Source organism: Coptis chinensis, chromosome 5 (assembly GCF_015680905.1).
Source record: "Coptis chinensis isolate HL-2020 chromosome 5, ASM1568090v1, whole genome shotgun sequence".
NCBI classification, from domain to species: domain Eukaryota; kingdom Viridiplantae; phylum Streptophyta; class Magnoliopsida; order Ranunculales; family Ranunculaceae; genus Coptis; species Coptis chinensis.
The window spans coordinates 79555923-79616870 of record NC_141460.1 but is presented as its reverse complement, the minus strand read 5'-3'; the positions used below and the strand labels follow the sequence as shown (position 1 = coordinate 79616870).

Genomic DNA, 60948 nt, shown 5'->3' with positions numbered 1-60948 from the left:
TGGGAGATTTAGCTCCAATGTCATTGCACGATCACGGATGAAGGTACAATAGGAATGGATGGTTGCCCGAAGTCACAACTTGGAGTGGATCGACAACAACAAATGAATGTACTACTACAGAACTGGACTTGATAATCTGCAGATATTGCGTAAGATAAGATAGGTGATGTCTCCTCCGGTGAGACAAAGGATGTAAACCCGGCGCTTTGAGAAGTAACAGGAATTTTACGGGTCTGCCAAAGCCGAAAGTACCCCCTCTTCGACTTGTTCAACTAAGCCAAATTCCTTAGAGGGAGAGAGAGAGAGGGGGGGTAAGGAAAGAAGGCCAAATTGCTCATTAAGATTTTCTTAAATACCTTCATTTCATCAAGCAAGCTCCATTTAGATTGTCTTGTAACCTTGTTGTAATAGTACCTGGAAGTATCAACATATTAAAACCACGGATTTTTATGAATACAATAGGCTAAAGCACAATCCAAACCGTCACTTTAAGATGCTTCTATATTTTCTTCTTTTTCTTTTTTCTTTTTTCTTTTTTCGGCGGAGAAAAGGAAGATGATAGAACATGACAAAATGGGAATTACATTCTAGCTTACCAAACCGGAAGAAAATTTATACATCTTATCTATTTTTAGACCAAAAATGAAAGATGGAATATCACTCACCTTCTTCCATCTGGAGAAGTAACTTCCTTCCAGTCAGTGGATGCATCTGCCCTCTGTCCAAACAACATAACCAAATAAGTAGAAATTATCATGCAAGATAAAGTCCACCACTATTAGTTCAAAACTTGAACCATCATTGACTTTCGTATCATCTTGTAGGAGTATATAAATGAATTGGAGAAGGAAGAATGTAACAAGACAAAAATCAACTACCGCAAAGAGAAAGAAATAATAAGCAAACACCAAACTCAGATCTCTAGTGCATTTTCTACTAAAGGAGTCATAATAACTACTAAAATATTAGTACGTCTATTGTCTACAGCAGTTAAAGCAACAAATATTACAACATTCAGTCTCATTACTAATATCTATTCCGAGAAGGAAGTTAAGACTGTGATTGCCTCTCTTCATTAAATTTTTTAAAGCATACACAATGATACCTGAATACTTAACATGGTTTGTCTACCCTAATGAATCAATGATGCCTTACAAGGGGTAGAAGGGTATATTTTTGCTAACTGTTAGGCAGACAGTGATCCGCCTGGCTCTCATCAAAATTCTTTCCCAAGTATTATATAACCCATTTTTTATTTTTCTACCCCAAATTGCCATCTCTAGGCTTGACTCCAACACAATGAACTTCTTGTGGGATGATTCAGAGGACAATGTAGGGAGTGTGGGGCTTTGTTCGTCTCTAGATATAAACTTAGTTAACATACTGTTAATAGTAGAAAATGGCTTAGGAACAGTCTATATTAGATTGTAATTTCCTCTGATTAGTTCCTATCCCCAGATCTATCACTTTTTGAAAACAAAACAGAACATACAAACAAACCGATCCTCTAAAATATTCAAATAAAATTAAATAAACGATTCCCAAATCAGTAAAATACTATTTAGTACAACCTGTGACATCTTTAGAATGGCTTCTCAACTCCTTGATGATTGAAGGTGGCTGGGAGACACTGCAAACTGTCAAGGTTCCGTCAGATGCACCATATGCAAGTAAATCCGAACTCATGCGCCCAAACTTCAAGACCGCCTTTGAAAAAAATAACACCATATTAGTTTGCATTGTTTGAAACAATAACTTGCCCATCACATATGATCAAGCCTTAAGAAAAATCAACAATGAAAGAATTAACAGTTTCCAAATCAATCAGAAAAGCACCTAAAGATTTATAGGTGTCAAAAATACAGTGCATTCCCACAAAATGCATTCAATATCAAGTCTGACAGATGGTATAGATGAAACATAACTAAAAATTATTAATAATAAAAATTAAATAAATAAAATACTAAATCAATAAAAAAAAAACATGCCAACAATGTATGAGAAAATGTCCATCCAAATATACCTAATATAGGATCATAAAACCTCTCAATGAGAGGAATTATACTGCATTTTCTTGAACCATTGTGACCAACAAGTGCCACAATTTTTTTTAGCAGGCACAGTCAAGTAAAACCCATTTAAGATGGGAATTTTAGGACGAGAGAGATATAAAAACTCAAGTGTAGATGAGAACATTAAAAGCAAAAGGCCAGCGAGACTTCCAACTCACTCGACATATCTTTTAATATTATTTGCACAAGACATTTTCTGACCACTCATTATATTCTCAACTAGATCTTGCACACATTTATAAACAAAAAAAAAAGGACACCTAAAATGGAAAATAAAAGGTCAGATCATATGAAATGTTTATAAGAAAATAAGGAAAATTTCACAGCTACTCCATCAAGATATAATAACAATGTACTAAAGAGTCACTCATGTAGATGAATAATTTTCTTTTACTCACAAGGATTTCTAAATGCTTGAGGAGAGATTTTATATTATATTTTTCTTGTTATTTTTAACTTTGTCATTATTTTTTTTTCGACTTTTAATTTTCTTGATAACACAGAGACAAACATGCAACCAACTTGAAGTATATGAATGACTAATTCTAGTAAATATGGTCTTGACATTCAAGAGGTAGAAGTTAAGGTTGAGAAAGAATCGCTGCTGTACTTTTGTGTTACCCTTTTCCCCCTATGTGAGAAACTTATTCACCCGTTTATGTTATTAAACATGAGTGGCTGAGAATCCTATGCACCGATACACCCCGCGCACCATAGCTTTTCTATTGGTATATAATAGAATACTTTGTTTTGAATGAAAAGACTCTACTAGTACTGAAGCTATTCTATGAGACGAAGTTTTAAAGTAATACACTGCTAACATTTGTCTATAAAATGCAAAGAGCTCAGAGCTAAAGTTGGAGTGTGGAACAAAGTGTGGAACCACCATATTCATCACAAATATGCTTTTACTACCTAGAAGTATAAAAATCAGACAAAACATGCAAATTTTGCTGCTAAAAGCATAAGTGTCATTGTGTCAAAATAGCATTGAGCTGAGATGTCCTTGTTGCCAACAAGATATGGAGCCTCTTATGGGAATGTAAATTTGCTAATAAAATATGGGATGGCTATTGAAATGGTTCAAGAATCTGGCAATACTTCACCAATTTCAACGAGGCTATATATCCTGAACTAAACAAACGAGTCTATTCACTTAACAACTATGAAAAACAGTTGTCTTCCATTCCATTCAATGGTGGTGCTATGGAAACGTAAGAATTCAATTATTTTTTCAGTAAGAAATTAAATGTTCAATTGAGTTTTGCCAGAGAATGATTTAATCTCTGCTAATGAGTAGAGTTTTCCTAGTTAAGGGGCATTCCTACAACTTGCTTATACACCGAGTTATAAGTCAAAGCTTGAGTGATATTAGGACAACTAGTAGAGCACCTATGCTCACAAATACTATCGGTGACCTCCAATCCACTGATAGGTTAAGTTTAAACTTTGACGACATATTGAGAAAAATTATTGAATTATTGGTTAAGGTATATATCAGTTTAAGATTATAATGTAATTTCATATTGGTTATCCAAACAAAAATTAAAAAGATAGTAAACTCGTTCAAGCATCTTAAACATTCAAAGAAGATGATCCTTGTAATATAACCTATTACAAATCCATACTTAAACACAACAGAAACCACCAACAGGCATTTCGAATGCGGTTTCTCTACATCAGTGCAAAGCACATTAAATAAGCTTGATCAATAATAATTACAAATCAACTCACTAACATATCCTCTATTATCTTATATTCTTTTTTTTCGGTGTGCATACACTCATTTGTTAAAGATTTTCCAAATATTCATTATTTTTATTTAACTATGCATCAAATAATCGCATTCTAAATAGTCAAAATTTTGAATAATTAATCAAATTAATACTGAGTAGCCACACCAATTAAAAAAAAAAATGAAATCAACTAACCTGAAGAAACACTAAATCACTAAATACTCCATAGTTCTTCCAACCATCCAATAATTCTACCATCTAAAGAAGAAGAGGAAGAAGAAATTTCTGCATTACTTTACCAGACGCGAATCAAAGATAAAATTCCCACTATAACTTTGTTATTCTCCTTGTATGATTTTCTGAAGTCATTCTGCGTTAAGAAATGGCAAAGTTTTGGAAGTGGGACGTGGAGTATATCTAATTCCTTTTTTTTTCGCTAATAATAATCTGGAGTGATATACCTTTTTTCCCCCTTCAATGGATTCCTAAACAACCGGTTGTAAGTGGTAAAATGAGTGGCCCAAAAACGTGCGTAGCAAAACATTTCGCGCATTGAAGAAGCCCTCTTTTAAAATACGTATTGGAATTTGCAAGAAGCCCAAGAACCAAACTAGGTTGATGATTTATACTAGTATCGAGTTAGAGGAGCCGACTAACATTTATCTCCCCTTAATCCTGTTCAACTCGGAATACTAGTATACTGCTATCTAGTGGGGGTTCGGAGAGGGAGAGTGGAGAGGGGAGAGAGAGAGATTGAGAGAGTGTGGAGAGAGAGAGAGGGAGAGGAACGAAGAGGAGAGATGAGGAATGAGGAGCCATCGGCTTTGCTATGCAGAACGTTCGGCTTTGCTCACTTGATTATATTTGGCTAAAGTAATAAGACTCAGCTGGCGCCGCGACCGATTAAAAAGTTTTGCATGCCAGATCTCATGAAATCCCTAAAATACCCCTACATTTGGCCAAACATACCCGATTTTGCATAACCTTTTAGGAAAGTAAGTAGAAGTGTAGAACCAACATGCCCCTTCTGCCCATATTGTGACTACACATCCATGGAAGAACAAGTCCCACCTCAAGATTTTGGCAAGATGAAATATGGGTACCCCTCTTCTTCTGTTTTTTGTCCTTTATAAAATTTGTAGAAGTGGGTTTTGATTTTTGGTTGATGGGGGTTTTTTTTTTTCTTTTTTCTTTTTGTAGATGTGAGCATTATAAAAGAAGATGTAAGATACGAGCTCCTTGTTGCAACAAAATCTTCCGTTGTCGACATTGTCACAATGAAGCCACGATAATTTTAATACTATTATTAATGATGTTTTAACTATACTTCATGTTTTGTGTATGCTTCATTTGGATATTTGATTGTATTAGAGTATGCTGGACAACCCTAAGGACATACATGACATAGTAAGGACTGATGTTACCCAGGTGAGTTCTGTTTTTTCTTCATTGTTCTAAGTGTTTGAATAAACTTCTTAAGCTGTTGTAGTGTTAAGTTGTATAGAGCCATGTGTGTATGAGCTAGTATTTACTGTATAGAGATGTGTATTACATCTTCTTCCATGTTTGAAAATAAGAACGTAGGATTGTGGGACAGTAGGAGAAGTTTCACTGGTTCAGAAAGGTCAAAGGTGGTTTGTGTATCCGAAAAGGTCCTAAGAACAAGATTGTTTCTTAGTAGGCTAGATGACGCTGAATTTACACTAATTAAACAATGAGCAAACTATGATTATTGAGAGACCTACCCTAATGCGAAAGCGGGTAGACTGGACGTGTGTGGGGCAGACTGTGTTCTTCTGAAATAGTTGTCACATACTTTTGTTGCTTTAGTATTACACTTATCATTTTTCATCTGGCCTTTTCGAAATCTAGAAAGAATCAAACAATCTCCTCATGACAATCAGAAATAGTCTAAAAAATGTCAACCAATAGTGGAGAGAACACAAATGAGGAAATGTTCATGACTTCCTGGACTGAATAGGTTTAACCTAGTTATATTTTTATACACATTGAAAAAAGATGTGGTTGGTTAGTTAATTTATCTACATTTTATCATGAGAATAAGGTCTAACAATAGTTTGGTGGAATTCTAGAATGAGTGGAGAGACTCTTTCTGAGACTTTGTGCTTACATGTTGTGTCCCAATTGCTAGAGTTAGTCAGTTGTTCGTAATTCAGAAGCTCTTTAAATTTATTGTTTGTTATATTGACTTGTGAATTGTGATGAAGTTTAATTGATGAAAGTTTTTTTCAGGTCATCTGCTCAGTTTGTGACACCGAGCAGCAGGTGCTTATTGAGATCTGAGTAATTTGCCTCTTCATCTGTTTGTTCTATGATGTCTAAAGTTGATTTTCTAAAGCTCCTCTCATTTCCAGGTTGCTCATATTTGTACAAAGTGCGGTGTTTATATGGGGGAGTATTTCTGCAGAGTGTGCAAGTTCTATGATGATGAGGTACTCTGCCTAGCAACCTGCCATCCTTTTTTCTTTTAAGAATTTGACTTTGACCGTAACCTGGTTTGGTTATATTTGATTCTGACTATAGCGGTTCCTCTCTCATTACAGACTGCAAAAGGACAGTTTCATTGCAATGGGTGTGGGATTTGCAGGTTAGCCGAACAGTGACTTGTTGATTTGTTGCTTTTATATAGTTAATAGCCTGGCCTGATTTTTGGAACCTCTATCAGAGTCGGGGGTCGCGAGAATTTCTTTCATTGCGAGAAGTGTGGTATGAGCTCTGTACACTGAAAAATAAGCAAATCTTCTTGTTCTTTTGTTTGAAACATGTTTTAAGCATCTTATTTTGTTGAATAGCTTAATATGATTTATCTGTCACCACATGCTATGGTGAATTGATATCTCAAACTACCATATAGGAGAGAGTCAAAATAGCATTTACTTACAGAATTGGTTAAGTTGCTGATAGAGCGATAGAGTTTAAGGGGAGCTCCTGTTGCTTAAAGTAGGTAGTGGCCGACTTAGGATTGTACGAAATCGTTTATAATATGCATAGTTCTTATGCTTTGTCGTGGTTCATAAGCTCCAAACCACTCTTCGGATTGGGATTTCTTTTCCTCTTCCCCTGATTAATGTTTTGTATGAGTACACAGGATCTTGCTACGCAACCAGTTTGCAGGATAACCATTCGTGCGTGGAGAATTCTATGCAGAATCACTGCCCTATCTGTTACGAGGTTCTAGTGTACTTTTGTTCACACCCATCCCATTGGCTTCTTCCTTTTTTCTTTTGGGTTCTTTGTTCTGTTTTGTATTGTTTTGTTTTCTTTCCTTCCGAAATCCTAACGACTCGTCCATATATCACAGTATCTTTTTGACTCATTGAAAGCGGCAAGTGTTATGAAGTGTGGTCACACCATTCATATGGATTGTTTTAAAGAGATGGGGAAGCACAATCAGTGAGCTTTCCCTTTTGCATTCGAAATAAGTTTGACTTTTATTATTTATTTTTGAGAATGAGCCTGATTGTGATTCATTCCCCAGGTATTCTTGCCCCATATGCTCCAAATCAATCTTTGACATGTCTAGCTCTTGGAGGAGAATGGATGAGGAGGTATAAAACTTTCTCTTGATTGTTACATGGGAAAGGGATACATGTTAATTGCCAAAGTATTTGCATGCAGTGGAAACTAGGGAAGTTTGTCCGAGACAAGCTAGGTTTCTAGAACTCGTGGCTTATATGCCTTAACAGAAACTAGATTTCGTTCTCAATAACTACATATATAGATAGTCATGTTGATTTCAAGAAACGGATATGATTTTATAGAACTAGTTTTCCCTGAACTTTGTAATACCGTAGAAAACAAAACTTATATCTTCTAGGTCTTGCTACTCTCTGTTAACGCTGCACTACCGAGTTTTCTATTTGCCCATTGTATATATAACAAGGGCTACAGACCTCATGTTTGGTGGTAAAATGTCCGTGTGAAATTTGCTATGTTATATTTATTATTGATTCTAATCCTTGATTACCCTCATAAATGTGAGCATGTCAATTGTTGCTTAAATTGTTTGTGTATATTGCATGTCTCTAGCTTATATGTGTTGCTATAATTCAATTGTGAACTTTTATGAAATTCCATTAACTTGGTGGTTAATTTCCATTCCTAATTGTTTGTATTAGGTATGCTTGATTCCTTTTCAATATTATCTTGTTTCTACAATTGGTGGAACCAAGATTCAGATGAAAAGTCCTTCAGATCGAGAGTACCACTTCATCTTAATGATCGCCAGATGAATCATTGAGTTGAAAATTTTAAGATATATTCTCCATGTCTTTTTGACCTGTAGAAAGCACATGATTAAGTTTTAGGGAGTTCATTTGTTGGTTATATTGAAAGAAATGTCTCCCAAATGATGATGCTAATATAGGGTATGAATGATAGAGTTAACCTTGTGTAAGAACAAATCGGGTGGTAGAGCATAGGCTTCCCAAAAGATCAACACTGAAACCTTGATTGTTTCCTTCGGTGATAATCAATGGCCAAAACATCCAATAGAGCAATTCTGGAGTGCCGTATCAGCAATGATTTGTCAAACCTCCCTAAAGTCATAAATGAGTGACATAATACACAAGAAACAAAAATAGGAAAGTTTAATCATTTTTTTAATCCGTAGGAACGTTTATTAATGAAAATCAAATTATCATAGAAGACATAGGAAAGCTAGAATGTTGGATTCCAAGGGATTTAGAGTCTCTGGAGCTTGACTTTGCATAAAGCACAGTTATGTAATTATACAAATTGATAAGTTGGCCTCTTCTTTCTTCTTCATTGTCATATTAAAAAAATGCAAGTCTGGTTTCTTGTTTGAGATATATGGTTTACTTACACTGATCTTACTTAATCTGTCAGGTTGAAGCAACTATCATGCCTGAGGAGTACCGCGATAAAAAGGTGCTTTCATCCTTGTGATTTCAAATTATAGGAAAGCTATATTTATGACACCTCATCCCCATGTTAAGGAAAAAGGTTCTATTAATTCTATAAATAATAATAAGCGTTAGATATGACTTGCCATCAATACTTAGTAAACACAGAATTTTTTCATATTTATGTTTTTGTGACACTGAAAACTCTTGTTAAATAAAGTGTAGTCTTCTGTACTAAGGAAGGCTTGCTTTTGTTCAAGATACTGCCTCCTAGCCATTCACAAAAACTTTTCATCTGAGTTGAACTTGTTTAGGATTTTTTTATCAAGTAATTCCTGCTCATGCATCTCGTCTTTGCAGAAGTTATTCAATTGACTTATTGCTATGTACCCCACTACGTACATCGCCAATTAGATAGAGTCTAGTGACTGCATTTTTTTCCTACTGTTATACAACAAACTTGACAACATTTATAGATGTCCCTGAAGTGGTTTATAGGAAAACAGGTGCTAACCACATGGTTAGGAGTATCACGCACCAGTGCATGTCATATGGTGGTTCTACGTCTTGCAGCATCTCAATTAAAGTGTCTTTGTCAAGCTCTACATCAAATTAATGATTTCCTCTTAATAAACATGCCTCGTCATATGATGCAGGTCTGGATCCTCTGTAATGATTGCAACGCCACCTCTGAAGTCTTGTTTCACATATTGGGGCTAAAATGCAATCCCTGCGGATCTTACAATACCCGGCAAACTGCTGGGACCAGTATCTCCTCGGTAACTGATCCATGACATCCACTCCTGAAAATCTGAAAGCATTGGAGTGCACAAGTGCTATTCATTCATTTTGCTAGATAGGTGTTTCTTTGTAAAGCCTAATAGAAATATGGGATCCCAATTTTAGTCCATCAGGGATCAAGCCTAATCATTCCTCTTTTAATTCATTCCGGACCATTGAGTTCTATTAACGTAGGGCCGTGGCAAATTTCGACTTGAATATCATTGAAACCTTGAATATGTTACTCATCCCATCGTATGATATAATCGATATTTTGAAACAAACATATTGTTCATTTTAGATGGGGGGTGGGGGAGGGAATGGGAATTGGTGATGGTGTAATCTATGAATGTTGTTATCTGTGGTGATCAACTGCATACATAGCTGCATGCCAGTATGCAAGTTCACAGCGTGTTTGCATGTAACAGTTTCTTGTATATCACTATATCCACCAAGATCCATATAATTGGTAATCTTTGGAAAGTGTCAGTATAACTATGCCATAAGTGACTAGCTTTTTAGTCTTTTACCCGCCTTTATGAGTCTTGGAGTTGTACCTAAAGCAGGTTTGGGTCAAAAGACGTGTAATTAACACTAAACCATCGTTCCAAAGATTTATTACCTTCAAAACGGTTCTCAGTTTTTTTGGTTGCTACTTGTAGAGTCTTTGGAAGTCATAATGATGAGGTGTTACTGTCTTTCCAATAAAACTGAAAGACCTAAAATTGAAAGAAATTACTTTAGAAACGGAAGTTAATCCAGGGTAGTTGCTCATGCTGGTAACTCGGTACTTATTATTTAACCTTTTTAAAGTTGAATCTTCCCTAGATGCATCTATTCCCTATTGATAAACTGATATGGCCATAGGGGTGTTGCCGAAACCTTACCTTGCACAAGTGTTACCATTTCCTAGCAATTGCTGGGCAACCATCATCGCGTCACGCCTAACAGCAATGGAAAGCTATAGGCAAGACAATGCCATCTTTATTAAGTTAGCAAAACAATACATCTTTATTAAAATAAGTAAGATGTTAAGCAGAAAAAGTCTTCAACTAGACCTGATAATTAAAAATAGAGTATAAATGGCGTATAGATAAGCTTGACAATAAATATTCAACCAAGTTTAATTTGGTTAGGTGATACAGAACTCTTTCAGACTTACATTGCAGGGCAGATCAAGAAGAAAGAAAGATGGCAAATGGTTGCATCAAGGGAAAGCTAGATGTATCCAAGTACTCTTCTCCTGTTCCAGTGATCGACTTGTACATAGCTGCAGGCTCTTAGGTATGTTTGTTATTCATGCTTGGTGATATTATAGCCGCAGTCCGTCACAAGAAGGGCTGGATACCATGCCGGCTTTTCTCACTTAACTCAGTTGCTTTAACCCTGCTTTCTATATGCGCAAAACTTCCAGTGGTCTTAACAATGCCCATGCCAAAGACCAACTTTCAAAGCTCACTGGAACTGCTTTCATATGTATTTCAATTGGTTTCCTCAATCCTTCAATAGGAGACAACAGAGGATCCGAATGTTTGATGAACGTGGCTGCCTTAAGCATCTTGGTAATAACTATCATGTTCAATGACCTCATTAGATGCAAAAAATTACAATTAAAAATGGTAAAGTTGTTTTCAATTAAAACAAACACATTTATATGAGAATGCAAAGAAGAAGGTACGGAGTCTTTGAAGATAAGGGCAATAGGAGGTTGTAACAAGTTATTTTTGATGTAGTTGGGAGGTGGGGGATGCAAAACATGTTTTTTAGAGTAATGACAAACTTGTAATAATTCTTTGTTTTTGGAGTCTGCCCAACACAAAATGGAAGGTGCCCATAGCGATTACCATAAAGAAACAAGATAAAACTAAATTTTTTAAGCACCCCGATGAACTTGTTAGTAGATACTAAATGAACACACAACTAGCTACATACTAATTGAAGTTAATAAGACACCCCGATGAACTTGTTAGTAGATACTAAATGAACACACAAGTACACAACTAGCTACATACTAATTGAAGTTAATAGACATCTTTGCGATTGCCATAAAAAATTTCAAACTATTTCACTTTTTCAACAAAATATTACATTAAACGGGTAAAAATATACATCAAGACAAAAAAATACTTTTGCTCATTTTTCTGTGAAAAGATTAAAAAATGTAAAAACAAAAAAGGGAGCCACAGAAATATGGCCATCAGAAAACCATTTACCTACATGAAACACGAGAGATTGAATAGAAGCCCGCCCATACAAAGAACAAGAAATCCCCATATGTTATCTCCTTAATCAGTCAAGCAAATCAACCATGGTTTTCCTCCTTGGAAACCTTTGTGGCAACCTTAAACATATAGAATCCCGAATCTCGATCGGTAAATGAGTGGTTACAAACACAATTCTCCCCTTATTTCTATGCTCCGAGATGATGTACTCGAGCAATCTCGTCCCGTTAGCATCTAATGCAACTGATGGCTCATCAAGCAACCAAATAGGACGGTCAATGGCAAGTAGTCTTGCAAGCTGAAGCCGCTTTCTTTGCCCCATTGAGAGCATCCTTGCCTTTTCGTTAATTAGTCGACCGAGTCCCATGAGCTCTAATGAGTCCCTGGCTTTTCCAGACTTGCCTTCAAGGAGCTCAAACCATTGGACGTTGTTGAGCTTGTCCTTGATGGCATCTTTAAGAGAGAGCCAATTGAGTTGAAGCTTGTACTGTTGGAAGACTCCTGATTGAGTTATGTCGTGGCCATTCCAAAGGATCTCACCTGCCGAAGGTCGTGAGAATCCTGCCAACATGCGTAGGAAGGTGGATTTGCCGGCACCATTGGCACCTGTTAGTACAAGGGCACTTCCGTCATGGACGGAGACATTGATGTTTCTGAGGATTGTTTGAGCATTTCTCATGCAAGAAACATTGTTAAGAAGGAGGCGAGGAAGTGGTGCCTTGCGCAAGGACATTCTTCCCTATTATATCTGAAGCAAACTAGCAAAACTGAAGTTAGGCCATGAAAGAAGAAGACCTTTTGAATTCACAAATTGAAACAACTCGCAGAGCTCCAAGTCATCTCATTAAGTGTGAAATCACTCTTACACGAACCACTTCAACAGAGCATCATAACATCATAACAAATCAACATCCAGTTAAAAATCAACCAAAGTGATAGTGATTTGAGAAACCGAAGGAGGACTATAACAGTAATACCGGGAGGTGGGGGCCAAAAAGCCGAACTGCAGTTAATTCGGTGCATAAAAATTAAGAGAAGTGAGCCTTTTCTCCAGCATGCTATTGTGTCAACACCCTTACGAAAATGTGATGCTAAAAGAGAATCCTAAGTCCTAACGACAACATGAGGAGAAAATTCTAAATAACTAACTTAGAGTTACTACCTCAAAAACACAATCCTCTATAAAGAAAGCATGCAAATTATTAATCTTGTCAAATTTCACATAGATCTATAAGACAGTAAATCCACCAAATGGCAATTTATATGTTGATTAAAATAGAATAATAATACTATAATAGAAAGAGAAGACGAGAGAAACAGTAAAAATGGATTCTATTAAATACAAGTTTTGTCTGAATCAACACGTTTCATCCTATATGCAAAACTTGGTAAACTAAACCATCCACATACTACTGATTGGAGCACTTTTGATCTTGTTTCCCTTTTGAGAAGCAACACCTTAAGAGAATTTCACTGCGGCACCCACGGTAAAATGCACATGGCACTCATTTCCAACTGTGACAATACAACTATGTGACACGCCGCCCCGAACCTACATAGCTTAAAACCATCTAGATAATCGTGGAAACACATGTGTGGACTAGCTCTTGGTGAAGCTGAAGACACCACCATACCTAAAATGTTAAGCTTTCGTTTATAGTGATCATTTTACTGAAATCCCAAGCAACATGAGGGACTGAGTCCCCAACCAATTTTAAGGTGATAATTGCATTATTACATGTATGTGTATACTTGAACACTCATAACTCTGAAACAACACATACTGATAGAGTCCACAATGCAAACCATAGTTTTGTAAATTTGTTATATATGTGTACGGAAGGGCTTATAATATCTTACAGGTAGAATTCGTGGCCATGTTTGTCTATAGCAGTTGTAACAGTAAACAATCTAAGTGGTAGTAATAAAATTTAAACAAACTTAGTTCTGCAATCAACATGGATATATAACAACAATTCATTTATCGCTTACCAGAATTTACAGTTGCTATCAACAATTCAAACAATTCTACACTCTTGACTTCAGAGAGAGTTTCCTGCATACAATGATAAGTTGTGTGAGGCATTTTGTCAAATAGGTCGCTCACCAAACTTGACTACAAACAAGATAAAACTAAATTTTTTAAGCACCCTGATGAACTTGTTAGTAGATACTAAATGAACACACAACTAGCTACATACTAATTGAAGTTAATAAGGCACCCCGATGAACTTGTTAGTAGATACTAGGGTGTGGAGAAGCCTCCTGACTATGCATCTTTCTTTTGGAAAGGGATACATAGGGTGTTCAATCTGATTAGTGGAGGGTTGGTATGGAATATCAACAATGGGAATACCACCTCAGTTATGAGGGATCCATGGTTAATTAGCAATGGTAAACCAAGGACCCTCCATGAATTGGGGGTGGTGAATCCTCAGCTTCAGGACATGCATGTGGCTGACTTGTTCAAGGAGAATGGCTCTGGTTGGGATCCAACCAAACTAGACACTCTTTTTTACTCTTTTATGTCACAAAAAATCCAAGAAGTTCTTATTAGACCTACTGGGGCTGGTAAGGATAAGATGGTTTGGTGTGAGGATAGGACTGGTATTTTAATTGTGAAATCAGTGTATACATATCTTCATAAACATGAGTGGGAAAGACAATCTTCCAGTTTCAATTCCAGTACTATCAAGATAATATGGAAATCTAAGTTGCCCGCTAATACTCAAATGTTTTGTGGAAGTCAGATATGAGTGCTCTGCCTATGGGGGATAGGCTGGTAGGAAGGAAGATACCAGGGGGCCTCTCTTGCCCCTTCTGCTTCAAAACTCTGGAAACTGACCTGCATTTGTTCTTTGAATATGATTGGTCTAAAATTGTTTGGTATGCATCTGAGCAAGGTTTAAGAGTGGATGATCCTGGGAAGGGGTCTATCAAAGAGTGGGTGAGCAAGTTTATGAAGTAGTGTCAAAGTGCTGATGAGGAGAAGGCACAAGCAAGAATTTTGGCATGCTGCCTCCTCAACAACCTTTGGAAAACTAGGAATGAGTTGAAGTTTGAGGGAAGGCATCAGAATAGGGAGAGGGTGATTAGGAGAAGTAACATGGATGCTATGAGATGTATTCAGGCTTATGCTAAAGAGAGTTCTGAGCTATCTAGCCTTGATGCAGATTTACATTACAATAATATTTTTAATAGCATACATAGTGATTGTGTTATTATCAGGTTTGATGCTGCTTTCTCACAAGGGACAGGATGGGCGGCAGCTGGATGCATAGCATGGGATGATGTAGGTAGCATAGTGGGTATAGCGACCAGGAGGTACAAAGCCAGAACTGCTGAAGAAGTAGAAATGGTAGCGGTAGAGGTTTCTGTGATTTTGGCCATCTCAGCTGGATGGAAAGAAGTCAGATTTGAAGGGGATTGCTCAGAGGTGATCAGAGTCTTGTCTAGCCACACATGTTTATGGGCCTTGGAAAGCTTGAGAGCTTCAATAAACAATCTGTTGTTGTCGTTCAATTCTAGTAGTTTTAATTGGGTAAGTAGGGAGTTGAATGGGGATGCTCATGAGTTGGCATGATGGGCTCACCATCAACTGAACATGAGTTATCTTCCAAAGTGTATCCTGGAACTGAATCTAGTACCTATGGTTTTATAATTTCGTAATATATGGGTGATGTTTATCGAAAAAAAAAAACCAAATTTTCTTGAAAACTCCATGCTGACTAGGATTCCCAGTAACAAAGTTTGCACCCCCATCCAATGTTGTTTCGTTAGGATTCTTTTTCCTCCATCTCAAGACTTTTCATTTTCCCTCCATCTAGTTATTAATTTGACTCTTTAAAACAAAATAACAAGAAAAAATAAACATTTGGCTCCCGGTAAAATTTTCTCGAGCAAACATCATTTAATCTCAATATTACTAAACACCCCAGACGAAAAATCTAGGCTAGTTTTTTTTTAATTTGCATTCCCTTTTTGTTCATAATATGGATGAGTGTATTATGTTCATTTATTTTCTTGAACTTTCATCTCTATTCTACTTAAATAATTAAGATTCAAAAACACGCAACATTTGTTTTTACCGATGGCAAAAGTACTGGGTGATTTTACAAATCAAGATTGAGGGGAGGGGAGAAACTGAAGGGAATGAAGTTGATAAAAACAACTAAACTAACGTAGAACTCAGAGTTGAGAAGCCTGCAATGAAAATATTGTTTAGCTTTGTTAAGGACCTCATTGAATTTTATGCAAGATATGGAAAAGAGATGAGATTTGGTATTTGTAAAAGAAGCAGTTCGGAAGATGATAATGGGGTTTGTTTGCATGAAGGAAAGGCTCGACACATATCACAAAGTTTAGTTAATATGTGTCTAGTATCAAAAACAGATAGCAAAGCTAGAATTACATGAGCTCTTCGCCTTGATGAACAGTGAACAATAACCTATGTAATACTTGGAGTGTTGGACATAAACATGGACGGGAGTGTAAACTTTGTTAGTAGAAATCTTAGTCAGCATGGAGTTTTCAGGAAAATTGGGTAACACATGAGTTGGTGTTTATTTGTTGGTACAACTGTTGGTACGTATAGTATTACTCGTACTATAACCAGCCTAGTGCCTTATGTTGTACCAATTTGTTTAGCTGACAAATGACACACGCACATGGCTGTACTACTGGTTGGGTGGTACTAATTTGAGCAACAATGTAATCCGAAGGGGATTTTCCAATTGTTAGTTTCTGAATGTAAACTTACAATGATAAAAAAAGTAAAAAACAATCAGACAGATTCAGAACAAAAAATATAATGTACGTATGATGGAAATCATCTCTTGGAATGAGAGAAAATCTGTTGGGTCCCCAAATCTGAAACTAGATTTTGTACTTCAGGTTTTTCGGACAGTTTCACAATGAAAAGCTAGAAACTACAATCCCAGAGTCCAGCTAATCCCAATAGAACAAACTAAAGTTCTAAAGAACGAGATTCTTTCGAGGTCCACAATAACCCCATGAGCGCAATGGGGCATTTTAAACATGAACAAATAAATAACACGAGATGTCCACCATTTGTCATGCCCTTAAGTTTCAAATGATCTTATTCTTTGTACTTCCTTGAAGCTGCTGATCCTTCTGAAGCCATAGGTTCACTAGAATTGAATCAAAGATGATCTACACCAGTGAACATTGTAAATCATGGGGTAAACTCCGTTCTTTTAGTTAAATCACAAATAACAAGTTGATGGAAACGGGGAACCACCTGGTTTATATGAGCAGCCACACAAGGAAGAACTAGCAACCCTGATTCACCCATAGCAACATGAAGCTGTTCCACAACTGCAACCATTACAGGCAAAGTTTTCTGCAAGACATGTTCATATACGAAGGTTTAAAAATCAAACAAGAACTTTCTTGCAGACTAGTGAACATATATGGTATGGAGGGAGATGGAATCATGTTTAATAAAGCCCAGCGAAAAAGGCATTTCTAATCTAAAAGAGTTGATGTGATATGATGATAATGATAATGATATACTACCATATGTTTATACTTTCAGACGATAATAATCAACTAATTCAAAAGTTAAAACATCTCAACTAAACTAAAGAGGCAAGGATATCTTGGCATTCATCTTTGAAGAGTGAACTTTCTGCTATCTAATGTTTCTCCCAGATAGGGCTCATTTCTTAAGATTTACAACAAACATTCTGTACTCTATTTCCAGACGCATTTGTTCTCTATTATAATTAGGTTTAACACAAACAAACACATTACCAGGGTCCACTATTCTAAAATTCGGGATATTTTATATATACTAGCCTCTTTGTACGTGTCTCCGCCACGTTAACAATCTCTGATTTTATTATATTTTTCATTAATTTATGGACATGAAACTACCACTTTACCATGCCGGCTTTTCTCACTTAACTCTGTTGCTTTAACCCTGCTTTCTATATGCGCAAAACTTCCAGTGGACTTAACAATGCCCATGCCCAGTGCCAAAGACCAACTTTCAAAGCTCACTGGAACTGCTTTCATATGTATTTCAATTGGTTTCCTCAATCCTTCAATAGGAGACAACAGAGGATCCGAATGGTTGACGAACGTGGCTGCCTTAAGCATCTTGGTAATAACTATCATGGTCAATATCTGTATGCAGATATCCACCGGCCTGATATATCTCTATATTAATAAGCATATCACAATCGTGTGTATTATGGTTGTATTGCTTTGGAGCCAGTGGTACTCTGCTACAAGCTACGAGTATCAATAACCTAAAGGAGCTGTCGCTCGATTTCAATAAGAATCTCTTTACCAAGGGGAACTTTCCCTTGGTAAAAAACTATGCAGAATAATATATACCTCAAAGCATAGTCTCTATAGGTTATTTTATAACAACAGAAAACCAGAAAACCTTCTGTTGAGCCTAATGAAAATCTCATTACCAAGGTGGAAGGAAGTACCTTAGAATGATTGAAAGTAAGTTATATATATGGTTTTGACTCCCATCCTCAGCTTAGCATATGTAGGGATCCCTGCTATACTATTGGTGTTGGGAGATTTCACTAGAAAGTCACACCTCAATCTAGCTACTTTCTATCCCAAATTATTTCAACTTGGAGCTCACACCAAAGAAATCACCCACCCAAGACTTTGGTAGTTATCACAACAAACTCAAACAAGCAAAGCCACTAATTTATCATCACTCATAACAAGCAAACAATAAATAAGGAAGTAAATATGCAAAGAGACACAAAGATTTAGGTGGTTCGGTAAATGTTACCTACATCCACACAAAAGACGAGTTTTCTTTATAGCAAAGATTGGAAAGTTTACAAGAGATATCAAGAATCAAGAACAAGAGGCCTCACTCAAACCCTAGCTCAATAGAGCTCCCACAATACCCAAGAAATGAATCTCTCAAAGTTATCTCAAAATTCTAATCTATTTACTTTATAACTCTAAAGGTTACTGGTGAGATACCGGAGCTTCATTCGCTCGACGGTTCCACAGCCCAACAATTGGTACTTGAACAAATATGATAACAAAGAGCAGATGGTACAAGAGTTCAAACATCTGATTGGGGCAAGAGAAAAGCATTTGGATGAATGGATGGTGTGGAAAGCATTAAAGGACATCAACAGATGGACTGAGGTAGGCAAAACTGAACCTCCAGTATCTCTGTCTCAAGTTCTCTGAGAAAAGCATTTAGTGATTTTTTTTTTAAAAGAGTGACTGCAAAAAATTGAAAATGGGGACAAGTTACTGGCGACAGGAAGTAACTTAACATAACTTATTCCTGTTCTAGTGCACCTAACTATTACCTAGAATAGTATGTAATGGTTGATGGATAATTCTTATCTCATCTACGTAAGAAATAACTTCCTTTTGTAGTAAGAAATACCAGCTACACGACGGGGAAGAGAAAGTTTTAACCTGCTCTTTATATACATCATGGAAGGTACGACTCATACTAATCTTTCATGGAGTGAGTTGTTCCATAAATCTTCTTCAACAAATACTACAGCTTTACAAAGCTTTACTCCAAGCTACAACAATGGAATTGCTCAGGCTCCAAGGGACATCATAGAAGAAGGCATAGAAGAGTGGAAGAATGTTCTTGTAGGCTATTTTATGGATAAAAGGATGGCATTTCCGTGATGTGAAGAATATTCGACTAAGAAATGGAAACTAAAAGGTACAATGGAGATTACTACGCATGAGACCACGTTCTTTATGACGCGTTTGCATTAGAAGAAGATAAACCGATGGTACTAGAAGGAGGACCTCGGCAAGATTTTCGTTATCGTCTTGGTGCGTTGAGGTAGAGACTCTTCGCAGCGAGATTCAAACCATACCTATATGGGTTAAGTTGTCTAATGTTCCAAAGGAGTTATGGACTTTCAAAGGTCTTTCCTTTCTTGCAAGCCTGGTGGGAGGACCACAAAGTGTATGGATGATGCCACATCAAAGAAAAAAAGGTTAGACTTTCAAAGGTATGTGTCACGATTTCAAGCTCATTTGACTACCCTTCATTTGTACCGGTTGATGTGGGTAATAGAGTGGTGAAAATAGGTATTGAGTACCCTTTGAAACCACCGGTTTGTGAAATATGTAACAGATTTGGTCATAAAGCAAGTAGATGTGTGAGAGAAGATGAAGAACAATGGCAGCAAAGAGTGGTACAAAATGAGGGTGGACAGAGGAATATAGCTCAGACTTTAGCACCAGAAATGCAGCCATCATGCTCTCGCTCACCGGTAGCTCAGATAAGCAATGCTAATCAATTCTTTGTGGATCTTACACCACAGAATATTGAACTTGTTGCTAGAAATGTACCGAGCACAGCTACTGGGATTGTTAGAAATCATGTATTGGCGATTGAGGGATCAGGTGAGAGGGAAGTTGACATTGTCAATACACCAGGGAGACATACTAATAATAGACCTTTGTTGGTTACTCCGGGCACCAACAATATACACTCTAATGTGTTAAATGGGTTGTTAGGGGATAGAACTAACAACTCTCATGTGAGTGCACCTTCAAACAGGGTAGATCCAGCAACATTTGTACAAGCAGCAGGTGCTACTACATCGATGGTGGGAACTGATCCGAATAATGTTGTTAGCGGACAGACCTCAGCAGTTGGAGGATGGGAAAGTGTGACTAGGAGTAAATGTAATATTTAACTCTCCTATTGTGTCTTCCTCTATCAGAAATCTCACGAGACGGGAAGACCAAGAGTCTAATGGTCAGTGTCGTCTGTGTCCAAGTAATGGCACTGGTCCAATAATGCCTAATGTAGAGGGAGTGGTTACTGATGAACAGTTGGGCGAGCAACGAGAGAATTATGATAATGGTAGAAATATGTTTCTCACTCTAGCTGGTGTGGAAGGGGACTTGGAGGATAACCTATCGGAGCCAGAGCAGGAACTTTTCAAGGATCAAGAATCGCTTGGGAAGTATCCTCTACTATGTCTGGTGCTACCACAAGATCACGAGCACAATCTCAGTCTCAGGGCCAGAGCCAGAGCCAGAGTCAAAGTTCTCAGTCTAGTGGTCAGAAATCTCAAGGAAAGGGCGGTCACAAGGCCAAGGGGTCAGGGAACAAGAAGAAAAGATATAATAGATGATAGGTCTTAGTAGTTGGAATATTAGAGGTATTAATGAGAAGAATAAAGCTGAACAAGTGAACAAGTTCAGAATTGAAAATAAACTTGCGTTTTTGGGATTGCTAGAAACTAAGGTGAAGATGGACAAGTTTGATGTCATATCACAGATGTGTTGTCCTTCATGGGAGTTCCTTAACAATTACTCCAGCGATTGTTATGGTCGAATATGGTTGAGTTGGAATACTAGTTTGCTTAAAGTTCAAAAACTGGTAGAAAGTTCTCAGTTTATTCATTGCAGAGTTACTATGTTGCCTGTACAACACGAGTTCCTGCTGACGGTGATATATGCTAGTAATAACAGATCAGAGAGGCTAGTCTTATGGGAGGAATTAGTATGCATGGGAAGAAGTATTAAAGAACCATGGTGTGTTATGGGAGACTTTAATAATGTTTTGCTTTCGTCTGAGAGAGTGGGAGGTGAATTAGTTCACCCTAGAGAAACAACTCCTTTTGTCAACTGTTTAAACAATACTGGTCTGTATGATCACAAGGCCTCAGGGTGTTTTTTCACATGGTCTAGCTTTGGAGATGCTCAAACCAGAAAATACACAAAGATAGACAGATGTTTGGTTAATGCAGATTGGTCAGTGGAATTTCAGAACTCGTCGGTCGAGTTCCTTACTCAGGGAATATCTGACCACTCACCTGTAGTCTTGTCATTCTCAGATGGAGTTAGATGTAAGCCTCCTTTTAGATTCTCAGAATTACCGGTTAGCAATACCGAGTTTCCCCGCTACATTGAGTGAAGCCCGGAATATTGAAGTGTGGCAATCCGTCGTTCATGTTTGTCAAGAAGTTTAGAAATCTTAAGCAATTGCTTAAGAGGTGGCCCAAGATAAGCTCCACAGATTTTCAAAAGAACACGAAAAGGGCTAGAAAGCGACTTGATTCTATCTGAGAAACTTCTCCAACAAACGCCGTTTGATGTGAATCTCTGCTGTAAAGAAAAAGAAGCTAGGGCTCAATTGTGTTTCCTTATGCAGATTGAGGAAGAGGAACTCAGGCAGAAATCCAACACAGAGTGGTTAACTTATGGAGACAAAGGGAACTCCTTCTTTCACAATGCTCTAAAAGAGAAGAAGAACAGGAATAGCATTTGGGTAGTTAAGGATGCCCAAGGGAATAGAAGAGAGGGGCAAGTACAAGTCTCTGAAGCCTTTGTCTCTTACTACACTGACCTTCTAGGTAAGGAGGAGCAATACTCTTGCCCTAGCCAGATTCTTGAAGATATAGTGCTGAAGGAACTGGATCAAGGTCAAGCACAAGCGCTTTCTCTAGAAATCTCAAGTGAAGAGATCAAGCTAGCCTTATTTTCTATGGGGGAGAGTAAGGCCCCTGGACCTGATGGCTTCAATGCATTCTTCTTTAAGAAGAGCTGGGATCTTATAGGGGAAGATTTTATTCATGCAGTGAAATATATTTTCGCGAGTAGTACTATGCATAGAGGTATAAATGCAACTCACCTGTGTTTAATTCCGAAATGCTTAGCTCCTGCATCAGTTGAACAATTTAGGCCTATTGCATGTTGTAATACTATGTATAAATGTGTAGCAAAGGTACTAACAAACAGGTTAAAGCTGTACCTGCCTGAGCTGATAACCGCAACTCAAGCTGCTTTTGTTCCAGGAAGGAAGATTCAAGACAATTTGCTCCTTGCACATGAACTTATGAGAGGATATAATAGAAAGCATGGAACAAAGAGATGTGCCATTAAGCTGGACATAAAGAAAGCTTACGACTCAGTTAACTGGAAGGCTTTGGAGTTGATTCTACATAGATTCAGATTTCCTCTTGTATTCATTAATTGGTTGAAGATGTGCTATTCCTCTCCATCTTACTCTTTATTGATTAATGGATCCTCTGAAGGTTTTTTTGCTGGTAAAAAGGGGCTTCGTCAAGGTGATCCAGTATCCCCTTTCTTGTTTGTGTTGGTGATGGAGGTGTTAAGTGGATTGCTTCAGAAGGGGTTGGTTACAAAGTCTTTATCTGCCCACTCAAAATGCAAGAAGCTTGGTCTAACTCACTTGAGCTTCGCAGATGATGTGATTGTTTACTGTAAAGGTGAGGTAGATTCGGTGGAAGCTATTAAAGACATCCTTGATTCTTTTGCTCGAGCAACAGGTCTTCATCTAAGTAACTCTAAAACAACTCTACTCTCGGGTAGTATGAGTTCTATAGAGAGTAATGAGCTGGCTGCAGTCATGGATGTGGCATTGGCTATCCCTCCAGTTACATATTTGGGGCTCCCTCTTACCTCTTCTAGATTGGGGGTTAAAGAATGTCTTCCGCTGATTGAAAGAATGACTGGTAGAATAGAAGACTGGAAAAATAGATGTTTGTCAAAGGCAGGAAGACTAGAACTTATCAAATCTGTTCTTACGTCTTTCCAAGTGTATTGGGCGCGGTCTTTTGTCCTTCCTAAACAGGTCCTTGATAAGGTAGCAAAGATTTGTAATAGGTTCTTATGGGCAGGTCCGGACATGAACATAAAATGCACCATCACGAAGTCATGATGTCGAGGTACTCTAAAGAACAAGGTGGGTTAGGTATTGTTGACCCGAGAACATGGAACTCTGCTTCTTACTGTGGATTGATTTATAGGATTACTGCAAAGGACCAATCTATTTGGGTGGAGTGGACATGGAGGCAGCAGATTAAAGACAAATTCTTCTGGACAATGAAAGTGTCAAGTGACTGCTCTTGGGTGTGGAGGGGTATCTTGCAACACAGAAAAATGGCTAGGAAATATATCAAGTATGTTATAGCAAACGGAGAGGATACCTGGTTCTGGCATGATCCGTGGCTAACAGAGGTACCTTTGTGGCTTCAACCTTCTGTTAGAAACCTCTTTGACTTTCCAATAGATACAAAGGTTAGTCATGTTATATCTGAGGGGAGGTGGAATGATAGAATCAGGAACATAGAGGATGAGGATTTGAGAAAGAAGATTCTACAAGTCCAAATCAATAACTTTGTTGAAAGGGATAGAGTTGTTTGGACCCCTCATCCACAGAGACTATACATCCAAGTCTCCGCGTGACATGGCTATGAGAAAGATTAGGGGAGGAGGTTAAATGGTATAAGATTGTTTGGGGGAAGTTGGTGGTTCCTAAACACTCTTTTACTATGTGGCAATTATTTGTGGGTTCACTACCAACTCAGGATAGATTAATAAGGAAGAAGGTGTTGAGCCATTCGAGTTGTTGCCTGTGTGAATGCTCAGCTGAATATTCGAAACACCTCTATTTTGATTGCCCGTTTTCTAAGGAGGTGTGGAGCAAGGTTAAGAAAGTAATAGGAATGGGTGGATGTGTTAAGGACTCGACCACTGAATGGTATGGTATCTTCCGGAAATGCAGGATGAACACCACAAAGAGCGAAGTGTGGAGAACCTTTGTGGCAGCTACAATACATGAGATCTGGGCAGAAAGAGGAAGGCGGAGAATGAAGCAGATGAAGTATACAACTCAGGAACTTTGTAACAAGATTGTTAATGATATGCAGCTGTATCTTCAGAGGAGGTTAGTAGAGGCTAAAGACTCTATTGAATTGAGAGTGCTAATGTCAAGGTTGAACATTGAAGTGAGATTCGAGTCTAAGCATGCTACATGGATCAAATGGCTCAATCCAGCAGAAGACGTGATTATGTTGAACACTGATGGAGCAGTAGGTGAGTACAATGGCTTTGGGGGGGTGTTCAGGGATTGGCAAGGTAATGTAGAAATGGCGTTTACTGGTTCATCCCAGAGTAAATCAGTGATTGGCCAAGAACTGCGAGCTATAGTGGAAGGTTTGAAGGCAGCCATTGATAGAGGGTACAAGAAAATTACTGTGTGTTCTGACTCACTCAGAGCAGTCAACATTTTGAATGGGAAGGAAAGAGCACCATGGTACTGTGACAATATTGTTGCGTCCTTTGCAGTGTTTAGAAACCGATTTGAGGAGCTAGATGTAAACCATATTTGCAGGGAAGGTAATCAGGTGGCGGACTACCTTTCTAAATTATGTAAGACTTGGGATGAAAGTATCTCTTTCTTTCTGCCACCATTAGATAGCAGAGCTACAGCTCTGGTAGAGATGGATAGGGTGGGAACCATGTACTTGAGAAGGTAATCAATACAGGTTGAGGTCTGCCAAAACCTCTAACTTCTTCAAAAAAAAAAAAAAAAAAAGTTCTTTCAAGAAAAAGTCCTTCTCAACAGTTACATTCCATGCAACTCAAAGATCTTGTTTATCCTAACGAAGAGGGCATTGAAGTGTCTTCTCTTTCAATGGCGCTGCTTGTACGAATTGCGACGTTTTCCATACCAAATAAGCTAACCAAACATCTAGAACAAACTTTTGGTGAAGCTTATGAAATCATTGATTATATAGAAACTAGAATCAACTCTAGAAGCCTAAAAAACTGAAGGAAATGAAAGCTAACAAAAGCTGTGTTGATAGGAAATGGTTTCCATTCTCTTCCCAAAATTTCTGAAAGATATGTTACTCTTTCGGATTCAATAGGGCATGCCAAGCCTACTGATTTTGTATGGAAAGAAGTTAGCGCTATCCAGACTTAATCCATCGACAACGATACAAAACTGTTGAGGATCTATATGATTATGTGGAGCAAATATTTGTTGACATGTTGCATTTATTTCTAACCTGAATTACCAAATGCTATATTCAAAGATATAACTGAGAGCCCTGCCGAAGAGTTTGTTCAGAGAGTAGGATTTGCCTTGAAACTGCTTTCTAAGATTGAATCGTTAGAGAGTCAAGTTCAGTGGTCATTTCTTATAGGATGCAATATTTCGAGTTTGATAATCCCTGTGGTTCCTGCCTCGTCAATTTACGGGTGATGGCCGTCCCCATGATTTGTCCTGTCATCCCTCCCTCTACGGTGATGTAATTGTTCAAGTTGAATAAACAGAAAGAGCATGCATGTCTTTACCGAGTGTTTATAAGGCTTATGACTTTATGAGACTTTTTTATTTTTATTTTTTCTTGAATGCAATGCAAAGTACTAAAACTCTTTCATATGATTTAAATATGAAACATTAGTATTAACTTACAAATGTCTAGGCATTTTGAGTTAAAACCCCACGCCCATGAATGGGCAGGTTTTGAACTTGGATTTTGGGTGACGTAAGTGGGTACAGTGGTCGACATGTGGTTAGTGGTGGGCGTTACACTTGCAAAGCTACTCAAAAACTTATTCTTTATGACGACCATTGTGATTGCAATTCCATCACTGTTTTTCTATTCCGCACTAATCATGCCATGCCTGCACGAATGTGAAGACAAGAGTATAAACATCTGACTGGTGAAGGTAATATGAATCGAGGTGGAAGGATGGCTATTGTGGAAAGCTGCGAACGACTTAAACAGATGGATGGAGGTAAGCAAGTGCAACCCCCCGTGAACATTTATCCAAATTCTTTTCAAGAACGACTCCTCAATTTTGTATACAATGGAACTCAAAGATCTAGACATCTAGTATATCCAGATCAAGAGGGTCTTGAAGTCTCTTCTCTTTCCATGGCACTTCTTGAGAGAATTGGGACCTTTTCCATACCAAAAAAGCTTACAAAATCTCCAGAACATACTTTTGGTGAAGCATATGAAATCATTCATTCCATCGATACTAGAATCAACGCGGGAAGCCTAAGAAATAAAATGAAATCCAAGCTGCAAAAGCTGTGTTGATAGGTAATGGTCCTCCTGAAATTAGTGAAAATCCTGATCTTTCTGAACTGAAACGTGCACTTCTAGCATATTGCATTTATATTTTGCGCAATTACCAAATGCTATATTCAAGTATGTGACAGAGATCCCTGCCGAGGAGTTTGAAGAGAGGGTAAGACATGCCTTGCAAATGCTTTTAAAGATAGAATCATTGGAGGCTGAAGTTCAATGGTCATTTCCTACCGGAACCAACATTTCAAGCTTGATAAAACTGTGTCTACCCTTAATTGTTAGTTTTAATTTGAGTCATGGGATTTAATGTATTTACATCGTTTCTATAATGCAAGGTTCTAAAACTGTTCCATGTGATTTTCAGATTTCAGTAGATTCTTTGTATCGTTACAATGTGCCTTAAGTTATGCCAGGAAAGAAACATTATGATTTGCATACCAAGTCAACGCCGAGATGCTCCAATTTGATGATTCTATCAATCAAGAACTGAGGCACTATTTCAATGACTTCAGATTATGTCATGTCATCTCTAGTTAACATATAGCCTGCCTGCATAAAACTAGGAGTATTGTGTTGTATAAAAAACAAACAAAATCATGATTAGATAGTAGTTTACAAGGAACTTTGTATTTGACCTCTCCACAGGTCTTCCCCTGAGATAAAACTATTGGCGTGCAAAGAAGCTAAACTATTTGCATGAGTTACTACCCTAAAGGTCTTCACTTTAACGGTAAATAATTAGACTCGTCTTTCACTATCAGTAACAACTCTCTTCTCATGTGATCAATTGAGGATCACATAAACGCCATAACATATCTTCCCATAATTATGTAATGAGGGGCATGGAATCATCAGTTCTAGTTATCTAGCAGCTTAATGAGCAAGATTGACAATTTAATCCAACTTCTTGCTAAACAGTTGTTCATCGTACACCCAAGCTACCTTTTCCTAGCAGTTGCTAGGCAAACCTTCATGCGGTCGATCATGCCTAACAGCCTTAGATCAGAGTTACTCGACTCATTGCCTTGAGGAAAGTTGTTAGAAGGAAAAAGTCATTTTAAATATTTGCGATGGTCTAACAATTAAATATCCAGGGCTTTAACTGGGGAAGTTGCATAGATAATATATCTTACATCAGACAGTGTAAGGAATTGAGCAGAATGAGTCTTCAACTTGACTTTACATGTAAATTAAACTATAAATGCCAACAAATATTCTAAGTTTAAAATTGAGGTACATAGCACTCTGACATTGAATTCATAAAATATGATTGGAGTTCCTTCCATTTGGCATGATACATAGATAACTATTTTAAGCTTACATTGCGAGGCAGATCAAGAAGAAAGAACGATGGCAAAAGGTTGCATCAACGGAAAGCTAGATGAATCCAAGTACTCTTCTCCCGTTCCAGTGATCGGTTTGTACATAGCAGCAGGTTCTTTGGTATGTTTGTTATTCATGCTTGGTGATATTATAGCCGCAGTTCGTCACAAGAAAGGCTGGATACCATGCCGGCTTTTCTCACTTAACTCTGTTACTTTAACCCTTCTTTCTATATGCGCAAAACTGCCAGTGGACTTAACAACGCCCATGCCCAGTGCCAAAGACCAACTTTCAAAGCTCACTGGAACTACTTTCATATGTATTTCAATGTGTTTCCTCAATCCTTCAATAGGAGACAACAGAGAATCTGAATGTTTGATGTGTTGGAATCTCTTGTGTATTTCTAAATACTAGTGTGTGTGTGCAAAGTGGAGGAGATGAACAAATGGTATTCTCGCCACTTTAGTGCATAGTAGATAGTCCCACATTGGTTATCCACCACATCGGGTGGGGTTTGGGCCCTGGGCTTGGGCTTCATTGTTGTGGGTAGTGGTTTGACCAATAGCCTAAACTTGTTTTGCCTTTTTCGAAAGCAGCAAGTTTCAAAGTTGTTCTATTAGGAGTTGGTCTCTCTTTCTCCTAACCTCTATAAATAGGACTGTGAGTCCATAGAGAAAATAGACTTGATCGAAACTCAACTCGAGAAACGTAAAACTCAAAACCGTCCTTTTCTTCTTCTCTTCTTCTTCGGCCGCCCGAGAGGCGTTATATTCTTTGTTCTAGAGGGTAGTCTGTTCTAGTGCAAAGTCAGGCTGCTGTTAACCATTGAATCGTGAGGAAGACGCCACTTGCTTGCCTTTCGCACCATTGGAAGCGGGCTTAAATCTTTCCTTAAGGATGACCCTAATCCGCGCCTTGGTTATTCCCAGTTATTGCTGTCCTTGTTTCTTTATTGCTACTGTTCCTTCTGTTCTATTTTAGTTGCTGTGATCATTCAACTATTCTAACAATCTTAAGGAAAGAGTTTTGTAGTAGAATAAAGGAGAGTGCTTTAATACGGCAATCAAAAGATAAGTCTTTTACTTTGAATTATTTTTGTGTTATTGTGTTATGACTTTAGAAATTTTCTAATAATTTCGTTTTTGTTAGGGAAACCAATTAAAGATTCAATATTTATTGATCTTTTGTGGTTTATCAAACCCTATATGGTTGTAGACCTTTCTCTTACGTTTGTGGGAGTCAAATATGAGATTTCTATCAAGAAAAACGTCAAAGTTCATCTTTTTGACTGCTGCGTCACTCGTTACGGAAACTGCTATAACTTTCAGCTCAGAACTCGGTTTTGCAATCCACTTTTTGGGTTGAAAAGCTGATGCAAAGAGCTTTCCAGTGGTATAAGGCTTGATACCCAATTTTTCATGAGCTGGTTCAGAATTACAGTTCTTTTGAACTGTTTTTTCTAGGAGGAAAATATGGTAATCCGATTTTTCAATCGGTTAGGTATCGTATTCTTTCACTCTTTGCAATTCTTTTGGTTTGATTATATGGTGATATTCTTGCCTTGAGTTGCATGCTAGTTTTTCTTAGGAGGGAAATCCCTAAGCTTAAACTTCTTTAATAACCTAGTCAACAAATTATACGTGTTTATCACTGAGGAATTAATTGGTTTGACTAGAAGTAGTTTGATATTAATTTTCTTTGTACATATGTAGATGTATGTAGATGGTCTAAGAGAGACCTTAAGATAGTTAATCTCAACCACACTCAAATCTTGGATAGTAATTATAATGTATTCAATGCATAATTGCTTATCTTTATTGAGTGAACGTGTTGTTAGACGATGGTTATAATTGTACTGTTGTGAAAATACATGTTAGATGAAGTAACTTGTAGCTTATATCCAATATAGCATATGTTAAAGTTGTGTAGCATGCTAGTTTTGGATATTAATCATCGTGGATTTACTTTTTAAACTTGGATAATAGTTTATTGGTAAATTTTTCTAGTTGAAGACATTAATGGATTGAGCCATTAGATGTTGTGGTAGTACTTGAGGTCTTGTTGATAGGGTATTCTATCTTACTTGAGCTCATATAAAAAGAGGAAGTGGAGTCCTCAGTTGTTTTGCATATTCAGTGGCTAGATTTGCTTAAATATTGTATACTTTTTGTTGTGAGGGGTACAGTTAAAAGTTTACTTTTCCCGAACCTATGATATGATATTTACCATGTTTGGCATGAATGCATTATTTAACATTGACATGAAGTTTAACCATGTCATATATTATTAAGTAATGAGCATCGTTGTCTACGAGAGGAAACAATATGGGAAACAATCAATATCCTCTTAAACCTAATTTAGTCAAGGAGATGTAAGGTAATGGTTTGTCTTCTTAGACAATATCCTCCAGTGACTATTTTAGACAAGGAGATGTAACGCTTGTAGATTGTCTTATTAGGCATTATCCTCCTATGACTATGGATAAATAGCCAAGGATGTGATGTACAAGTCGTGGATTGTCTCCCCTATGACAGTTGGAATGTTGAATGATGAAAAGAAGGATGATAATGATATTATCTCGGGTAAAACCTTTTTCATCTAATTCTTCTATTATTTAAAATTCATTTGAATCACTTGTGGATTTCCTTTCATATAGATAGCATGAACATAATATGACTATGTTTAATATGATCTAGAATCATAGACTTAAGTAAAAGTATATTCTTGTCATAAGAGTGCATTTTATTGTTGTTGTTTCTTTTAGTGTTTGTAGCGGTATAATGTGTTTTGCATGTAAGTTTGATTAGGTTGAGTAACTATTGAATCGTGGGGGTAGTGACCCATATGCATGACAATCGTTTTACCATAGTTCATCTCACAAGATAATTGGAAAGACATCGAACTACAAAGTATGGAAAGGTCTTGGGCCTATCTAAAAATGTTTCAAAATGTGGGGGTGTCTTGCCAAGGCTATTGTGAATGAATCTAAAAAAAGAAATATATATATTTTTTTGAGACCTAGAATTATCAAGTAGATGTTCATTGGTGAAACTCATAATAGTGATGTTTGTTTTCAGTTGTCATGAGTGATAACAATTTTGTAGATACCACACTATTATTGAATGTCTTATATGCTAATTTTATTTGAGGTTGTGCTTTCCGAGAAATTGGCATAGAGTGGTTGAATGTTCATAATGAACTACATAAGATAATCCCATTATTTCTGCACAAGAAATTTGGAAGACTATCAATAAGTATTTCCACCATTAACGGTGATGATGTTTATATGTTTCTTAAGGAAGATTCATTAACCTATAAGGAAGTTGTGCTATCTATGAGAAGTGTCTTTTTGAAGGATACAACTCCTCTAAACTGGACTCTTGATTTATTGGGGGATCTATAGGTTGAATTGGATCTTCAAGAGAAAACTAAAAGCGTGATAGTTGTATTGCAAAATACAATGTTAATAATAATAGCCAAGGGGTTTCAATGGAGACAAAATTTATACTATTTTGACACCTTGCTCATATAACTAGAATTTCTTCTACAGAATTCTAAAGACTCTAGTTGAGTAGTTGTGCGGAACTACAATACCAAGTAGTACCAGGTGATGAGCTGAAGGTATACAATTTAGTTAAATCTTTGTATGAGTTGATTCAAGCGCCTATAAATGGCATGAGCAATTCAACAACATATTAGTGTCATATGGATGTCAAAGTACCGTTGTTGAAAAAAAAAAAAAAAATGTGTACTTTCTTTAGAGCAAAGCAAGACATATGTGTTAATCTCTCTTTGTTTAGATGATTTAATATCATGAGTGCTAGCATTGAGAATGTGTATGAGACAGAGAAATTCCTATTTGAAACACGTCATAAACCGTCATTGAAAATGATAGTTTATTATGTTGTTAAACTCATTTCTGAATCGCTATATTCAGGTTGTCAAGATGTTGACGCGTTTGAATATGGTTGAAGGCCACAGCAGTACCTTAAACCGACCGGCCGGATGGTATAGGGGAATTTTGGGCAATGAATTGAATGACCGTGAATATAGGAATTAAAACTCATGTTGGTCTCATTATATTGTTATAGCACTTAGTAGAAATATTTTTCATTGAAAAGTATGAGTATTATGATAGTAAGCATGTGTTAACACATTTTGTGGCAAATATCCATCTTATGAAAAATAATCTCCTTGTGTTTTCTCATACTAAATATGTCAATATCATTGGTAGCCAATTGTACTTGATGGATAATGTATGTGAGACATGACATTGCCTACATTAATGGCATCCGAAATGATAACCCATTGTGTCCTTATAAGGAACTTTGATGTATATTGTCGATTATCCAAGTACTATAGCAGAGCCATTGATTATGGACCGATATTTAGTAGATTTCCATCATTGTTAGAAGGGTAATATGTTATAAACCTGGATCCAAAGAATGTTTATGTGTTTACCTTTGGTGGAAATTGAGTGTCTTGGATATCATCCAAGCTAATCGCCTTTAGAAAAGGCATGTGATGATCTTTGAGTGGGTTAGCAACCTCTTGGCAAATCTTCCCATTGGCTCTAAAAAACCTCGATGTGTATATGCTTTTGTAACTTCTCATTGCAATAGCTAAGACATGTTATCTTATGTGCAATGGGAAAAGAATACATGTAAGTTGAGATATAACTTAATCAAGCAACCGCTAGAGATTATGTTAGGTTGGACTTAGTTTGGCCACATGTCTAATTGCACCACTTCTTTGGAGGCAAGTGGTTATAACGTCGAGGGGATGGGACTTTTGCCTTAGATAGAGGGCTTACACTTGACGGGCAACCCCACCTATGTGATTGGAGATCCCATGAATTAGGTTCAAAGGAAAAACAAGTCACCTCGCCGCCTCCGGTATGCTATTGTCTTTCTTTGAGGCCCCCCCACCCTATGACTAGATAGCATTATTGTATACTTTGTATAACTTGAATAGCAATGAGAAAAGGTCGAAGTTATTTTACTCTTTAATGGAATCCATAGTCCATTATTTTTATGAGATAGTGTATTCTAACCGCTATGTACACTTGATGGATATCCACCTACGTGAATGTAGAACTGAATTCGGTTCTTATGAGTATTCGGCAAGTACTCTAGAGCATTCACATAACACAAAGCAAATAAGGGCCAAAAAGCGCAAATAACACCTTGAAACGGGCATATAATGAAAGAGCAATGTGGGTGCATGTCCTCTATTTTACTACAAGGGAATGTTGGTTCAAAGATTTTTTAATCCACCACTTTCACGTATTATAAGACATGTTACCCTATGACCGTTCAATCGTAAAAGCACCGGTATCTTATGCATTGTTTTTTTCGATTCTCTCGGCATTTCGTTAACCCATTTCTTTTGTAATATCCTATTCCAAAATAGTGGGGACTATTAGTATTTTGAAATAGTGGGGGATTGTTGGAATCTCTTGTGTATTTCTAAATACTAGTGTGTGTGCAAAGTGGAGGAGATGAACAAATGGTATTCTCGCCACTTTAGTGCATAGTAGATAGTCCCACATTGGTTATCCACCACATCGGGTAGGGTTCGGGGGGCTTGGGCTTCTTGTTGTGGGTAGTGGTTTGACCAATAGCCTAAACTTGTTTTGCCTTTTCTTGAGCGAAGTTTGATTGTTCTATTAGGAGTTGGTCTCTCTTTCTCCTAACCTCTATAAATAGGACTGTGAGTCCATAGAAAATAGACTTGATCGAAACTCAACTCGAGAAACGAAAACTCAAACCAGTCCTTTTTTCTTCTTCTTCTTCTTCCGTGTCCGCCCAGAGAGAGTTATATTCTTTGTTCTAGAGGGTAGTGCCGTTCTAGTGCAAAGTGCATTAACCATTGCAGTGTCGGCTCATCCTTAAGGTGAAATAGGCGACCGCCCAAGGCCCACACTCGAAAAAGGCCTAGTAAAGTTTGGTATGTGTATAATTACGCACTATCAAAAAGAAATTTCCTAGAAAATAGGAGTTTGATTCACACAAAAGCCTTAAATTCCACGAAAACATGGACTTTAATTTCAATCATTCAACTAAACTCTCGATAAATAGGCCTCTCTAATTGATTGAATCACTCTTAAACATCTTCGGTGTATAATCTACATAGAATCCTATAAACTAGGCATTCATAGTAATAAATAATTCTATAAGAATCTTCTTATAGAAGAAGTCTCGTTTAGATTGTTCAAGGCTTTTTGATTTTTTTAAGGCCTCACTTGGGTCCCTGCCTTAGGCCTCGAGGTTGGGTTGAGCCGCCGAACCATTGAATCTGTGAGGAAGACGCCATTTGTTGCCTTTCTCGCACCATTGGAAGGGCTGAAATCTTTCCTTAAGGGACTGACCCTAATCCGCGCCTTGGTTATTCCCAGTTATTGCTGTCCTTGTTTCTTTATTGCTACTGTTCCTTCTGTTCTACTTTAGTTGCTGTGATCATTCAACTATTCTAACATGATGAACTTGGCTGCCTTAAGCATCTTGGTAGTAACTATCATGGTCAATATCTGTATGCAGATATCCACCGGCGTGATATATCTCTTTGTTAATGAGCATATTATAATCATGTGTATTATGATTGTATTGCTTTGGGCTCAGTGGTACTCTGCTACAAATATCAATTGCCTGAAGGAGTTGTCGCTTGATTTCAATAAGAGTCTCTTTACCAAGGGGGAGCTTTTCCTTGGCAAAAAAATACGCCCAATAAAATATACCTCAAAGCAGAGTCTCTACAGGCAACTTTATACCAAAACCAAACCTTCTGTTGATCCTAATGAAAAATTCATTACCAAGGTGGAAGGAAGTTTGTTGCAACGATTGAAAGTAAGTTATTTATATGGTTTTGACTCCCATCCTCAGTTTAGGATATGTAGGAATCCCTGCTATACTATTGTGGCTGGGTGTTGCTTATTTTCATTTGTTGTTCTAATTCAAGCTACATATAGATCTCTATTTCTGAAGAAATTCAAGGATTGTGGAGGAGTTTCCACTTATAGTTGGTCGATTTGGATAATAGTCATGACCCAGCTTCTGACCATCATATCCGGAAGCCTTGCTGCCAGCTTTAGATGGTTTACACTAGCCTTCGAACTTAAGTCAGCAGATATAGGCTCGGGCAAGGAAAAAGCAAACAATTTGATCAGAAACAACCCGATCTTAGGAGCTCGTTCATGGGTTATGTGTGGTTATTACCTTGAAGTAGTAGGTCAATTCATGCTCTTTGTTTTCTATCTTGTCAGTATTATGATGCTATCCCCGTTCGTGGTGATAAGAAGTTGGTGCTTGAACAAATATGATAACAAAGAGCAGATACAAGAGTTCAAACATCTGATTGGGATAAGGGAAAAGCAGTTGGATGGATGGACGGTGCGGAAAGCCTCGAAGGACATCAACAGATGGACAGAGGTAGGCAAAATAGAACCTCCAATATCACTGTCTCAAGTTCTTTCAAGAAAAAGTCCTTCTCAACAATTACACACCAGGCAAGTCAAAGATCTTGTTTATCCTGGCAAAGAGGGTATTGAAGTGTCTTCTCTTTCAATGGTGCTGCTTGTAAGAATCGCAACGTTTTCCATACCAAATAAGCTAACCAAACCTCTAGAACAAACTTTTGGTGAAGCTTATGAAGCCATTGATTTTATAGAAACTAGAATCAACTCTAGAAGCCTAAAAAACCGAAAGAAGTACAAGCTGACAAAAGCTGTGTGGATAGGAAGTGGTTTCCATTCTCTTCCCAAAATTACTGAAAGATATGGTACTCTTTCGGAATTTAATCGAGCATGTGCTATCATCAAAGAATTGAAGAATACCAAGCGTACTGATTTTGTATGGAAAGAAGTTGGCGCCATCACGGACTTAATCCACCAGGGACAGTACAAGACAATCGAGGATCTATATAATCGTATAGAGCAAATATTTATTGACCTGTTGCATTTATTGTTAGCTCAATTACCAAATGCTATATTCAAAGAAATAACTGAGAGCCCTGCCGAAGAGTTTGAACAGAGAGTAAGATTTGCCTTGAAACTGCTTTCTAAGATTGAACCGTTAGAGAGTCAAGTTCAATGGTCATTTCCTACTGGATGCAATATTTCGAGTTTGATAACCCTTCTAGTCCTTCCTACCCAGAGTCAAGTTACGGGTGATGGCCATTCCGATGTTTTGTCCTGTCATCCCTCCCTCCATGGTGATGTAATTGTTCAAGTTGAATAAACAGAATAATGTAAATTTTCACGTACTGAGTAATATGGCTTAAGAGACTTGATTTTCCTAGCAAAGTACTAAAACTGTTGGGCCTTTACATCAGCTACCTTTTCCTAGCAGTTGCTAGGCAAATTTTCATGCCGGCCAAACAGAGATTAAATCAAAGTAATTTGACTCATTGACTTGAGGAAAGTTGTTGGAAAGATAGTCACTATAAATTCAGGGTTTTTTTTTTTTCGATAAAAAAATGTAGCATTCTGGGCTTTAACAGGGGAAGTTGCATAAATAATGTATCTTGTATTAAACAACGTTAGGAATTGACAGGATGAGCCATCAACTTGACTTTACACGTAAAATAAATTACAACTGACCCGTGTTCAGCTTGCCAATCTGTTAAACCTAAAACTGAGGCATAACAGTACTCTGACAGTGACTTCATAAAAAATGATTGGAATTCCATCCATTTGTCACGATATATAGAGAACCCTTTAAGGTTACATAGTGAGGCAGATCGATTGAGAAGAAAGAAAATGGCAAATGGTTGCATCAACGGAGAGCTAGATGAAGCCAAGTATGCTTCTCTTGTTCCAGTGATAGGCTTGTACATAGCAGCAGGCTCTTCGGTATGTTTGTTATTCATGCTCTATGATATTATAATCGCATCTCGTTACAAGAAGGGATGGATACCATGCCGGCTTTTCTCACTTAACTCTGTTACTTTAACCCTGCTTTCCATATGCGCAAAACTTCCAGTGGACTTAACGACGCCTATGCCCAGTGCCAAAGACCAACTTTCAAAACTCACTGGAACTACATTGATATGCATTTCAATGGGTTTCCTCAATCCTTCAGTAGGAGACAACAGAAAATCCGAATGTTTGACAAACATGGTTGCCTTGAGCATCTTGGTAATCACTATCATGGTCAATATCTGTATGCAGATATCCACCGGCGTGATATATCTCTTTGTTAATGAGCATATCATAATCATGTGTATTATGGTAGTATTGCTTTGGGCCCAGTGGTACTCTGCTATGAATATCAATAGCCTAAAGGAGTTGTCGCTCGATTTCAATAAGAATCTCTTTACCAAGGGGGAACTTTCCCTTGGCAAAAAAATACGCCCAATAAAATATACCTCAAAACAGAGTTTGTACAGGCAACTCTACACCAAACCTTCTGTTGATCCTGACGAAAAACTCATTACCAAGGTGGAAGGAAGTATGTTACAGAGATTGAAAGTAAGTTATTTATATGGTTTTGACTCCAATCCTCAGTTCAGCATATGTAGGCATGACTACTATTCTATTGTGGCTGGGTGCTGCTTAACTTCTATTGTTGTTCTAATTCAAGCCACACATAGATCTTTAATTCTGAGGAAAACCAAGGTTTGTGGAGGAGTTTCCGATTATGATCGGTCAATTTGGCTAATAGTCATGATCCAGATTATCACCAACATTTCAGGATGCCTTGCCGTCTGCTTTAGATGGTTCACACTTGCTTTTGTACTCAAGTCAGCAGATACAAGCTCGGTCGATATACAAGCAAATACATTGATAAGAAATAACCCGATCATATTAGGAGGTCGTTTATGGGTTGTGTGTGGTTTCTACCTTAAACTAGTGGTTGACGTCGTGCTCTCCGTCTTCTGTGTAGCATTTCTTTTTATGCTATCCCCGTTCTTGTTCGCAAGACGTTGTTGCTTGCACAAATATGATAACAGAGAGCAGATGCAAGAGTTCACACACCTGATTGGGATAAGGGAAAAGCAGTTGGATGGATGGACGGTGTGGAAAGCCTTGAAGGACATCGACAGATTGGTTGAGGTAGGTAAAAGCAAACCTCCAATATCTCTGTCTCAAGTTCTTTCAAGAAAAAGTCCTTCTCGACAATTACATAGCATGCAACTAAAAGATTTAGTTTATCCTGACAAAGCGGGTATTGAAGTGTCTTCTCTAGCAATGGCGCTGCTTGTAAAAATTGCGACATTTTCCATACCAAATAAGCTAACCAAACCACTAGAACAAACTTTTCGTGAAGCTTATACCATCATTGATTTTATTGAAACTAGAACCAACTCTAGAAGCCTAAAAAATCGAACGAAATCCAAGCTCGCAAAAGCTGTGTTGATTGGTAATAGTTTTGAGCCCCTTCGCGGAATTATTAAAAAATATGGTACTCTTTCTGAATTCAATCGCGCACGTGCAATCATCACAGAATTGAAGAATACGAAGCGTACAGATTTTGTATGGAAAGAAGTTGGCGCCATCACAGACTTGATCCATCGTCGACGATACAAAACAGTTGAGGATCTATATAATCATATGGAACAAATATTTGTTGACATGTTGCATATATTTCTAGCTGAATTACCAAATGCTATATTCAAAGAAATAACTGAGAGCCCTGCCGAAGAGTTTGAACAGAGAGTAAGATTTGCCTTGAAACTGCTTTCTAAGATTGAATCATTAGAGAGTCAAGTTCAATGGTCATTTCCTACTGGATGCAACATTTCGAGTTTGATAACCCCTCTAGTCCCTGCTACCCAGAGTCAAAGTCACACACTAACGGTAAATAATGTTGGTGGAAGTATGCCTCTTCAAGTTACGAGCGATGGCCATCCCAATATTTCGTCCTGTCATCCCTCCCTCCATGGTGATGTAATTGTTCAGGTTGAATAAACAGAAAGAATATATATAGTGTGTTTATATGGATTATAAGACTGTATTTTTTATTTTATTTATTTATTTTCGAATATGATAATGAGACGTTTGTATTAGTCCTCAAAGGTTTTAGGATTGGACTGGTGGATTGTTTTAGAAGGCGTTTGAGGCGTACGCCTCGAGGCGCGTCTCAAGGTGAGGCGGACCTAAAACACCCCAAAGGCATTGAGTAAGGCGTTTATGCAATGGAAGCATACGCTTCAGTGTGTGAGGCGTTCTTGAAGTGTACACCTCAGGCGTAAGCCTCCATCGCAAAAAATTTAGACCATCACCTTTTTGTTTTTTTGTTTTTTTGTTTTTTTTAAGTAGACATCAACTTGAAATAGTATCAAATATTATTGATGTACTAAAATCCTTAACATTCCGTAAGTACTTTAACTCGTAAACTTTCTTTATTCAATCTAAGTATTCCCTCTGATCTTGTTCTTACTTCGATCTGTATCTGCGATCACTTGTGCATCTACTAAAGCAGTACGCACAGCAAGATCATCTGCATTTTGATCAAGTAAATCACATTTCCTGACACCAAGTTTTCGAGCAATGTATTCAACAGCAGTATCCTGGCGCATAAACAAACTGTTCTATGCCTGTGTGTCTCCACTAATCCACTTATCTTCTGACTCAGTCCTTCCTACATACTTGTCTCAGGTGCTTAAAATATTTGGACGTCGAGCTAGCAGCAACAGCCCTTCCAGAAGATTTTTTTCTCATCTGCTCGTTCAGAATGTAATAATCTGTCTTGGAAGACTGAATTGTCTAATTCATCAAGCGATTTAACTGCAGATTCAGGATGCACACAGAGTACGGAAGCTTGACCTTTGGACCGTTTCATATCTTTAACACGTACAGACTCGCCAAATATTTTGAAGAATTTTGTAAGGCATTCCAATATCTCAGACAAACTAGACCCGACATTAGTTATTGTGTGAATAAAGTGTCTCAAATCATAATTGGAGTGGCTGTTAAGTGAATCTTACGATATTATGGACATATGGGTTGTTTTTCTCTATAAAATCATCAGTCCAAGTCCATGCTTTCACGGATGCAGACTAGGCAGGTTACTGTAAGCAGGATAGTATTGTTATTTACTTTTGTTAATTCTGTAATTAACTTATTGCTCTTTTAGGACTCCTTTTATATTTGAACTAGTAAATGGGCACATGCGTTGCACGTACTAGAAAAGAAGATTTGGGTGGAGCAATCAAAGGAATGAACGTATGTAAATTAGTAACATATTACATTTGTTTGGATAGATATATTATGTAACATGGTTTAGATTAATACAGATCAAGGTATGACATAAAACTTCAATAAGAAAAAACACTTCAATATGCTAGTTGTGTTCTTTGTCTACTTTGATTTTTGTTGCGCTGCCATATTGCGAGTAAATATATTCGAAAAGGTATTTAACTGCCTGTTACTTAGTCAATATATAATTATTAGTGCATATGCCACAAACTAATTTACCAAAAAAATAGGTATTATGTTGATGAAGTTAATCTTTGTGCTGCTGGTTGTGTAATTATCTTGTCGAACATCTATATGTGATTGAGGAACATTGTTGGATTCATATGAGTGTATTACCTGTAAGATATAAGAATATTATATCATGGTGTGCAAAATAATTGTTATTCTATATTGGAGAATAAAATAGCTCAAAAAAAAAAAAAATGTAAGAAGAATAATCTTTTTTTCATCATTGTCTTTAAAATGATCTAGTGAATCCATCAATTTTTTTTTTTTTTTTTGTTCTAAATATTTTGGTTGGTTTAAATAAATAGGTAGCTTAGACAGAAAAAGAAATTGTAGCTAGCTAACAAAAATCATTTTCTATTTATTTATTTAGAAACGATTACAATGAGAAACAATTAGAAAAAATACACTGGACACTGTTAATATTTGTTCTATATATAAATCTATTAAGTCGGATATAGTATGTGGAGTGAATTGAATGTGTAAATAAAAGTTTTTTGTAAGATGTCTATGTGGCAAGATTACTATTTAAAAACTTTCAATATAATGTGGATCTTATTTCATGTATATAGAGATTGAATGATTCAAATGATGGAGTGATGATTTTTTCAAATCATCTGTATGGAGGCGACAAAAGGAAAAAATTATAGATGCTAGTTGCATCATTGAATTACATCTGTTTAACCATGTCGTTAGTCGCACAATCCTTTGATCAATTTTTGCATTGGTTATTGGTCTCCATTTTGAAAATGCTATTATCACCCAACTCCACATGCAGTTCGTTGGCACGTGTCGGGCTTCCACTTGATTAACATAATGCAATGGAATGTTGGTTCTTTGATAGTCAAATTAAATGTAGTGAGTAGTTAGCAACAGGTGCAGAATGGATAGTGAAGGAGTTCAGAGGCATTAAAAGCGTTATCAGTTGTGCACACTTACTAAGCTATGCGTAGATGATTATAGAAACAATTTTTCAAGCGGCAACAACTTTGATTATAGAAACATCCATAATACAGACTGGTGTATTGGGAAAAATGTTAGTGTTCTTCATAAAAAAAAATTTGTTGGACTGTTATTAAAAACTCTAATATTGCATCCAATAAACGGAACTTATGTATGTCAGAGGTGTCATGTTGAATAAAACCCCCATCTAGTATTCTGGATGAGAACCTTAGAGGTTTCCTTTCATTTAGCATTCCGGAGTCAAAATTAAAAGTTGGAAGAGAAGCCCAAACCAAAAATGCTCATTTGCACAGTGTATTTTGTATCTACTAAGGCAAAAATTACCGTGTCATGATATTATATTTTTATTTAGAAAAAATTACCATTTGAACTTTAATTACGGTCATAAGTTTCATTTTTGATTGCACATAAGTGTGCATGCGGGATCCGAAAATGTAGACAATGTTACTGATTATATTTGTAAGTGAAACTATTGGGAGTGAAACTATTGGAAGTCAAAATGATGTAATAGAAAATTTTGAACAATAAAATAAATTTGAGCTATCAGTGAATACAAATGGCAGTGGAAAAAAACAGATCAATGTAACCACGGTTATAGAAGTACAGGAAACAATGTTTAAAAATTTGTTTATTCCCTTGATTCAAACACCTTAGCCTTCTAAATGGTTAACCACCAGCGTGCGTGGTGAATATATATACCTCATTAGTAGAAATCTCATTGAACTTGACCAGGCAATCGATTTGAAGGAAAGCATTAAAGGAAAGGAAAGGGTATGTCTGTTATTTGTTTCCGTATGTAAAGAGCAAAAACAAAAAAGGCCAATCTAGTAGATATTCCCGAGGAGTCAAGGATAGGGACCTAGAATGCTTAAATAGAAAAACACAGCTTAGTAGCAAACTATTAACCTCGTGTTCCATTAATATTTTTCTCCTTTTGAATAACATTGCTTGGGGCACCCGTGAGGGCGGATGGCTTGTATTTCACTTCTTTATTACCTTCATAAACAATAAAAACGATAAAGCATACCATATCAGGTTCATGTACATAAACCAAGTGAGAAAGTGACAGAATAATCAATGACGCACTCTGATGTTAAAAGGAAAACATAACAACCTAGCACTTGCATTATTAGCATAGACAAATCAGTGAGAATTTCCCGATGCTAAGTTCATTTGCAACCAAACTACACGTGCTAATTAAGGTTATTTGGCATAAACATATACTGAAGGTCTCAGCAGTCTGAACCACCGGGATAAATTGATAATGAGTTATTCCAACCATATGTGTTATCACAACCAAAATCAAAATGTTCGAGTTCATGTTTTTGCAAAAGGCAAAGTGTCCTGAAAATACATCGTTCCAGTTCTTCCAACAGGCAATGGCCCAACACAATGAGTATGGCAAGCATTTCCACGGTTTTGCACCTAACCAAACACGTTTCATGCTAGCTTTACAAACTTGCAGTGTCGTCAAAAGAAACATACAAGTAGTTTAAGAAATTCTTACGATATTTTTAATAGCTTCAACTTCACCACCAACTTACGATCACTTCCATCGACTGGAGAAGAGCAAATAGAATCAACTTCCCTTCCATCACTACTCAAGGAAGCTCTTTTTCTATTCTCAGATTTCTCCCCCTTGTCGTGGGAATCTTGAACTCCTACTTCCAAAATAGCCTTGGCTGAGATTATCTCTGAAGTTTCACGCTCCAGCATCTTCACTCTGGTTTCCAACAGTTTGTACCTTTCGTTTTGTGCTTCTAGCTCATCCTCGGCTTTTCTTTTCTCACATTTCAGAACTGCATTCTCTTCATTTGGTTTAGTGAGTTTCTCTTCTTTATCCTTGTTGGATTTCTCAAGTTCACCTGACAAAATTTTGATTCTCCCCATCGCAGTCCTCTCTCATTCATAAACGGTCATAAACAATCTTACAACTTTCTTCTACGCAGATTAGTTTCTCTTTGAGCACGTCACAGATCACCTTGTACTCCCTGAGCTCATTTTGAGTAACAATCTTATCATTTTCATACATACCAAGCTTATCTTTCAATGCAATACACTCTCTCTTTCTCTTCAAGCGTAATCGACAACTCATATTGTTTTGCTTTATGCACTTCCCAACATTTCCCCAACAAATTGACTAAATGCGTATCCATCCTCTCTCATTCATAAACAACCTTAAGTTCTTTTTTTTTCTTTTCGGGCAACCTTTCTTTTGAGCTCATAGCAGTTATTCATATATCTTGCACGAGATGCCTTTCAACATTATGCTTAAGAATTTCCACCTTCTGTAACATATCCTGCAATATAATCGTCTCTTTCTTCTTGTCTTCTAGTGCAATAAGCAATTCACAAAATCTATCATTGTAAATTTGCAAATCTTTCGCCATAAAATTGATTCTCTCTGTCACCATCTTTGAATCTTCTTCCATATGGGCTACTTTTTCTTTAAGTTTTTCACAGACTATCTTATACTCTTTGAGCTCATTTTCATGTGCAACTTTATAACCCTCCAACTTACAAAGCTTATCCTCGAATTCAATACTCACTTTCTTCTTATCTTCAAGAGCGATCATCAATTCAGAACTTTTACCCCTACACATTCCCAAATCATCTTCTAAACGGTCTACCTTTTCTATCAGCTCGTCACAGATGGTCTTATATTTCTCCACCAGAATTTCAGTAGCAATCTTATCACACTCCAACTGACCAAGCTTATCCTCCACCTCAGCATCACTTTTCTTCTTCTCTTCAAGCGCCATTGACAAATCAGAAAGTTTAGTCTTACACAATTCCAACTTTTTTTTTCAGAATTGTCTACCTTTTTTAATATCTGCTCCACCTTCTTAAAATTGGCACACCGATACGCCATTTTCAAATAAGAAATGAGCTCCGAATTGAAATGCTGAGGCTCTCGAGATATTCCATTTTAAATGTCCTAATTCCACTACTTCAACAAAAACATTTTTAGTTAGAAGTGGAAAAAAAGAAGGCATTATTAGTAAAAGCAACACAAATTGGAAAGTAAGCCGTGATGATCTAAGGACAAACAAAATAAGGTAAACTTAGATTCCTGAGCTATACATTCAACCAACAATGTAATTCTAAAGCCATAGGTTTTGAAGACAATAGTTTGGTAAGAAAAGCTAAAAGGTTCATTTTCATGTTGATATGCATCACTATATGTAAATTTGTGTTAGATAGATTATATATATTTGTGTGTGTAACAATTTTCAAAGCGTGGATAAGCTGAAACAGCATGCACATAGAAACCTCGTCTTCCAAAAGCCCATCCACGTCTTTCCTACTTGCTTTGGCGATTTAACTCAAGTCTTATTTATTAATGTCGTCAATAATCTGATCAAATTCATATTTAACTAATACTTTATCCTCGTGATGAATCCGTAATAAAGAACCATGTTTCTCCTCGAGTTTAAGCCAATAATCCATATTTAACGCGGGCCTGGTACTGTTTAATCCTCCTATCCGTTGCGCTTTGAACTCTTCATGGCTATGAAAGCGATCCGCGAAATAAAAATTGAGAACTAAGAAAAAGGTTGGGATAACTTGTAGAAGAAATACAAAAAAAAGTTTCCTATATTTTTGAACTTAGAAAGAGGGAGACAATTACCGAAACCAATCACACTTTTCAAATCAATGACATCTAAGGAATTAAAACCCAACTTACCGTAAGAAAACACTAAAACAACATTACCTTAAAGAGATAGAGAAGATCAGTACATAATCGCACAAAAGATTTGATAGCTTTTGTTGAGTTTAAACTTTGTTCCAAAACTTTTAAAATTGAGACAATGTCTCGTAGAGCATAATCGTACACTTCTATTGTTTACTAATAACTGTTTAAAAAAAACAAAACTTTAATCCGAAATAAAACAAAAAACTGAAATCAAACAAAAAAATTGAAAATTAGGCTTTGTAACAAAATCAAACCTAGTTTTCCTATTGGAGAATTGCAGACTTAAAAAAAAAGTAAAAGTTCTCAATAAACATAGAGGAAACATAATATTAACTCCATTCTACATCATATTAACACCATGAGAATCGAGAATCATCAACCTTAATTAAAAAAATAGATTGGAATGATAATTTTGGGAAGAAGAAAAATCATCCTTAGAATTGCATTATACGCTACCGCGGGACCATAACAGAATAAACCAAAAAAAATGCAATCAATACAGGAAATGAAAACACTCAATTGAGATCAGAAGTTGATAAGTTTTAAAAAGAATATGAAGAGACAATATAAAGAAGAGTGGGTAGTCGATACCTTTGCAACCAAATAGTTAGCAAGGTAAGGTTAGGCTTCAGCTCTAGAGGAGACTGTTCGGAATAATTTGGGTCTCCATTTTCCGCCCGAAACTTAAAACCCAACGAAGACAGATCGAGCCTTAACTCCAAGTTGACTGAGATAGACGTTGTAGTCGAACTTGGCCCGACATGCGGTATCATGTGATGCCCAAGAGGGGAGTCTTCGACAGCTACATCTACGGTTCTTGAAGCTAAACCAACTTTTCAAGACAAAGAGTTCTGACTACATAGCTATCGCTGTTCTTGAATGCTCTGATTACACTTGTTCAAAGCATCGCTGAGAGGCAAAAGCTTGAATCTATTTCTTCGCATCTGCAGGAAGATAAGACGTAGTTGAGAACATCAAATCAAGGAATACAAAAATAACAATCCGAGAAGATGAGAAGTAGAATAACTAAAGATAGAATGGTTACATAGTTACATTCAAAGAAAATAAAAAGGACGATAAGCTTATAAACCATTCAAATGTAATTTAGTAAAAAAACATACTTTACTAACACAATAACCAACAAAGTCTGATTATTTTTCTCTTCATGATATTGTGAATTTGTTACTTTTAAGAGCACTTACTATTTGATCCCGCGATTGCCAGTCTTTTTGAATAGTTCATTTTTAAAGAAATTGGAAAATAAGCTTAAAAGATGACGTATTAGTACTCTAAAGAGATAGAACAAATTTTTTGAGCTAACGCGTCGTGCTTGCACAGTAAATATTTATTGTCCCAAGACCACATCACAAAGTAGCTTGCTAACAACAAAGTGTCACAACATCATTAACGCCATTTTCAAGGTACACATGTTAGCAGCTTTGACCTTCACCTAAATGCACTACAACCATGTTCTAATAAACCTTAGCCACGTCTAGCTTAAGAATTCCAATGGTAGTGATAACTCTTTCCATTATGACACTCATTATTGTTTAGGTAGCTTCCCTTCTCCCTTAACATCATTTTCTCTTCAATTCAAAGCACTTAACCATGACTCCAAAACTAGCTCCAATACCAAATTTTAAGAATCAACCAACTACAGAAATAGGTACAACCTTCAAACCCTCAAGAATTTGCATTCAAACCCATTATCAAGAATATATAAGGAAGCCAAAGATCCAAGGCTGCTTGAGTTTCACATATAAGAAATAAAAGCACAATAAAATAAATTAAAATAAAACAATAAAAATCAAATCAAATCAAACACTAAGAAAATGTTAAAAAATTGCAAATGGTCACCTGCTTGCTTATGTTGCCCCTTCTCTCCACATGCCTTTGTTAAGTAAAAAGTATCAAATCAACCAAAGGAAATACCATGTATAAATCTGGGAGGAAACAAACCAACAAACAATAAGAATTGAACTAACCTCATGTGGTGCGACATCATATCATTGGCAATGAATAAAAAAACCCACGTAACCAAGCGATTTATGCTTACCAAAGGAAGTGGTAAATGAACCTAAATGAAATTTGAATAAAAATTCGGACCTTCTCCCAAGAATCTGCTATTCAAGTGCGGATATCAAGTATTAGGATGCAGTCCAAGAACTACCATGCTCTCAAAGCGACCTCGAAGGATCTTTTTACAGATCTGTGACCGCAAAACATAGATAATCGAGTCGACAAATCACTTGAGACTAAATAAGAAACACAAAGGTAAATGAATTTTACGTTTGCAACAAATGAACTCTCTGGAAGGCACCTTTGCATATTCATTTTTCCGACTAAAGTGCTACTTTTTTTAAGAGATTGATAAACAATGTTGCCATCAAATTTGTCGGGAGTTTCCATAAAGAAGATTCACACTTTGATATTTAAGTTCCGATTTCATTAACACAAACGATTATCAATGATTGATTATGTTGTCCTACTAAGTGTAATAAGTGAAAATTTAAGCATAATTCATGTCAACTACTTGATCAGAAGAAGAACAAAGAAAGAGATTAGCATACCATGGCATGCAACTGAAACCATGCCCACTGACGCTTCAGGCTAGTCAAAACTTTGGGATTATATGCGGCTTTCTTGACTTTGAAAGAAGGAGGTGAGGAGCCTTTTAATACCCTTGTGAGCTGGCGTTGAAATTTCTGAAATTGGCTATTGTCATCTTTAATTGAAAATACAGAAGGGCGTGGGAGAAGCGGCTGCAGAAGAAGAAGTAGCTCTATCGGCGGCAAACTTCGCGAACATCCTCGATGATGCATAAAATATGCAGCACTCCATCCAGGACTACCAGAATCTTCACTCTTAGTCATCTCTCTTAACAATTACACCAGATAAAAATTCTGATCCTTCTGAAAAAAGTATGTCAAATAGCCAAAAGTTAGTTACTCCCTCACATGAAATCAGACGACATAAGAAGAAACAATACTAAATTTTTTATGGCAGAAGAAGTATTGAAGCCCATTGATAAAAATCCAAAATAACAATTTAATGTGAAAAGTAGTCATATTTGTAGCAGAGTTATACCTTCAGTTTGGTTTAAATGGCTATGATAGCGATTTCTATCTCTAATCCAATGGGAATCCATTGGTGATTTCTTGTAAGAAGTCTTTCAGCACCTAGCATCCTCTGTTGTCCAAATTACACACAAACTCAAAGCGTCATTAAACTGAATAAAATGATAAGGAAGAAGACAATTTAACCATATTATCCTTGGCTAATGATCAATCAGTACTGCAATAAATGAAATAGCAAATTTTCCACTCTTTAAGAATATAGGGGGAATGAAATGACAAAAAATCATATATGTTAACGCAAGCATTGATGACCCTAAAAATTGAAAGACGAGGAGAAGACATAAACACCAAATAAAGCATTTAATCAAACAATTCATGGTTAAGTAAAGGACAAATGGAAAAGGAAAAAAAAAAGGTGCACAAGAGAAAATCATTACAAAAGTTATTAAAGTTCATCAATTAATGGATTAAAAACAAATTAAAGTTCATCAATTAAGAATAAGTAGTTGTACAAACAGTGATATAATGATTGCAAAATTGGGAACAAAAACAACTACTATATATTCATTACAAATCTGCTCACATAAAAATAAAAAGAGATTATGAGAAGGAGATGGAACCTTTGAATTAGGAAGAGAAAGTTGGGAACCAAAATTCCAGAAGTTTGTTATTTGAAGATTTGGTAGAAGATCTTCTTAGTCGTAACAATGAGAAACAAATATTGGGGGGATCGAACTATATCTCGGAATTTGGGAGTGGGAGTTGCCTCTTTTTCTCAATTCTGTTAGAATGAAGACAGAGGCACTTTCTTTATGATAAGAATGGATAAGATGGCATACCTGGATGAAAAATAAACTGAACATGGAGTCTTCAAAAACTCTACCTTTAAAATTGGGATGTTGTGAGTCTTCAAAAGCTTAAAATTCATGAAGTTTCATCTGTAGAAAATATAGAAAGTGAGGCTTTTGATTTGGGAAAATGAAAACAGGGTTTAAATTTATGTTTCGGTTGGTTGCCAAAGGGTTTGGGAAATTGGGAATATCAGGAATGGAGAAGATGAACGAACGATTTACTTTTTTTTTTTAAATTGGGAAACCGCAAAATGGTGTCTTGTTTTCTAAACACATTGAGTTTTATAGTTTTGGAAATATTTTAAATTACCAATTTACCCATCAAACGTGAAGTGTAGAAATTTTAGTGGGTGAAACTTTTGGGTATCCTTTTTTTGATTTAAGGAAAGAACGGGCGGCTAGTTTGGGTTTAAAACCAAGGATCTGGGAATGGAGAAGATGACGATTTTTTTTTTTTTTAAATGGGAAACCGCAAAATGGTGTCTTGTTTTCTAAACACATTGAGTTTTATAGGCTAGTATCCTTTTGATTTTTCCTATAATAAACGGCGGCTAGTTTTCCTATTATATATAAGATATAAGATAAGATAAGATATAAGATAAATAGAAAGTGATGAGATGGAACTCTCATACACTTCATTTTCTCTTAAATTAGCTTCTACATGGTATTGGAGCCAAATTATCTGAGGTTGCGATTGCTTTTTTGATCTGATTTACGTTGCCGCCGCTTTCTCTAGGTTCGTTTTTCTTAGATCTGTACAACTATGTCTCATATCTCTCTCATAATGTTGTTCTGATCGCAACCTAAGCTTCCACACTTTCTTTTTTGTTTGTTTCTTGTTTTCTAGTCGCGAGATGCGATAGATGTTGATCTGAATCTCAGATCTATTTATTATTGTTGAGGTAATTAATTTATCTAGATGGATACTGAAGATGTGTCTAGTATCTCGATTGTTTCTTCGGTTGGAATGAGTGAAGATGTCCAGTCCTTCCACTCTGTTCATGATAATCCGAATCTCAAAATTATCTCACAGCTACTAGATGGCTTGAACTATGTTTGATGGGCACAGTCTGTAAAACTGTTTGTTGGCGGTCGTGGAAAGATAGGCTTTCTTCTGGGCACAGAGAAAGCACCTATAGAAACTGATTCGAAGTATGCTAAGTGGTTCTCAGACGATTCTATGGTGCAGACTTGGTTGATTAATTCAATGCAACCAATGATTTCTGCTGGCTATTTATTTACAAACACTGCACATCTAATTTGGAAATCTCTTCGTAAGGTATACTCTCAGAGACAGAATAATGCAAGGAGTTTCCAACTTTCTAATGAGATTGGGAAATTCAAACAGGGTACCCAATCTTTGGGGGCGTATTATGCGAGACTTCAATCTGGTTGGGAAGAATTATCTCATTATGATAGCTTCATTGAATGGCCAGCTAGTGCACCGAGTGAAACAATTCCATCTCCACCTACTACAGCAGAGATTTATGCAAAGATTGTGGAGAAGAATAGAGTATTTCAGTTTCTTGCTGGACTCAATCTTGAGTTTGAGTATGCTGTTGTTCATCTGTTGGACAAGTTTTCGTTCCCAACTCTCAAGGAAGCACACGCCTATTGTCTCTCTGATCAGAGTCGTCGAGTACCTATGCCTCATATTACTACTGGTCTTCTGTCCAAGACTTCTGCTATGGTAGTCCATTATGCTTATCCATCACCACCGTCAGTTTCTTCACAAACTTTCCAGGCACCACTACCGGGTCTTTTGCCACTGCCAGCTTCTTGTCCTGGTTATAAGTAAAGGCAACGTGTTATAAGTTACACGGTCGTCCTGGTTCTCAACCACGCTCATCATCTCAGTCATCAGCACACCTATATGCTGACTCTAATACACCAGGGTTTTCTAGTGTTCTTTCTCCAGAAGAGATTAGTGGGTTCCGATAGTTTCTCTCTCTGTCTTCTCAACCAGGGGTTTCTCATGTAGGTAATTTTGCATCTGCCAATAGTGCTTATGCATCCCAGACTTCACCCTGGATTGTTGATTCTGGTGCCACTGATAATATGACTAGTATGTCCTCTCTTTTTCGGACTTATGCATCTAGTTCTTGGAAATGGGCAGTTCGTCTTGCCAATAGGGTTGAGACTCCTATTGCAGGGAAGAGTTGTATCCCTGTTACTGATTCCCTTTCCTTACCTTATGTTCTTCATGTCCCAAAGTTGACCGCCAATCTTATTTCTGTCAGTAAACTCACTAGAGATATAAGCTGTAGTGTAACCTTTTATCCATCTTACTGTGTTTTTCAGGATCTGGTGTCCCAGAAGGTGATTGGCAATGGACGTGAAGAGGGTGGCTTATATGTGTTGGATGGACTTGTTTCTTCTGTCTCTCCTCATGCCCTCCAGTTAGAGTCTTCTTCTCGTACTAAAAATGTCAAGCGGGTGTTATGTTGGCATCACCTCTTAGGTCATATTTCTTTTGAGTATCTACGTTATTTGTTTTTGTCTTTTTTTTTTCCAAAGTGTCCATGTCAAGTCTATCTTGTGAGACATGTGAACTGGCTAAACATCAGTGTAGCCCTTATCCGTTAAGCAATAATAAAACTTCGTCTTTGTTTGATATTGTGCACTCGGATGTTTGGGGTCCTACTCGGTCAATTCTATTTTAGGATTTCGTTATTTTGTGTTATTTATTGATGACTTGTCTAGGTGTACTTGGGTTTATTTAATGAAATCCAAGGATGAGGTCTCCTCAATTTTTCAGACTTTTATAGGAATGGTTCGTACTCAGTTTGGTACAACAGTTAAAGTTTTTCGTTCCGATCAGGGTGGAGAATTTATGTCTCATTGTCTTCAAAAGTTCTGTGATGGCAATTGTATTTTGCATCAAACCTTTAACACTAAGACTCCGCAGCAAAATGGCAAGTCAGAGAGGAAAAATCATCATATTCTTGATCTTGCTCATGCTATGTCTATTGGAATGAATGTTCCTTCGTGTTTCTGGTCTGATGCTGTCCTTACAGCGGTGTACCTCATTAACCGATCTCCATCTCGAGCTCTCGGCTTTCGCACCCCGTATTCTATTATTCATCTTGATCATCCTGCTTTCCAGGTACCACCTCGTGTCTATAGGTGTGTCTGTTTCGTTCAAGTCACTAGGTCTATCTCTAAACTAGATCCTCGTGCCTTGAAATGTGTGCTATTGGGTTACTCTCATACTCAGAAGGGCTATCGGTGTTATCACCCCTCATCGCGATCGATGTTTCACCTCCATGGATGTTACCTTCTTCAAACACGCTCCGTTCTTTTCAGGCGATGTTCTATCTCAGGGGGAGTGTTTTCTAGTTCATCCTTTTCCTACCATGGATTTATCTATGTGTCCTATTTCCTTACCACTTCCGCTAAGCATTCAGCCAGAGCCTCTGGTTTCTCCTCTAGTTTTACCTTTGGTTCCACCTCCTTTATAGGTCTATACAAGACGATACCCAGGGCGCCAACCTCTTCCCCCAGACTGCCAAGCGCCTTCTGCCTCTCCAGGTTCACCACTTGCCACTGATTCACCTTTACCAGGTATTGGGCCCTCTCCTACTCCTACTATACCAGTTCATATTGATGTTGATTTACCCGTTAGTGATAGAATTGATACTCCACCTATTGCTATTTGGAAAGAGAAGCGCACTGCAGGGTTGCCTACTAGATACTGTAATACAGTGGCTTATTCTATCACTGATTTTACTTCAGATCATCGTTTGACTCCTAGTTATTGATCTTTTCTGGCATCTCTCTCCTTGGTTGACATACCACGTACCGTGGCAGAGGTGTTGGCCCAACCTCATTGGAAGGCTATGATGTTGGAGGAATTACATGCCTTAGAGGTTAATCATACTTGGGCATTGGTTTCTCTTCCACCTGGGCGTAGTGCAGTTGGGTGTAAATAGGTTTTTACAGTGAAACAAAATCTAGATGGAACAGTTAGTAGGTACAAAGCTCGGTTGGTTGCTAAAGGGTATGCCCAGATTCATGGGGTTGATTATTAAGAGACATTTGCTTATGTGGCCAAGGTGAATACGATCCGAGTTATCTTTTCTCTTGCTGTATCCAAGTCCTGTCCCCTTTTTCAAATGGATGTGAAAAATGCATTTCTTAATGGAACTTTACAAGAAGAAGTTTATATGTCTCCACCACTTGGTTTTTGTTCTTCGTCTTCTGCTTCAGGGTTAATGTGTCGGTTGAAGAAGTCTATCTATGGGCTTAAACAGTCTCCTCTTACTTGGGCTGATACATTTGTTGCAGCCATGACTATATAGATATGTTTAGAGTCAAGCTGACCACACCCTGTTTCTTCGACATTCTGGTACGCAACTTGTTGTGTTGCTTGTTTATGTGGACGACATTATTATTACCGACGATGATGTTCAGGGTATTAGTGATCTGAAGTCCTATCTCAGTACCTACTTTCAAGTGAAAGATCTTGGTTCCTTGCATTACTTCCTTGGCATTGAGGTTGCATGCTCTAGTTTTGGTATTTTTATCTCACAGAGAAAGTATATTCTTGATATTCTCTCTACTTTAGGGTAACTTGCTTGTCGTCCTGCTGAGACACCTATTGAATAGAACCATCACCTAGCCGACTACAATGGGGAGTTGTTGGACGATATTGGTCAGTATCAGCGGCTTCTTAGGAAGCTCCTTTATCTTTATCTTACTTGTCCTGATATAACATATGCGGTTAGCGTTCTTAGTCAGTTTATGCACCAGCCGCGTCTTCCTCATCTTCAACCTGCTATTCGTGTGCTTCGTTATCTCAAGGGTTGTCCTGGTCGTGGCATCTTGTTTCGAGATAATGGTCATTCTTGGGTTGAGGCATGGACTGATGCTGACTATGCAGGTTTTAGATCTGACCGTCGATCTACTTCTGGGTATTGTACCACTATTGGTGGTAATTTGGATACATGGTGGAGTAAGAAACAAGATGTTGTTTCTAGGTCTTGTGCCGAATCAAAGTATCGGGCAATGGCCCAAGGTATGTGTGAGCTAATATGGCTCAAGTGTCTTCTATGAGATCTCCATCTACCTGTCTCTCTTCCTATGACGCTTTACTGTGACAACTAATCTGCTCTTAGCATTTTGGCTAATCCTGTGCAACATGATCGTACCAGACATATTGAGGTAGATCGGTACTTTCTACATGAGAAGGTGACTTTTGAACAGATTTCTGCTGTATATGTTCCGACGTCTCAGCAGCTTGCAGATTTTCTCACAAAGGCAATTAGTAGTAAACTATTTTATGATGTTTTATCCAAGTTGGGCATGTGTGATATTCATGGTCCAGCTTGAGGGGGAGTGTAAGCAGGGATAGTATTGATATTTACTTTTGTTAATCATGTAATTACCTTATTGCCCTTCTAGGGTTCCTCTTATATTTGAATAAATAGAAAATGATGAGATGGAACTCTCATACACTTCATTTTCTCCTAAACTAGCTTCTATAGTTACCTAGATAATTTAATATCATAGATCAGCGCTCTAAAAAGCAACCAACGGTTGTGAGGTCCAGCACCGAATCTGAGTACAAACTTAAAAACAACACGTACGTTGATAAACATAAAAAGATAAAGTTTATCTACGAAATGAACGATAAAACTCAAAACGTAAGTAAACTAGATTTTATTACGTGCCTAAATTTATCAAAGATTGTTCTACTCTCGATATATTGAACAGATATAGTGGAGTAGGAAGTTCGTTCCACTCCTAGTCCTTTCGCATGCTGTGTTTTCTAGTCTAATTACTCTACTCTAAGTCTAATGAGAGATTTACGAAATGATAACTAGACTATGATGCAACTACCCACGAGATGCAACTAGTCGACTATTTAAACAACTATGAGAATACTACGTCGATTCTATGATAAGGAGTTAGAGGGGGATTGATTCCACCTTAGCTCAACTTAATCTACTAACGACGAATCGTAAATAATCTGAATTGAATCGCTGCAGTAGAATAACGGGTTATTCCTAACCCTAATTACACATGGCATTTCTACCAATTCATAACTAGCATGTGAGCGATTACACCCATTCTCATGGTGAACTAATCATTTCTAGAGTGGAAAGGAAATTACGACTATTCAACATTAACACTTAATCAAGCCTTCATCAAGGCTTCAAGAACCCCCTCTAATGGAGGTTTAGCCGAGAATCATCACGCTATCATTCCCAATCAAATTCGAACAAGACATGATATAAAGATTGAAACTTTGCTTATTTAAACTCAAATGGAAACTACTCATGCAAAAATCTATTCAATCTAATAAGGACAAATAATTGGATCTAAGAATTGAACTAAATAAGTAAATGGAAAACGAAACTAGATTATCAAGAACACTATTTTATTAATCTAATGAATAATAAAACAATGATTCAAATACTAAATTAATAATCTACTTTGTTCTAAAGTAATTAATTAAACATGAAACTAGATCTAAAACAAGATATGAAAAACTAATTAATTAACTAATTAAAATTCTAAAACTAAGTTCTAAAACCAATTAATGGAGGCTAACTAATCTAGGTCTCCCTATCTACCATTAACAAAGAGCTAAGCTTTTGTTTTTATACTTTCAGATCCAAAAATCGTGCATGGGCTTGGAGCCATGTTTTGGGCCATAGAATCAGGCCCAAAACCTAATTCTTTCAGTCCAAAAAGGCCTCTTCAACTGCAGTTGGCTTCAACAGACTTTTCGTCTATTTTTGCTCCTCTGATTGGGTCAAGGCTTAGACCATTGGAAAGCTCTTTCCAAGTCGGTCGTTTTGACATAAGGTAGGCCCAATTCCAAGGTCTGAGTCCAAAGATACGGCCTTCGGAAAGACTTTTGTGTTTTGTTTACGCCCAGCGTCGACTTTTGTCTTTTGGACGGGCTTTACAAAGGCTTTGCCTTCTTCAATCTTGGCCTTTAATCATGGAACTCCTTAGCAACCGACCTTTGCTCCTTTATCTATAAAGTGGCACATTTCTACACATCATGGACTTTGAATCGATAAAAACATGGCGGTATTAACTCTTAATTAATCACATAATTGGTCTAAAAGTAACAGAGTTAAAACTACAGTTTTGGGCTCTTATTTAGCAAAGATGAGAAATTAGAATAAGTGACCAAAATGGAGTTTATCACTCTCGTTTAAAGCATTGACATTTATATGCAACAAGGCCTTAAACCACTAGGAATTCTCTAGTGGGCGAGTTATAGCCCCTCGTGACAATGAAGGTACTCACAAACTTCATCTATATCTACAACGACTAAGAAATAAAACTATTGTTTCCTTATTCATGCTCTAAATTAACTATACCTCTCACTAGCAATGCATATAGAGAAATCAAGTCTAAAACCTAAGCTAATATATGCATAATAATCAATCATCTACAATAAACATATATACAATGAGTAATACTATGAAATACCTAGCAGGTTCGTTTTCAAACTTCGAATAGCCGCCCCTTAAGTAGGTTCTCACAATAATAGTCAAGATACAACACTCGATTTTTCCACTCAAGTTTCAGCTACTCCGGTGCAAGTGGGCACACTTTACCTTACAATCTCAATGACAACAAGGAAGTTGGAGTCGATCAAACACATCTGCCACTTACTATCACACTAACCTATTCCTAATTGAGCTAGAGGTCTTTATTAGGTGTCATGGGATTAGGAGATGGTTTAAGAAGGAAGGAAATGGATATTCAAAAAGGACAAGTCTGAGATAATAGAGTGTTCATATTATGTAACTAGAGAAAACCTTGTTATTTACTTTTTCTTCTACACTTTGTTTCCATCCTTAATCATATTTTTTTTTTCTTTGGCTTTTGACTCCTTTTATTCTATTTTTTTGGAGTTTTTATTTTATTTTTATTTTTATTTTTCTTTTCTTTGGATGGAAACTTCTTTTCTTTATTTTCTGAAGCAATTAACTAACTTTTGTTTACACAGGTTTTTCTCTTCTTCTTTCTTCCTCATTCTATTATCAGACTTATCTAAATTGGGTAGGTTGAATTTTTTTTATTTTGTTTTGTTTTGTAACAGGGTAAAGGATTTGTGGTTTATGAAAGGCTAAAGAAAGGCTCAGAGGGGCGACTAGCGGAAAATAATTCATAGGTTTGAATTTCTGGCTATATCGATCTAAAGAGGGCCTAAATTCTCGCTTAGGATATGGCATAGTGATCAAGCAAGTGGACGTGTGATTTCTCTATCCGGATTTTACTTCTCCCTTGTGTCATTTCTCAAATGTTTCGCTCAGATAAGGCTTTAGGCTATATTCTCACAGGATTTGTAGAATAAGTACTCTAGCCTAGATTTCAGAAACTTACGCTAACAATCATAGATACTCATGTAATATATTTATAGATAGATGCAAAGATTATTACCTACATATTAACCTAAGTTTCTAAAAATTATTCTAATGCAAAAGCTACGTGAGACTTCTAGATTATTAAGAACATAGAGAAAGAAAACAATACCAATATTCCTAAGTGTATAACATAACTTATTTATTTATATTTTTGAATTTTTGAAATATTAACTAGAAAACAAATGCATATTATACATATTTATATCCTAACAGATGCCTTAATTACACGTGTTTCTATGCCCCCCCCCTCCAAAAACAAGAAACATGCTTTGTCCTCAAAGCATTTAAATAAAGAGGGTAGAAAAAAATACCATGGAAACGGCGTGAAATTTTTGGAACATCTGCAAAACAAGGTTAAAACATACTAATATAAAACCCGACGCGAACTCTATAAGAGTTCCTCCCATTATGGGGTTAACAAGAATCAAATTGCTTGGGACATAAGCAGACACTAACTAGAATTAAAACTTACCTTATCTCCCACTTTATTCATCATCCTCCTCATCCTCTTCTTCTATAAAGAAGTGAGGTTCCTTCACATCCTGCCATGCCATAATAATTTGCCAGGCTTCCCGCCATTTATCATCTATTATTGCTAACCTATTAAGCGCCACTTGGTCTGACGGGGTGTAGGGTGCAACCTGATGAGGTTGTATCCTCCACCCTTGCCAAGTTATTGCACGGAAAGATTGAATAATACTATTGGTGGGTCGCACAGTGTCGACCGTAATCCAATCCGTGAAACATGTACAAAAAACAGGAAAGAAACATAACATAATACGGGAAATTAGAACAGGCATAAGAAGGTACTTATGCCTCATGCTATGGGCTCGAGCTAAACTAGACATCAAGGTTCTGGGAAGGTCATGGCACATACGTCCCGTGGCTAAAGCAAGGAAGACGCTGCAAGTGGCATCATTCACAGAAGAAAAAAGCCATTCCCCTAAAATGTTTAGCATGATCCAAAACATAACCAGTTCCTATGTTCATGGACAAAGCTACCAAAAGGCTTACATTATATTCCTCTTCGCCCTCGATACGGAAAATGCCTGCCCCATACGACTCATGCAAAAACTCATAAGTGTAGACATGCATATTATCTACCCAATAGCACCATGGGTCTTGTATTTCAGCGGGCATAGCAAGTCCAAGAACAAATGCTAGCAAGAACCATAAGCGGTTCCCAGCCTACGTATGTGATCGCCTCGCGAAACCAAGTACCATAAGTAGTGCTTTGGAACAAATCTTCGAAAGACTGTTCCGGTATTAATGTAGGAGATGTCATCTCAAAATTACGCTCTGGAATAGCTGCGAATGACCCGGAAACAACCCGGAAAAAACTGGAATTTTTGGTCCCACGGAGGTCGTATGCCGATGCGCTTCCACTGGGGCGGTGTGCTCGATGATTTTCGAAGTTCCGTGTTTTGAAGCGAGTGTGCTCTGTGCAAAATGTCAGAAAAATGAGTAGAAGCGAAGTCGCAGGCCACTTTGGGCGAAAGCGCTTTGTGCAAAATGTCGAGAAAAATGAGTAGGCGCATGAAGTGCGTTTTTAAGCGAAAGCCCGGATGTCGATGTCGATGGTTGAAAAATGAGACGAAATGTGGGAAACGTGGGAAACGTGGGAATGAAAGGTGTGTGATGGAAGTTAGGTGTAGTGTGGGTTGTGAGTGTAGAATGAATGAAGTTTATATAGGTTTTAAGTTGCTAAAACGAATCAGGAAGTTGCCAAAAAAGCTTTTACGGCAGTTTCCGAAAATACTAAAATTTCCAAACCCGAAAACGGAAACAACTCATATTATTTATTCTAAAACAACCCTAGTATCTTTTAGGTTGAATTTAGGATAGAACCTACCTATTTTATCGAGATTTCATCCTACCATGATATTTATTCATAGATATGCCTAATCGGCAATATTCTCACCCTGACTCCGAAATAACTTCTTAAAAAAATGGTGGTCATATAAAAATCATGCTGGACTAAATAATACCACCCCAAAACAATTTGAGAAAGTGGGATCAACAGTAAACAACCATGCACGATGAAAATAACGACATTATATTAATATTGGCATTAAATGCCCTTTCACTACAAAATTCAAATTACGGAATTAAAACTTACATTAAAATAACTAACAATAATAAAACTACAAATAAAAATCATCAAGCTATACTATCCCTAAACACTTCGGTACTGGTAGCGGAGGGCACACGCTCAGGAGTTGGCTCCTGAGCTCCCGATGGGGCAGCACCATTCGTATTTTGGTGACGACGCTCGTGCCTCGATGATGTATCCTCAGAAGGAGAATCCCCGTGAGGTGGAAAGCGTGCAAGCATATCGACTGAATCGGGCGGCCGAGCTTCTAGCTCAGCCCCTCATCTGTTCTCACCGCCATCCCTCGTTTGGTACGAATCTCGGTTATGGTGGATAGTAGCCTGTCGAGTCCGGAAGTCTTCGCAGATAGTATTGAGTGAGCGATGCCCGCGATGAATCACAGCCATGTTCATGATCCGCCAACAACCCAAAGAAGATTACTTTTCCTCTTCTTCACCATCGTAGAAAAAAATTCTACTCCCATCCAACTCCCCTCGTGTTGTAAAACCGCCGGACTAACTCTTCGTGGTAGAAGGCGTTGGTGGAGTACCACAAGCTATTCAATCTCTACTAATCATTTTGTCACCATAAAAGCGGCCGAATTTGTCGCCAAGAAATGCTTGGCTCGACAAAATTCGGACGTTGTTGAGCCATTGGAGTGTTTGGAATGTAGTGGGGAAGCAATGAGGGACAACCTCACAAAAAACGATGGTGGTGGTGGTGTGGTGGCGCGGCAGCTTGATTTTGTTTTATTTTTCGGTGGTTTTTGGTGATTTAAATTGGTGGAGGTGGTGGTGGTACGGTTTTGAGAAGATTTTGGAGTGGGTTTGGATGTTTGGCGTCAGTGTATTGGTGTATTTTTTTTATTTTTATGTTAGGGTTTAAAGCTTTGTTTTTATTGTTAATGGTGGTTTGGGAGGATGAAGATCGCGACTGTTGGTGTGAAGGTAAGGGGCGCAGGTGCGCGCGAGTTGGGCCCAAGCCCAATTCGCATTTTTCGAATTTTTGTCGATTTTTAGCGCGACTTCAAACTAACATTGCCGCTTCGTTACCGGTCCGATTTTTGCGAATGAGATATGGAAATGATCAGGAGAGAATTTTCAATCTAATGATCCATAAAACACTCTATTCCGACCGTGGATGAAATATAAGATAGTAGAAAACGTATCGAAGTGCGTGCATGACGTAAGTTATGCGAATGAATGAACTCTAAATTCATAGATTATGTCAACCGAAATTGGAATACTATTAAATGGCCTAAGCAACTCTAATGGGACATAAAACATTCTAGGACGGAAACACGAACACCCCACCCCCAAACAAATTTTTTACAACAGAGTTTAGAAAATTTGTTTTGTTTTGTTTTTTTTTGTTTTGTTTTGTTTTGTTTTTTTTTTTTTTTTTTTTTTTTTTTTTTTTTGTTTTTTTAAAGTGGGTCTTTTAAAGTCAGATTCCCAAGACTTCCTAGATTACTATGTTTATTATTTAATTTTTTTTTTTACTTTTATAAGGAAAAACAATAAGCAATAAGGACATAATTCACCCTATAGAGAAACATGACTCAAAAATCCAAGAAAACA

General features: G+C 37.2%; 3 protein-coding genes, 3 long non-coding RNA genes and 1 pseudogene across 8 annotated transcripts; 3 read left to right on the top strand and 4 right to left on the bottom strand.

Annotated features, from left to right (window-relative positions):
- Positions 1 to 356: 356 nt before the first annotated feature.
- LOC147499133 (uncharacterized) lies at positions 357 to 1706 on the bottom strand. The gene is made up of 3 exons (XR_015194420.1): positions 1572 to 1706; positions 666 to 718; positions 357 to 414 (listed from the first exon to the last, which is right to left on the bottom strand). It is a non-coding gene; the product is annotated as an uncharacterized LOC147499133 (long non-coding RNA).
- Positions 1707 to 4860: 3154 nt separating this feature from the next.
- Positions 4861 to 7383, top strand: LOC147499132 (zinc finger (C3HC4-type RING finger) family protein). The gene is made up of 10 exons (XM_086563425.1): positions 4861 to 4907; positions 5009 to 5090; positions 5180 to 5236; positions 6062 to 6094; positions 6184 to 6261; positions 6373 to 6416; positions 6495 to 6535; positions 6918 to 7000; positions 7131 to 7222; positions 7308 to 7383. The coding sequence occupies exons 1-10, from the start codon at positions 4861 to 4863 to the stop codon at positions 7381 to 7383; spliced, it is 633 nt and encodes a 210-aa protein (XP_086419551.1).
- A 1982-nt stretch (positions 7384 to 9365) lies between these two features.
- On the bottom strand, positions 9366 to 10959 carry LOC147499131 (uncharacterized). Its single transcript, XR_015194419.1, has 3 exons — positions 10637 to 10959; positions 10362 to 10435; positions 9366 to 9505 (listed from the first exon to the last, which is right to left on the bottom strand). It is a non-coding gene; the product is annotated as an uncharacterized LOC147499131 (long non-coding RNA).
- A 598-nt stretch (positions 10960 to 11557) lies between these two features.
- On the bottom strand, positions 11558 to 13812 carry LOC147499130 (ABC transporter I family member 1 pseudogene; annotated as a pseudogene). 2 transcript variants are annotated; one of them, XR_015194417.1, is made up of 2 exons: positions 13689 to 13812; positions 11558 to 12444 (listed from the first exon to the last, which is right to left on the bottom strand). The product of XR_015194417.1 is annotated as an ABC transporter I family member 1 pseudogene, transcript variant X1 (transcript). The 2 variants fall into 2 exon arrangements; XR_015194418.1 differs by having other exon boundaries at positions 11558 to 12454; positions 13689 to 13758.
- Positions 13813 to 16486: 2674 nt separating this feature from the next.
- LOC147499129 (uncharacterized) lies at positions 16487 to 17469 on the bottom strand. Its single transcript, XR_015194416.1, has 2 exons — positions 16957 to 17469; positions 16487 to 16868 (listed from the first exon to the last, which is right to left on the bottom strand). It is a non-coding gene; the product is annotated as an uncharacterized LOC147499129 (long non-coding RNA).
- Positions 17470 to 23995: 6526 nt separating this feature from the next.
- LOC147499128 (uncharacterized) lies at positions 23996 to 24982 on the top strand. Its single transcript, XM_086563424.1, has one exon. The coding sequence runs from the start codon at positions 23996 to 23998 to the stop codon at positions 24980 to 24982; it is 987 nt and encodes a 328-aa protein (XP_086419550.1).
- A 2790-nt stretch (positions 24983 to 27772) lies between these two features.
- LOC147499127 (uncharacterized) lies at positions 27773 to 40153 on the top strand. Its single transcript, XM_086563423.1, has 3 exons — positions 27773 to 28285; positions 34336 to 36722; positions 39471 to 40153. Exons 1-2 carry the CDS (start codon positions 27902 to 27904, stop codon positions 36106 to 36108), a joined length of 2157 nt encoding a protein of 718 aa, XP_086419549.1. The 5' UTR covers positions 27773 to 27901; the 3' UTR covers positions 36109 to 36722; positions 39471 to 40153.
- The last annotated feature ends 20795 nt before the right edge of the window (positions 40154 to 60948 follow it).

Bases quoted from the DNA above. Each gene is read 5' to 3' on its own strand.
- LOC147499132 (XM_086563425.1), top strand. From the start codon at position 4,861: ATGGAAGAACAAGTCCCACCTCAAGATTTTGGCAAGATGAAATATGG. The intron at 5,091-5,179 runs GCCACGATAATT...TGATTGTATTAG, and splicing joins GTCGACATTGTCACAATGAA to AGTATGCTGGACAACCCTAA. The intron at 5,237-6,061 runs GTGAGTTCTGTT...AGTTTTTTTCAG, and splicing joins TAAGGACTGATGTTACCCAG to GTCATCTGCTCAGTTTGTGA.
- LOC147499128 (XM_086563424.1), top strand. From the start codon at position 23,996: ATGTGGCAATTATTTGTGGGTTCACTACCAACTCAGGATAGATTAATA.
- LOC147499127 (XM_086563423.1), top strand. From the start codon at position 27,902: ATGGCAAAAGGTTGCATCAACGGAAAGCTAGATGAATCCAAGTACTCT. The intron at 28,286-34,335 runs TAGTGTGTGTGT...TTGCTGTGATCA, and splicing joins TCTTGTGTATTTCTAAATAC to TTCAACTATTCTAACATGAT.